Consider the following 72,089-nt stretch of genomic DNA (forward strand, 5'->3'; position numbering starts at 1 on the left):
GAACTCTCAGCTCCTCCTGCACCATGCCTGCCTGGGTGCTGCCATTTTCCCACTTGATGATAATGGACTGAACCTCTGAAACTGTGAGCCAGTCCCAATTTAGCCCTAATTAAATCTTGTCATTATAAGAGCTGCCTTCGCCATGGTATCTGTTCACAACATTAAAACCATATCTAAGACAGGCATCAAGTTACCATGTAAACTGAGCTGTCTATTATGAGCTGGGTGTTATCTAGCCTACAAATCATAAAGTATTAAAGTATGATGTACAGTGGCAATCTATTATCATATATAAGTGATATATATAAATATATGTGTGTGTGTGTGTGTGTGTGTGTGTGTGTGTGTGTGTATGTGACAAGATCCAAGCAGGTCTTGAAAGCACAAGTAAGTTACAAGAAGAATTGCCAATATGCTTATCACTTTTACCCTTTTAAAATGCCATCTGCTACCAAATATCCACTTTTATATAGCCTCATGGGGTATAATGTTCTATAATAAGTTGACAAAAGAAGAGAAGACTAGTGGCTGGTTCAGTTATGATTCTGTAAGGTATGCAGGTATCAGGAAGTGGAAAGCTGAAATATTAGAGATTCTTTCTGGGACAAAGTGAAATGTTTACAGGTAGTAATGTTTCGGGTAGTAATCATGCTCATATATTTTGTTTAAAAGAAAAAATGGCCAGATGTATGATTTTTCACTTATCCATTGGCTATAGCCAAGGGATTGGCTAGATTGTCAGGGACTTGGAAAGAGCACGATTGGAAAACTGGTGAGAAAGACATGTTGGGAAGAAATATGTGGACAGATATCTCCAAATGGATGAAGTGATGATGCTGTGTTCAAAGTAAATGCTCATAAATGGTGATTTCAGGTGAAGAGAAATTAAGTAAGCATGTAGATAGTATGATCCATTCTGTGTACAGTTTGCCTTTTTCATCAGCCGTTTCTATCATTGCCCCATGGACCCATAAACAAAGTGGTCATGGTCACAGAGATGAAGTTATATATGGACTCAACAGCATGAATTTCCACTTACCAAGGCTGATTTTGCTACAGCTGCGCTGAATATCACATCTGTCAACAGTGGAGAGTAACACTGACCTTGAAATATAGTACTATCCCCAGGGGTAAGTTACCAGTTAAGTTACTCAGTAACAGGTTGTTTGCATTGCACCACTTCCTCTGCGGAAAGAACAATGTTTTGCCCTTACAGGAATACTTATTCTGTTTATAGGTTTTCCTTTTACTTTTGTACACAAGGCTTCTGTCAATTCCACTACTGATGAGTGTACAGAATGCCTAATCCTCTACCACACTATTCCACACGGTATAGCCTCTGACCAAGGAACTCAATTTACAATTAGAAAAGTGCTGAGACAGTTCATTCACAGTCATGGTATCAATAAATCTTACCATGTTGCCTACCAGCCTGAAGTAGTTAGCTTCAAAAGTATGGAAAGACCATACCCCATGAGGCTATATAAAAGTGGATATTTGGTAGCAGATGGCATTTTAAAAGGGTAAAAGTGATAAGCATATTGGCAAAAATATTTGAAAGATGCCATTACAATGTCAATTAGGAGACATCAGCCTGGAAGGTTGGGGCAGGATTCTTCAGAATGCAGTTTTGCTTCAAATCAACATTCAGTCAATGGTATGATTTTCTCATAGCTAGGACCCTCAGATCCAGAAGGGTAGAAAGAGTATAATTCTACTCATTCTCTCCCCAGTGCCCCATGAAAAAAGGAACTGTTTTCTGTTCCCAGAATCTTAACTTCTGGTAGTTCAGAAATTTTGATTGATTCTGACTACCATGGGGAATTTAGATTGTTTTTCCACAATGAAGATAACAACGTTTATATGTGGAGTGCAGAAGAGCCTTAAAGACGTCCCTTAGTGACACCATGTCCTGTAATGGAGGGCAACGGAAAACTACAACAGCCTAACGCAGGTAAGATGACAAAGGACAGATCCATTAGGAATGGAGATATGAGTTACTACTCCAGGAAAACAGTAAAGTCATGCAGAAGTGCTTGTTGAGGGTTTATGAAACATAGACTAGGGAGTAGAGGTAGGTAGTTAGAAAGTCAAGCTAAGAGCATGTGACTAGCTGCAGAAAAGAGGATTATAATTGACAGAAATATTTCTTTGATATTTTGCTAAGTATGAATTTGTGCAGGTATATATGTTTTCTTTCTGTAATTTTTTTATAATGTGATATAACAGCAATTAATAGAGTATCGGTGGTTATCATATTAAGGTTGAGCTATTAAATAATGTTTCACAAGGTAGTCACTTACTTTGTAATGCATTTGCTGTTGTATGAGGGATAGTTCAATCATGTTAGACATAATTATGACCTGGTAAATAAGTAATACATTTGTGATTGTACATGAGATAATTATACTATGTGTAGGTATTATTATGACAAGTCTATTGTTCACATTTTGAAACTAATAGTGACCTAATGAGATATGATTATGTGTCAATTTGACAAGTGACTTGTGATGGCTATTCTTGCTTGTCACCTTGAGTATATTTGGAATTAACTGAAACCACTGAATTGAAGGTATAGTTGTGAGGTATTTCTTCTTCATTTGAAGTAGGAAGAGCTACTCCTTATCTGAAATTTTGCGGTAGGAGGTCACATCTTTAATCCAGATCTTTAATCCATGTCCAGTCTGGGCCATGCCTTCTGCTGGAAGGATATAAGAACATGGAAGAAGGAAGCTTTCGATCATTGCCTGTTTGCTCGTAGCTTGGTATCAAGTCCTTTACTTCATGGCATTACAGTATACTTTTTCAGGATTCTAGCATATACCAAAGACCAGCTGAGACATCCTGCATCTGGAATTGAGCAACAACTTGCTTCTTCTTCTTTTGGTTCACAGTCACCATTGTGTATTAGCCTGATCACATTCTATAAATTATTCTTTAAAAAAAATCCCCTTTCTACACCTATACAGAGAGATTCGTTCTATAAGTTCTGTTGCTCTGGAGAGCACTGAGTAGTACAGAATGTGACAGCCTGTTTGTTGCTGTTGACGGGTGTGTACGCATCAGCAGTAGTGTCTCGTTAGCTGTAACTCTTAAGGTATTTGCTAGATGTGGGAAATCAGCTTGTTTACTGGTGTCACATTTAACATGAAAGAAGCTGAATACTTTCCACATTAGAGAAATAATTGATACTGGTTCAGAGTTTCATTCTTGGCTTGCTATGCTTATTCTTAGACTGCCAAGCATGAAATTATTGCATCACACAACGGGATCCTACATTTTATTGTTTGCTACTTAGAATTATTCCTAAAATATAACCAAAGCAGCACAATGTGTATCCCTGAATGCTCTAGCCTTATCATGTATTACTTCATCCAGAAACAATTGGTTCAATTAAACAGTAGGATGCCCTATTAAAGTATATTTTACAGTATCAGCTACAGGGGATTCATGAGCATAGAGTATCATCTTACAGAGTGATAAGTAATCTGACCCCAAAAACAATGTACATGCTGTTACAACCATGTTCAGAGAGGTTCAAATCAATACTCTTCGGGGACAGCAATTGGTTCGTTCTCTCTCTCTCTCTCTCTCTCTCTCTCTCTCTTGCTCTTTTTCTGTTTTTATTAATCATTTTATTTGTTTACATTTCAAATGATATTCCCCTTCCTGGTTTCCTCTTCACAAAGCCCCCATCTCACCCTCCCTCTCCTTTCTCCTCTTTGCCTCTATGAGGGTGGTCCTCTACCTACTCACCCATTCCCACCTCCCTGCTCTATCATTCCCCCTATGCTGCGGCATCATGTTTCCACAGGACCAAGGACCTATTTCTCATTGAGGCCAGATAAAGCCATCCTTTCCTACATATGTGTCTGGAGCTATGGGTCCCTCTTTGTGTATTCTTTGGTTGGTGTTTTAGTCCCTGGAAGCTCTTGGTGGTCTGATTAGTTGGTACTGTTGTTCTCCATATGGTGTTGCAATCCCCTTAAACTCCTTCAGTTCTTGCCCTATCTCTTCCATTGGGATCCATCTCTGAAGCAAAATGCATAACAAAAACTTATCTGGAAGTCCCCTATTTGGCAAGGAACAATCAGGCGAATTAGACAAGATTAATAAGAATATGTGTTTTCAAGGAGGCCACTAATATAAGGAAATGTGCCTCAGAATTTATGGAATAAGTGACAGGAGCATTTGTTTATTGCCATGGCTTTCTCCACACAAAGATGAGTACTGACTTTGTTTCCTCAACTTGTGAATTGCAAATGAATGAATGGGGGTAAGGTTCATCATTTATGACAGTGTCATAACAGCTCTAGACCAAGAAGAGGAGAGGCATTCTTTCAAATGAATATGTTCTATAGGGTGTATAGATGAGTAGAATTACAATTTGATCCTTAGATTTGAAAAATATTGGGAGGGAATTGCAACTGGGCAGTGGGGTAATCATTTCCTAGGGTACTGGGTTTTGCCATGGAATGAAGTAATAGAAGTTGATATCAGTCATTTTGTTAGAAACAAATAAAATAAAGACTAAGTACAGTTTTGAATCTCAAGGGAAAATTGCATGATGTGAGTTAGGAGGTGTCTTAGTTTTGTTTCCTGATGTTATGATAAACTGCCCTGAAAAAACTTATCTTAAGAGAGAAAGGGTTATTTTTTTACAGGTCATGGTCCCAGGTTATATTACATCATTTCAAGGAAGTCAGGGCAGCAAAAATCTGAAGTGGCTAGTCACAACCACAGTCAAGAGCTGAGAGAATGAATACATGTATGCTTAGCTTCTCCACTTCTATCAGCCTAGAACTCAAACCTTGGAAATATTGACATTCATAGTGGGTGAGTATTCCCACATAAGTAACCTAATTAAGACCATATCTCACAGAGTCAGGCCCACATAACAACCTTAGATGACTAGATCTTGTCAAGCTGTCAGATATATATGACTATCCCCACCCACCCCACCCCAGTTTGAGACAAGTTATCTAATTCAGTTTGTATTAAACTCTCCTCCTTTCTATTTCCCAAAGGTTGAAATTTCAGGAATATACCACTACAACAATTTTAGGTAATCTTGAGATTTGAACCCAGGACTCTGTGTTAAGTAAACACTCTGCCCACTAAGGTACCACCAACCAGAAAGTAACCATCCTTAAGAGTAATACATGGGAATATGAGCATATGTTGATTATCTATACAAATGAGTATACTATTCACATAAAAATTCTGTTTGCTGTCGAGGCTCATGAAATTCTCCTCAGCAATTGCTTTTGGAGGCAGAATCCTTCCTCAGTCCACTACATTAAAACATTATTATCTTGCCTCAGGCCAAGGAAAATGGAATACTTATCTAGATTCTGCCAGTAAGATTAATTTTCTCTAGGTATAAAAGGAGAAACCAAGGTTTATTTCAGTTGACAACATTTAAGATTTCTTATCAATATATAAACACATTACCATAATGTTGGGGAATTAAGGTGAATTCTACTTTGACTCTGAGGGGATTCCAACATGTCTTTAAAATTCAGATGGTCAAATTCCAATGCATGTTATAAATGTAAGGGCAGAGTAATCAAAGTCAGGAATAAGGTGGGGTAAGAAAAAGTTATAAGCATTAGGATTGATACATTTTTCTGAAGATGAATCTTTTATATTAATTTCTAAAAGAAAAAAATATATAGGTTTCTGTACATGTAGGAGATATGACTTAACTGCTTTGGAAAGAGAGAGTGAATTATGTCTGGGTCAACATAAAAATTGATAATATGTTGGCTATATTTCTAAATGCTTTAGAAAGCATTTGTCATAGCTAACAGGAAGGAAGTCATATGGAAGGGAATGTGTTGATGATACAGTAGGAGAAGGCTTAGGACAAAAGTCAACTCTTTGTAGGGTTTTTCCAAATGAGGCCAGACTGAAGTAATATTACCTTAGCTACAGAACAAGGTCAGGGTCTGAGAAGGCAGCATTTTCCATTCTTCTTTGGAGCAGAATTTAGCTCATCAAAGATGGGTAGCCATGGAAAGTATGGAGAGTATTTTAAGTAGTATTTGCTTGTTTTATTTGATGATTATATTATTCTGAAGGTAATCTAATTGGTTTAAAATTTACATATGAAAATTAGTGATCTTATGTGTTTTCTGCCCTTTCCATTGGCTTTAGTAACTGAGCTATGAACAATACCAACTGTAAATTGTGTATCGTGGTCCATACTCTAATCACAGCACTGTTATATTGAAGCAGGAGGATTATGGGACTTTAATACTAGGATATGTAGGGAGTTCCAGGCCAACATGGTCTAGAGAATAAAATGGCATGGCCACAAAAACCAGTGATGGACAAGGATAGAGAATGCCCTGGCAACTTGGCATGTCAGCATGTTTTATTTATAATTTTTGACTTATTTCTAATTCTTGTATCACTTTTCAGTTTCCCACATATAGTGTTTCCATATTGGCTTCACCATATTTTTTCACATGATACCTGTAGTGGAAAAAAACAACACTAAATTTGATTAACTGTGACAAGGGAGATTAGTAAGAGGTAAGAGACCAGGTAGAAGTCCAAGGTTCTAGTTAGTTGCTGTCAGTTTGGATGTCCTGTTGAACTTTAGAGGGAAGATTAAGAACATGAGCAAAAAAAGACTTGTCAAAATAATGCTATAAATGTTTCTCCAGAGGTATTAGAGAGATGTGAAGAAAATGTGACACATTGGAACCTGCACCAAGAATTTGTATTTTTTACTGTGCTTCATAAGATGTGCAATTGGTTATAATTCAACCTTCTAAAAAGGGTGAGAGAACAGGGGTATTAATTAGCTCTCAATATGATGTTCCAAGTATGTCATTTCAATATAAATTAAGAAATATTTGTGTTAGCTTACATACTGAATAATCTGATGATGCTCATATTTGAAATATGTTTGCCAGTTCACATTAAGAGGTTTCTTTTACAAATTCTGAATTATTTTTTAATGCTGCCTGAACTTGCATCCAAAAAAAAACAGAAACATTGCTTAGTTTTACTAAACTCATATTATTTCTTTGGATTCTGCCCTCTCAAATTTTTTTCAATTTTTTTACTTAACTCATGAGCAAAAATGGAATGTTTTGCTTTTCTAGATGAAGCAGTACTGCTTCATACTGATGCTGTTGACTAAATGACCTGGAAGGTGTAATCCTTCGCTGCTACCTGTAAAATATATCTTTTGAGTATATATTTGTTGGAAAACAGTGCTGAGTTCATAGCTCATTTTTGTTCAAGCTTATTATGCAGCATACTTATGCTTACTCCTCATTGTCCTTTCCTGACCCATGCCTCATGCCTACTTTTCCTATTATTCTTTCCATCCAGTATTTCTTTTTTAATGATGTGTGTGTGTTTGTGTGCTTTTAATAGACATATGTATCATCCCTACTATCACATATGAAATCAAGCATAATAGTTGTCTATCTGGCCCTATTTTATTTAGCTCTATGTGGTAATATCTCACTCCATCTACTTTCTTCCAAATGTTATAATTTAATTCTTTATGAGTAAATAAAATTCCAGTGAGAACTGAACAATCCTTTACTTAGTCACTAATCTGAAGGTGAACATACAGTTTGATACTATGATTTAGCATTTGCATGTAGTCTCTGTAATATGCTGACTTTTATTCCTCTTATTAAGTATCCAGTTGTGATACCCACCTCATGTGGCAATTTTCCTTTTAATTTTGACATCTCCAAATTGACCTTCATTGTGACTCCACTAGCTTCAATCTTCATCAGCAAGCAGTGAATATGGATTTCTTTTTTCCACATGTGTCTTCACCAGCATTTGTTATTAGTTGATAGCTATTCTGATACAAGTGGGATAGGATCTCTTACAGTTAAATCTCATTTGCCTTGTGGATAAGAAGGTCATTCTTTTTTATCTCTTGTAATTATCTGCTATTTGTACTTCATTTTTTGAGAAGTGCTTATTTTTTTCTCCATTTAATTATTGAACAGTTATGCTTTTAAAAATTCCTAAGCTGATAGAAGTAGAAGATAGTGTATGTAGGTATGGAAACAGAATGGAAATTACATCAAAAGACAGAAACTTGCCATTTCAAGCTGTTCAAATTGTGCTTGGTCCCACAAGACCAACTAAATTTTTTGCTTCTGTAGTTATTCCTTATAATAGTCAAGGTATTCGACCAAGCGAAACCCAACAAGTCCATGTTAGAAAATCACACATATAAAACTGGGGCTGCTACTATAGTGACATACAGTTTAGCTAATGGGTAAAGTTATAATGTTACAACAAAGTAAGTTACATTTTTTTTAAAAATTCATAAAATGTAAAGAGTTTAAGTTAGTTGAATGAAATGACAACACATAATCTACAGTAAATATATCTATTAAGTAATAGAATTATAAGTCTTTTTCCATAAATATATATTATATTTTTCATTTGATTATTTTACTATTCTGACATATTCTTTAGGCCAGACTGGCCCAGTATGTTCTTTAGCCTGGCTGCATACCGATGGTCTTTCTGATTTCATCTCAGGGCACTGGGGTAACCATTCTGCCCCATCATGGCCCACACCAATGTCAGTTTTTACAGATCTTGAGGTTTCATTTTCTCAAGGGAGAAAGCTTCCTAGAGTAATATTGAGTCAGATGTCTCACAGTAATCAGAAGACAGTGTTTCTATTTTTGTAAAGATTCAATAATTTGATACTTATAAATTATTAAAAAGAAATCAACTGAAAATCTATAATCATATTTAAGATGACTTTACCAAAGCAGTTAATGGAAAAATGTTGAATCAAAATAAAATATCTCACAAGAAATAGAGGTTCTTCACAATAACAAATATATAATAGATAAAAGATTGGTGTTCTATCATCAATAGAGTATGACAACCCACTAATTCAAACATCTGTCTTTCTAAAAGACCCAAAAACAGAGCTTCAATTTCAGGAAACTGAGCCATATTCTCCCACTAGTTGTTACATTTTATTTTGGTCTACATGTAGACCTAGACACCTACAAAAAGATGATGCATATTTTCTTAAATATTTTAATGACCTGTCTATAATTCTGTGGATGACAGAAGTGTGTATACTATCTCTTTATCATTAAGAATGATCATCTTAATAATGAAACTAACGTAGTAGCATCAATTCTATTCTTTTATTTAAAAAAATTAATTGACCCCACTTCACAGACACAGTACCACAAGAATTAACAATCATTGATAACTATTGTCTCTCAACATCAATGGAATTAACTGCCCAGTAACAAGACACATGCTCACAGAATAAATATGAAAACAGGATCCATCATTTTTCTGTGTATAATAAACAAACCTTAATATCAAAGACAGATATTACCTCAGAGATGCAGGCTGGAAGATGTTTTCCAAACAAATGGGTCCAAGAACAAGCTAGAATAGACATTCTAACACCAAATAAAATACACTTTCAATCAAAGTTTTCAAAAGAGATGTGGAGGGATGATTTATACTAATCACTGAAAAAAAATGGCACCAAGATGATATAATTCTGAACATCTATAGCCTAAATGCAAGGGTGCCCATAGTCTTAAAAGAAACATCACTAAAGTTTAAATCACATATCAAACACCATATATTAATGGGGGGATAATTCATCACCCCACTTTTACCAATGGACAGGCCATCCAGATGGAAAGGAAACAGAAATATTTAAACTAACAGATATTATAAATATATCATTTTAAACGATATCTACAGAACATTTCAAAACAAAACACAAGAATATACTTTCTTCTCAGCATCTTATGGAATCTTCTCCAAACATATTGTATCACAAAGAAGCCTCAGCAGATAGAAGAAAATTGAAATAACTCTGGGTATCTGATCAGAACAACATAAATTAACGCTGAACTTCAACAATAACAGAAGCAATAGAAAGCCTACAATCTCATAGAATGACACTCTATTAAATGATCATTGGGGAAGAAAAAAAGAAATAAACTAAAGACTCTAGTATTCTGTGAAAATGAACAAACAACATACCCATACATATGAGACTCAATGAACACAGCGCTGAGGAAAGTTCAGAGCACTAAGTGCCTTCATAAAGAAATTGGAGACTTTTCTTACCAACAATTTAAAAGTATACATGAATGCTCTAGAAAAAAGTAGCAAACACACACAAAAGACTCAACAAAGAAAGATAATTTCAGACCAATTTTCCTATAAATGTTAATGCAAATGTACTCAAGAAAATACTCAAAAACTGAATCTAAGAACACATCAAAGACATCATCCACTATGATCAAGTAAGTTTCATCCCAAGGATGCAGGGGTGGTTTCAATATATGAAAATCCATCAAATAATCCACCATATTAATAAACCAAAAGAATCAGACCACATGGTCATCTCATAAGGTACTGAAAAAGTCTAACAAAATTTACATTCTGTCATGTTAACGTCTTGGTGAGATCATGGATATAAAGCACATGCCTAAACACAATAAAGGCAATATACAGCAAGCCAAAAGTCAACATCAAATTAAATGAAGAGAAACTTAAAGCAATTTTCACTAAAATCAGAGGTAAGAGAAGACTGTTGACACTGTCCCTAGCTCTTCAGTATAGTACTTGAAGTCCTAGCTAGAGCAGTAAGACAACTAAAAGAGATATAGGCGATGCAAATTGGAAAGGAAGAAAATTTAAAGTATTGCTACTCACAGATGATATATTAACATACATATGTAATCCCCACACCTCTACCAGAGAACTTCTACAGCTGAAAAACACCTTCAGCAAAGTAGCTGGATACAAAATTAACTCAAAGAAATCAGTAGTCCTTTATTACACAAATGATGAACAGGATGAGAAAGAAGTTATGGAGACATCATCCTTCACATATCCACGAATAATATAAAATACCTTGTAACTCTAACCAAGCAAGTGAAAAACCTGTATGACAAGAACTTCAAGTTTCTGAAGAAAGAAATTGAAGAAATCAGTAAATAGAAAGATTTCTCATGCTCATGGATCAAGAGAATAACATAGTGAAAAATGGCCTTCTTAACAGAAGCAATGTTCACATTCAATGCAATTCCAATTGATAGTCTAATGCAATTGTTTACATTCTTGAAAGAATGATTCTTAACTTCATGTGGAAAAGAACTTCTGGAGGTGTCACCGTCCCTAGCTTAAAGCTGTACCATGCAGAATAACCATTTCCATGGAATGGGTATACAGACAGACAAGTTTAACCTAGTCAAATTGAAGATGCTGAAATAAGTCCACATACCTAAAGACATTTGATTTTTTACAAAGATACCAGAGCTATATAATGGAAAAGAGAGAGCATCTTTAGCAAATAGTCCTGGTCTAACTGTATGTTTGCAAGTAGAAGAAAGCAAATAGAACTGTATTTATCACCTTGCTCTAAACTCAAGATCAAAGATCTCAACATAGACGTAGATGTACTCAGTATAATAGAGAAGGTAGGGAATCACCTCGAATGTGTTGGTACAAGAAACAATCTCCTGAGCAGAACACCAATAATTCAGGCACTAAAATCAACAATTAGTAAATAGGACCTCATGAAAGTGAAAAGCTTCTGTAAGGCAATTGGCATTGTCAATAGGACAAAACTACAGCCTACATATTGGGAAAAGATCTTCACTGACCCTACATCTGACAGAGAGCTAATATCCAAGGGCAAAGCACTCAAGAAGTTACATAACAGCAAACCAAATAACCTAATTAAAAATGGGAAACTATTTCAGTTAGGGTTTACTGCTGTGGACAGACACCATAACTAAGACACTTCTCATAGAGGACAGTATTTAATTGGGGCTGGCTTACAGGTTCAGAGGTTCAGTTCATTATCCTCAAGGCAGGAGTGTGGCAGTGACCAGGCAGGCATGGGGCTGGAGGGGCTGAGAGTTCCACCTCTTATTCAGAAGGTAGCTAGGAGAAGACTATCTAGGAACAAGGTCTTAAAGCCACCTCCACAGTGACACGCTTCCTCCAACAAGGGCACACTTACTCCAACAAGGCTACACCTTCTAGTAGCGCCATTCCCTGTAACCAGGCAGGTCTTACACTGGAGGGATAAGGACACTAGTCCACCAACCAAACCTTTAATCCAAAATGTGTCCTGCCTACAAAATGTTCAGGGACAAAGATGGAACAGAGATGGAGGGAATGGTCAACCAATGACTGACCCAACCTGCGACCATCCCATGAGCAAGAACATTGATTCTTGCTGACGATATTAATGATAGTCTGCTATACTTGTAGATCGGAGTCTAGTATAGCTGTCCTCTCAGAGAACTACCAAGCACCTGATGGTGACAATAGAGATCTATAACCACACATTAGATTCAGCAATGGGGGGGGGGGTTGGGGATTTAGCTCAGTGGTAGAGCGCTTGCCTAGGAAGCGCAAGGCCCTGGGTTCGGTCCCCAGCTCCGAAAAAAAGAACCAAAAAAAAAGATTCAGCAATGGGAGACTTGGGGAAGAGTTAGGTCAAGAATTAAGGATCAAAAAGGGATAGGGATGCCACAAAAAGGCCAACAGAGTCACTTAACCTAGACTCATGTCTTCAAGAGACTGAAACACCAAGCAAAGAGCAAGTATGGGCTAGACCTAGGTCTCTTGGATATATTTAATAGATATTCAGATTGATATTTAGGTGAGTCCCCCAACAACTGGAACAGAGGCTGTCCCTGAATCTGTTGCCTGCTTGGAGATTACTTTTCCCTACCTGAGCCCCCTTGTCTGGCCTTACCAGGAGAGGATGTACCTAGCCTATCTTGACTTAATGTGCCAGAGTACATTATGATACTCAGGGGTAGACTAACTCTTTTCAGAAGAGAAAAGAGAGGTTGGGGAGGGCTGTATAAGGGGTGGATCAGCAGGAGGGGAGGGGATGTGATAAGTAAATAATTTACTTAAAAATAAAACCTTTGATGGATTCAACCAACAGCTGTCTAATTAAACGTAAGGCCATATCAAGGAGGCAGTACATGTTAACAATGTAAATTTAACTGTGAACTCTTGGTAGCTGGTGAGATCATGTACTGTACAGGAGTATTATGTACTGTAAACCTTCCTAAACCAGAGCAATTTCTGAATCCTGACACTAACTTTATACCCACAAATGAACCCTTATCCCTCATCAAATTGCAGCAGATACTGACTGTTGCAGAACTGGTCAAAATGCAGAAAGCAACTGAGCATATGGTGGCCACACTCAGACAATACATCTTCATTTCAAGCCCCATGTCAAGGTTTAAGGATTATCATGGTGGAGAATTTAAAGATGCTAAGAGCCACACACCCAGCACTTCTGCTTCTGGGTTGTGTCTTTCATGCATAGCAGGAAAATTGTATCCATGACATCTAAAAGTTAAGGTTGTTTAAACAATGCCTTCAGAAAGAAACACCCATTATAGGTTCATTTTACTACTCTACCCTTTTAAAAAATAATGCTTTTCTTAATAATTTGAGAATCCATTCAATGTATTTGATCATATTCACTATCTCTCCCAGTTTCTACCCCCAGACCTCTGAACTCCTTGCCCTACTTCATATCCTTCTTCTTTCTTGACAGTGTCAAGTATAGGTTATATTTCCTGGATCAAGCCTTAAATACAACTTTTATAGTGGTTTATTACTCCCATAGAAGGTTCACTATGCACCAATGGGTAGAGCTTATCAGGCAGCTAGTTAATGTAGCTCCCAATATTCACAGCTAGGTAAAATTAATAATTATTTGTCCTTATAGAATGCATACACCTTCCAGCACTATGCACATTAGCTAGTAAAGATAAAGCTTCCAGTCGAGGCATCATTCATTGTTCATTGACTCATATGTGATGTTTTACTAAATTGTCTTGTCATCAGTTTTTGGAGGATAATCAATAGCATTGGCAGTAACCTCTAAAAGTTTTGGGAAGTCTATCTGACAATTTCCCACAACTCAAAAAACAGTAACTCATTTCGGGTACAAGGGTTTTTATTTAGTATTGTATAGTGCTAGTTGGGGTAATTTACTGCCATTTTAGGGTGTGTGTGTGTGTGTGTGTGTGTGTGTGTGTGTGTGTGCATGTGTGTGTGTATGCATATACATACATTTTAACCTATAGCAATAGGTTTCCATATAGCTTTTCAATAAGCTTTCATGTTAGCTATTTCTTTATATCCTTGTTCCTACCCTGCCCTCCCATGACCAAACTCATTTAATTATTTCTGTTCCATTTTTCCCCTTCCTTATATATAACACTGTATTTTGTTTTCCCTTCCTTTAAGGATTTCTTTTTTTTTCTTTAGGTATTATAAATTAAACTTATATTTCTACATCTAAAGCTTAAAAACTAATATCCACATATGAGATGGAGATGTTGGCTTTCTGGACCTAGGTGCTCTCACTTTGAATTATTGTTTTCAGTTCCATCTATTTACCTTCAAATTTCATTTTCTTCTTTTTTTTTTCAGAGCTGGGGACCGAACCCAGGGCCTTGCGCTTGCTAGGCAAGCGCTCTACCACTGAGCTAAATCCCCAGCCCCTCATTTTCTTAATAGAGAAAAAACATTTTATTTTATATATGTATCATCTTTTCATTTGTTATTCATCACTTCATGGCCATCTAGGATGTTTCCATGGCAACTATGGAAAGAACAGATATATCTGTAGTTTGTGGTAGGATGTAGAGTCCTTTGGGCACAAGCTAAAGAGTGATGTCGTTTGCTGTTACTGTAATATATCTAGATTTGAAAGAAATTAGACACTAATTTCTATCATGCCTATAATATTTTGCATTCTCTTCAACAGTAAATAAGTCAAAGAATCCCTATTTGTGTAACATACGATTCTATACATTTTCTTCAGAAAATTATTATGGAAGTAGTAGAATAAGAGAATTAATGTACCCCAAAATTAGTGTCCCGTATACAAATGACAAACCTATAAAGAAATAAATAAAAGAAAGAGTACCATTGACAATAGCAAAAAAATAAAACGAAATAAAATACATTGAGATAAGTCTAACTAAAGATAGATTTGTTTAAAAAAAAAGATTGAAGAAACTGAAAAATTAACCAGAAAGTGGAAAAGTCTCCCATGCTCATGGATTATTCTTTACAATTAACATTGTGAAAATGGCCATCCTACCTAGTTAATTCTTTTTTATGGGCAGTTGGGGGAGAAAAAGGTTTATTCAGCTTACAATTTCACAATGCTTCTCATAAAAAAACATGTCAAGCCAACAACTCAAACAGGGCGGATCCTGGACACGGGATCTAATGCACTGGCCTTGGAGGTCTGCTGCCACTGCTTTGCTTTTCCTGGGTTCCTTACCCTGCTTTCCTACAGAACAAAAGATCACAAGCCCAGGGATCATACCACCCATAATGGGATGGCCCAGAAAATGCCTTACTGATAGATCTCTTGGAGGCAGTTCCTCAACTGAGGTTCTTTCCTCTCTGATGACTCAAGCTTCTGTCAAGTTGAGAGAAATCCAGTACTGGACTGATATCAAAATATATAAAAAAAAATTCAAAAACCATGATGTCAATAACACCAACCTACTCTTCATTGGGCTTTTCTTCCACAGCTAATTTATATGAAGTTCATTCATAAATTTACATGTCTCAATTTTCTTTTTAAACATAAACCTGTTTGACTACTATCACTTTTCCATACTACTTCAATAAAAAGGCCATTTTCTTTGCGAAATAAAATTAAAATAAGCGCCCAAGAGAGGACACATCAGATAAGAACACTTGCTGCTCTTTCAGACGACTGAAGTCCTGTTCCCAGCACCTTTACATGCCCACAATTTCCTATTATTCCAGAATCAGGATATCAGAAACCTTATTCTGGCCTATGTCAGCACTGGTATTCATGTAAACACACACACACACACACACACACACACACACACACACACACACACACACTCAATAATATAAATGTTAAAGAATAAAGAATTCAGAGTCATCTTTTTTGTCGATAGTTGTTTAAGATACTTCTGTATGAAACAACACTGGCCAATGAAAAATAAGACCAAAGTTGATTTTGGGTAGTTTTATTCATCTGTTTGAAGGTTGAGAGAGGTTGGAAGATGGAGAAAAAATAAATTCTACTATTCTGCTGAATATGTTCCTATCTATCACTGCCTCCAAGTAGCCTGGAAGGAAGGTTTTGGAAGTAAATGAATAGAAAGTTGAATAAAATCTAGATCCAGATCCATGGTGACAGCCAAGTCAATGTCTTCATCAAGTTTGGAGTCCCTCTTACTCTAAATATTCTAATACTTGATATAATGGACTGTCTTTATTCCTTAAACTAGTCAAGCTAGGACTTACTGATATTTTTACCTGGGCTCTCCAAATACTCAGTTTCCAGGTCAGAATTTATTTCAGGAGAATCAGAGGAACTAAACCTTGGTATCTTCTCTAACTTTCTCCCTGTCCTCTAACATGAGATCTTAATAAAACGTTCACAACATCAGTCAATCTGGCCTCAAACTTGAAATTAACTTGCATCTTCCTCTTTAGTAATGGGTTTAGGGTATAGGCCACATTTCCCACATCCTTTATCTCTTGTGCCTTTTGGTTTTTTAACCCCATTTTAGTTTTTTCTACAATCTTTTCCCTTTCTTTTTTTTTGTTTTTTTTTACTTTATTTATTTATTTATTTATTTATTTATTTATTTATTTATTTATTTATTAACTTGAGTATTTCTTATATACATTTCGAGTGCTATTCCCTTTCCCGGTTTCCTGGCAAACATCCCCCTAACCCTCCCCTTCCTTATGGGTGTTCCCCTATCAACCCTCCCCCCATTGCCGCCCTCCCCCCAACAGTCTAGTTCACTGGGGGTTCAGTCTTAGCAGGACCCAGGGCTTCTCCTTCCACTGGTGCTCTTACTAGGATACTCATTGCTACCTATGAGGTCAGAGTCCAGGGTCAGTCCATGTATAGTCTTTAGGTAGTGGCTTAGTCCCTGGAAGCTCTGGTTGCTTGGCATTGTTGTACATATGGGATCTCGAGCCCCTTCAAGCTCTTCCAGTTCTTTCTCTGATTCCTTCAACGGGGGTCCTATTCTCAGTTCAGTGGTTTGCTGCTGGCATTCGCTTCTGTATTCGCTGTATTCTGGCTGTGTCTCTCAGGAGCGATCTACATCCGGCTCCTGTCCGTCTGCACTTCTTTGCTTCATCCATCTTGTCTAATTGGGTGGCTGTATATGTATGGGCCACATGTGGGGCAGGCTCTGAATGGGTGTTCCTTCAGTCTCTGTTTTAATCTTTGCCTCTCTCTTCCCTGCCAAGGGTATTCTTGTTCCCCTTTTAAAGAAGGAGTGAAGCATTCACATTTTGATCATCCGTCTTGAGTTTCATTTGTTCTAGGCATCTAGGGTAATTCAAGCATTTGGGCTAATAGCCACTTATCAATGAGTGCATACCATGTATGTCTTTCTGTGATTGGGTTAGCTCACTCAGGATGATATTTTCCAGTTCCAACAATTTGCCCACGAATTTCATAAAGTCATTGTTTTTGATAGCTGAGTAATATTCCATTGTGTAGATGTACCACATTTTCTGTATCCATTCCTCTGTTGAAGGGCATCTGGGTTCTTTCCAGCTTCTGGCTATTATAAATAAAGCTGCGATGAACATAGTGGAGCATGTGTCTTTTTTATAGGTTGGGGCATCTTTTGGGTATATGCCCAAGAGAGGTATAGCTGGATCCTCAGGCAGTTCAATGTCCACTTTTCTGAGGAACCTCCAGACTGATTTCCAGAATAGTTGTACCAGTCTGCAACCCCACCAACAATGGAGGAGTTTTTCTCTTTCTCCGCATCCTCGCCAGCATTTGCTGTCACCTGAGTTTTTGATATTAGCCATTCTCACTGGTGTGAGGTGAAATCTCAGGGTTGTTTTGATTTGCTTTTCCCTTATGACTAAAGATGTTGAACATTTCTTTAGGTGTTTTTCAGCCATTCGGCATTCCTCAGCTGTGAATTGTTTGTTTAGCTCTGAACACCATTTTTAAATAGAGTTATTTGTCTCCCTGTGGTCCAACTTCTTGAGTTCTTTGTCTGGTTTGATGTGGAGGTCCTTGATCCACTTGGACTTAAGCTTTGTACAGGGTGATAAGGATGGATCGATCTGCATTCTTCTACATGTTGACCTCCAGTTGAACCAGCACCATTTGCTGAAAATGCTATCTTTTTTCCATTGGATGGTTTTGGCTCCTTTCTCAAAAATCAAGTGACCATAGGTGTGTGGGTTCATTTCTGGGTCTTCAATTCTATTCCATTGTTCTATCTGTCTGTCTCTGTACCAATACCATGCAGTTTTTATCACTATTGCTCTGTAATACTGCTTGAGTTCAGGGATAGTGATTCCCCCTGAAGTCCTTTTATTGTTGAGGATAGTTTTAGCTATCCTGGGTTTTTTGTTATTCCAGATGAATTTGCAAATTGTTCTGTCTAACTCTTTGAAGAATTGGATTGGTATTTTGATGGGGATTGCATTGAATCTGTAGAGCGCTTTTGGTAAAATGGCCATTTTTACTATATTAATCCTGCCAATCCATGAGCATGGGAGATCTTTCCATCTTCTGAGGTCTTCTTCAATTTCTTTCTTCAAAGTGTTGAAGTTCTTATTGTACACATCCTTTACTTTCTTGGTTAAAGTCACACCGAGGTACTTTATATTATTTGGGTCTATTATGAAGGGTGTCGTTTCCCTAATTTCTTTCTCGGCTTGTTTCTCTTTTGTATAGAGGAAGGCTACTGATTTATTTGAGTTAATTTTATACCCAGCCACTTTGCTGAAGTTGTTTATCAGCTTTAGTAGTTCTCTGGTGGAACTTTTGGGATCACTTAAATATACTATCATATCATCTACAAATAGTGATATTTTGACTTCTTCTTTTCCGATCTGTATCCCCTTGACCTCCTTTTGTTGTCTGATTGCTCTGGCTAGAACTTCAAGAACTATATTGAATAAGTAATTAGAGAGTGGGCAGCCTTGTCTAGTCCCTGATTTTAGTGGGATTGCTTCAAGTTTCTCTCCATTTAGTTTAATGTTAGCAACTGGTTTGCTGTACATGGCTTTTACTATGTTTAGGTATGGGCCTTGAATTCCTATTCTTTCCAGGACTTTTTCATGAAGGGGTGTTGAATTTTGTCAATTGCTTTCTCAGCATCTAATGAAATGATCATGTGGTTTTGTTCTTTCATTTTGTTTATATAATGGATCACGTTGATGGTTTTCCGTATATTAAACCATCCCTGCATGCCTGGGATGAAGCCTACATGATCATGGTGGATGATTGTTTTGATGTGCTCTTGGATTCGGTTTGCCAGAATTTTATTGAGTATTTTTGCGTCGATATTCATAAGGGAAATTGGTCTGAAGTTCTCTTTCTTTGTTGGGTCTTTGTGTGGTTTAGGTATAAGAGTAATTGTGGCTTCATAGAAGGAATTTGTTAGTGCTCCATCTGTTTCAATTTTGTGGAATAGTTTGGATAATATTGGTATGAGGTCTTCTATGAAATTCTGATAGAATTCTGCAGTTAACCTGTCTGGACCTAGGCTCTTTTTTGGTTGGGAGACCTTTAATGACTGCTTCTATTTCCTTAGGAGTTATGGGGTTGTTTAACTGGTTTATCTGTTCCTGATTTAACTTCAGTATCTGGTATCTGTCTAGGAAATTGTCCATTTCCTGTAGATTTTTAAGTTTGTTGAATATAGGCTTTTATAGTAAGATCTGATGATTTTTTGAATTTCCTCTGAATCTGTAGTTATGTCTCCCTTTTCATTTCTGATTTTGTTAATTTGGACACACTCTCTGTGTCGTCTCATTAGTCTGGCTAAGGGTTTATCTATCTTATTGATTTTCTCAAAGAACCAACTTTTGGTTCTGTTGATTCTTTCTATGGTCCTTTTTGTTTCTACTTGGTTGATTTCAGCTCTGAGTTTGATTATTTCCTGCCTTCTACTCCTCCTGGGTGTATTTGCTTCTTTTTGTTCTAGAGCTTTTAGGTGTGCTGTCAAGCTGCTGACATATGCTCTTTCCTGTTTCTTTCTGCAGGCACTCAGCGCTATGAGTTTTCCTCTTAGCACAGCTTTCATTGTGTCCCGTAAGTTTGGGTATGTTGTACCTGCATTTTCATTAAGTTCTAAAAAGTCTTTAATTTCTTTCTTTATTTCTTCCTTGACCAAGTCATCATTGAGTAGAGCATTGTTCAATTTCCACGTATATGTGGGCATTCTTCCTTGATTGTTATTGAAGACCAGTTTTAGGCCGTGGTGATCCGATAGCACGCATGGGATTGTTTCTATCTTTCTGTACCTGTTGAGGCCCGTTTTTTGACCAATTATATGGTCAGTTTTGGAGAAAGTACCATGAGGAGCTGAGAAGAAGGTATATCCTTTTGCTTTAGGATAGAATGTTCTATAAATATCTGTTAAGTCCATTTGACTCATGACTTCTCTTAGTCTGTCTACGTCTCTGTTTAATTTCTGTTTCCATGATCTGTCCATTGATGAGAGTGGGGTGTTGAAATCTCCTACTATTATTGTGTGAGGTGCAATGTGTGTTTTGAGCTTTAGTAAGGTTTCTCTTACGTATGTAGGTGCCCTTGTATTTGGGGCATACATATTTAAGATTAAGAGTTCATCTTGGTGGATTTTTCCTTTGATGAATATGAAGTGTCCTTCCTTATCTTTTTTGATGACTTTTAGTTGAAAATTGATTTTATTTGATATTAGAATGGCTACTCCAGCTTGCCTCTTCTGACCATTTGCTTGGAAAGTTGTTTTCCAGCCTTTCACTCTGAGGTAGTGTCTGTCTTTGTCTCTGAGGTGTGTTTCCTATAGGCAGCAGAATGCAGGGTCCTCGTTGCGTATCCAGTTTGTTAATCTATGTCTTTTTATTGGGGAGTTGAGGCCATTGATGTTGAGAGATATTAAGGAATAGTGATTATTGCTTCCTGTTATATTCATATTTGGATGTGAGGTTATGTTTGTGTGCTTTTCTTCTCGTTGTTTTGTTGCCAAGACGATTAGTTTCTTGCTTCTTCTAGGGTATAGCTTGCCTCCTTATGTTGGGCTTTACCATTTATTATCCTTTGTAGTGCTGGATTTGTAGAAAGATATTGTGTAAATTTGGTTTTGTCATGGAATATCTTGGTCTCCATCTATGTTAATTGAGAGTTTTGCAGGATACAGTAACCTGGGCTGGCATTTGTGTTCTCTTAGGGTCTGTATGACATCAGTCCAGGATCTTCTGGGCTTCATAGTTTCTGGCGAGAAGTCTGGTGTGATTCTGATAGGTCTGCCTTTACATGTTACTTGACCTTTTTCCCTTACTGCTTTTAATATTCTTTCTTTATTTTGTGCGTTTGGTGTTTTGACTATTATGTGACAGGAGGAGTTTCTTTTCTGGTCCAATCTATTTGGAGTTCTGTAGTCTTCTTGTATGCTTTTGCGTATCTCTTTCTTTAGGTTAGGGAAGTTTTCTTCTATGATTTTGTTGAAGATATTTACTGGTCCTTTGAGCTGGGAGTCTTCACTCTCTTCTATACCTATTATCCTTAGGTTTGATCTCCTCATTGAGTCCTGGATTTCCTGTATGTTTTGGACCAGTAGCTTTTTCTGCTTTACATTATATTTGACAGTTGAGTCAATGATTTCTATGGAATCTTCTGCTACTGAGATTCTCTCTTCCATCTCTTGTATTCTGTTGGTGAAGCTCGTATCTACAGCTGCTTGTCTCTTCTTTTGGTTTTCTATATCCAGGGTTGTTTCCATGTGTTCTTTCTTGATTGCTTCTATTTCCATTTTTAATTCCTTCACCTGTTTGATTGTGTTTTCCTGGAATTCTTTCAGGGATTTTTCTGACTCCTCTCTATGGGCTTCTACTTGTTTATTTATGATTTCCTGGAATTCTTTCCAGTATTTTTGTGACTCTTCTCTATGGGCTTCTACCTGTTTATTTATGATTTCCTGGAATTCTTTCAGGGATTTTTGCGATCGATTCCTTTCTGTAGGCTTCTACTTGTTCTCTAAGGGAGTTCTTCACGTCTTTCTTGAAGTCCTCCAGCATCATGATCAAATATGATTTTGAAACTAGATCTTGCTTTTCTGGTGTGTTTGGATATTCCATGTTTGTTTTGATGGGAGAATTGGGCTCCGATGGTGCCCTGTAGTCTTGGTTTCTGTTGCTTGGGTTCCTGCGCTTGCCTCTTGCCATCAGATTTTCTCTAGTGTTTCTTTGCTCTGCTATTTCTGACAGTGGCTAGAATGTCCTATAAGCCTGTGTGTCATGAGTTCTGTAGAACTGTTTTCCTGTTTTCTTTCAGCCAGTTATGGGGACAGAGTGTTCTGCTTTCGGGCGTGTAGTTTTTCCTCTCTACAGGTCTTCAGCTGTTCCTGTGGGCCTGTGTCTTGAGTTCACCAGGCAGGTCACTTGCAGCAGAAAAGTTGGTCTTACCTGTGGTCCCGAGGCTCAAGTTCGCTCACAGGGTGCTGCCCTCGAGCTCTCTGCGGCGGCAGCAACCAGGAAGATCGGCGCCACCGTTTCTGGGAGCTTCAGTGCACCAGGGTTCCAGATGGCATTTGGTGTTTCCCTCTGGCGTCTGAGATGTGTGCAGAGTGCAGTCTCTTCTGGTTTCCCAGGCGTGTCTGCCTCTCTGAGGGTTTAGCTCTCCCTCCCACGGGATTTGGGTGCAGAGAACTGTTTATCCGGTCTGTTCCTTCAGGTTCCAGCGCTGTCTCAGGCGCAGGGGTCCTGCCGCTCTTGGGCCCTCCCCTATGGGAACCCAGAGGCCTTATACAGTTTCTTCTTGGGCCAGAGATGTGGGCAGGGGTGGGCAGTGTTGGTGGTCTCTTTCGCTCTGCAGCCTCAGGAGTGCCCACCTGACCAGGCGGTGAGGTCTCTCTCCCATGGGGTCTGGGAGCAGAGAGCTGCTGCGGGCTTGGATCTGCGGGTGTGGGACTCCTGGTAAACACAGGAAGTGCCCGGTCATAGAGGAATTCTGCCTCTGTGTGTACCGAGTTCACCAGGCAGGTCTCTTGCAGCAGAAAAGTTGGTCTTACCTGTGGGCCCGAGGCTCAAGTTTGCTCGCGGGGTGCTGCCCACGAGCTCTCTGCCATCTTTTCCCTTAATAATATAGTTGACCTTACTTCCTGAATGTTTGTGTATTTAAATATATATTATAAATGTTATATAATATAAAATATTAGTTTTATATTATGGCTATAATATAAATTATATTTAGTATAACTTAACTATTATGTAAGATAATTATAATATTAACTATTTATAAAAATTATATATAGTACAGTTATATTTAGTATAACGTAAAATTATAATTAGTTTATATTATAATACATATTAATTGTTAATACATAATGAAATAAACTTTTCTTCATGTCAGATTAATAACTGGACAGCATGTTGTGTTTTATATGCTTATAACGAGGACCAGCGTTCTATTTTCCAATATCGTTAAGAAGGTACCCTCTGCAACATTGAATTTCAGTTGCTAAGTAAGTAGTGTAGCCTTTCCCTCTCCAGATAATGTTTAAACTTTCTCTCCCAGATTCTTGACAGTTTAAACTCTTTAGACTTCTCCTGTGCTCTCCTTTACTTCATCCCTGTGCATCCAAAAACATTTGATACAAGAACATAGGTATTGTGATTAATTTTCTACAATACCCTTGTTTTGAATTCTCTCTTCAGTTTGCTATAGTAAGTGTGGCTACTATTTTTTTTTATTTCTTAATGTTTTATATTTTAATGCCATCTATTCATTATTCATCAGATATGCTCATATTCTCTAAGTTTTTCAACTTTGTTTCAAATCAGTAATGATATTTACTACTACTACTACTACTACTAATAATAATAATAATAATAGTAATAATGATAATACTGTGTTTTACCCATGACATTCAAATGCTCACCTATAGAATGCTCATAACAATTGAAAGTACCAGAAATTCATATAGAAAACTGAAGCAAATGGAGCTTAAGCGATTATCTACATACCACAGGTACTAAGAAGCAAATTTTTGCTCAAACCTAGAAACTCTTATTAGAGGTTTTATGAAACTTATCACTTATACCTGGTCCACTCCAAATACCTATCTAACATATGAAATAATACACATTCTTTGGAATAGGCAAGTTTACAAGGTCTGTAAAAGTTTCATACCTACACTATTCGAAAACATTGTCCACCTGAGCAATTACTTTCCACTGGATATGTTCTTCATTTTATTTTATTTTTTTAATATATTTTACATTTTCACACACACACACACACACACACACACACACACACACACACACACACTGAGAGAGAGAGAGAGAGAGAGAGAGAGAGAGAGAGAGAGAGAGAGAGAGAGAAGTTTTTTTGATTTGCAATACCTTAGTGGCTAAGATTGTTGCATATTTCCTTAAGTGTATCTCAGCCTGTTGAGAATTCTCCATGTTTAGTTAGATTATTTGTTTTTTTGATTTATAGTTTCTTGTATTATTAGTCCTCTATTAGATGTGTAGTTGTGAAAATCATTTTTGCATTCTTTAGGCTGCCATTTTGTTCTATTGATGGTGTCCTTTGCCTTACAGAAGCTATTCAGTTTCATGAGGTCCCATTTATTAGCCAGGAATGGAAAGTAAGATATGCTATCAATGTCAATTCTCTGAAGAAATTTAAAAAGATAGCAGAAGGTGGAATGATGTCCCATGCTCATGGATTGATGCAATCAACCTAGTAAATACAACTATCCTATCAAAAACAATCTACAGGTTTAATGCAATCACCATAAAATTCCAGCAGAATTCTTAATAGACATTGAAGGAATAATACTCATCTTCATATGGAAAATCCCCCACAAAACTCAGGATAGCTAAAATAATCCTGAACAACAAAAGAACTTAGCAGGGTTCTGATTGTTCCCAGGGTCTCATCCCTGATTTCATGCTGTACTAAAGAGTTATAGTAATAAAAACCACATGGATTTGGCATAAAAATTGGACACATTCATCAATGGAATTAAGTCAAAGACCCAAGAATAAATCCACGCACCCATATACACCTGAATTTTTTATAAAGAAGCTAAAAATACACAATGGGGGAAAAGAGCATCTTCAACAAATGGTGCTGGTCTTACTAGATGTTTGCATGTGCAATAATGAAAATAAATCCATATTTATTATTCTTCACTCAAATCCTAGTGGTTGAGAGACTTCAAAATGAAACCAGATAAAATGAACCTGATAGAAGAGAAGCTAGGCAATAGCTTTGAATGCATTGTTCCAAGTAACTTTCCTGTCAAATCAAATTGTTATCACTGAAATATTTGAAACACTTCATATAAAATATCTCCAGAAGTTGTGTTCAGAAGACTAACCAAAGTTGATGAAATAAAATGATGGGTGGAAGGGTGCTGCATTTCATGCACTCTTTTTCATTGTTTTAAGTGTATCATGAGAGCTTTTTTCATAATTGTCCTCCTACAATTTACTATACATATTCATCACAAGAGACTTTCACCTCCCAAGAAACTCATACTCTGATGGAATTGAGAGTAGGTAGCTGTTCCAGCTTTTTGCCAATATGTAAATACACCCAGATCTCAGTGCTTGTCAGCTTTCTCTCTGTGATAGATGTCATTTGACTTATGATATGTACACACACACACACACACACACACACACACACACACACACGTAGCCATGGGTAATTTAGTCAACTAGAAGTGAGAATGAATTGTCTGTTCCATTAGTGATCTCCAGTGCTGGTAGTATTTAGGGTCAGGCATATTGTCCTTTAGTGTTCAGATAGTAAGGATTTGGTCTGAATGAAAACAATGGAAATATAAAGCAACTGCTGCAGTAATGTCATAAAAATAATGTCACTGTCACTTCACACTTCATCTGTTCTCATGCTCTTTAAGCTATGAATTTCTTATGGATTCATTTCCTCAAATGTCACTCTTTAATCTTTTTATTCTTCGTATTAAAATAACACTCAATATGGCAATCTTCATCACACAGTTTTTTAATTATATTTTGCTGCCTTGTCAAAACTGTTTTTTTATTTCCTCTGTCAAATGGAAGGTATGTTATTTTCTCTTCAGAAAAAAAAATAAGGATTTAAGAATCTCAACGTAAACTGTAGCCTACTCTACTGTGCTGCTTGCCTTCCCTGTGTAGTTATCTTACCTATATGCTATTACTACCCTCTGCTTAGAATGGGGTTTCATATTATCTAAGCTTATATGCTATTTTCTGCAGATGTCCACACCTTTTCATTACTTTCCTCATAAATATTAATTCTTTATATCTGTACAGAAAGAACCCTGAGGGATTGGAGGTAATTATTTTTTCACTAATGGCTCTCTGCATTTATTGGTATAAAATATTTGGATAAGCAAGCTATTAGTCAAAACTAAATCCCTGTTTGCTTTAATTTTTGTACTATAAATAGAATGTCTGCCAGAATTCCTTTGGAGATAATTTTGTCTTAAAAAATAAATACTATGTGATATGACTGTCAAAAACACAAATGTAATAATAATGTTAATAAAAGTGATAAACACTCACTTTAGTTTGTGGCAATAAACATATTGGATTTTAAAATATATTTGATTAACTTGTTTTTTCTCTGTAGAAAAGAGATTGCAGAGGGTATTTAAGTCTCTTGTTTTGCACTGATGATTTAATTAATCTATAACACAAAAGTCCAAGGTGCGCAGCATGGACCTATGGAAGTGTTTACACTTACAGTAAGTACCAAACATTTTTCCTTTTTCATCTGGGTGTCAGAATCCATTTCAGAAATGACAACCAGGACCTTTGTGTAGTGATTAAGTCTATTTATTTATGGGTATTCAGATTGGTGCCTTGTTCCAGGAAAAAAAAATACGCTGACAGCCATTCAAGATATAACTGAGCAGTATAAATTAGGAGTAAGCAAAGAAAAGGGGGAAATAGAATATATATATATATATATATATATATATATATATATATATATATGAAGCATTTGGTTTTAGATTAATGACAAATGACTTAATTGACATCAGCAGGTAGTATTTTTTTTTAGTCACTGAGGATGCGTTACAGGGATGTTTTGAAAAACAAATGTATAATTATTATTTTTAAAATTAAAGATCTAATATTTAGAAAGCACCATTTCTATATTGCCTGATAATCATACATCTATGTCTTAGTTTAGTCACCTAAGGAATGCAGAAAGCAGCAAAGCAGTTAGGAAAAAAGTAGATTTCTCTATTATCTATATTTAATGGATTATTCTAGAGTTATAAGATGGCGCCGTGGTTAAGAGCATTTACTGATTTTGCAGAGAACTGAGGATTGATTCCCACCACTCACATGGCACACAACCAACTCTATCTCAAGTCCCAAGGGATCATCAGCTGCCCCTTCTGCTCTCTGGGGACACCAGATGTCCACATGGTGTCCTTATATACATTTAGATTAAGCATTCATATACATTTTTAAAAAAACAAACACAAAAAAGTAAATTTTATCAAGAGTTTATTCTTAACTTTAACTATGCGTTTACCTAATTGAGTAATATTTTGAATCTACTAAGGTAATAAATCAAATAAGAAAAAATTAAATAAAGATATACTCAAAAGTGTTAACAGTTTTAACACTTGGAGCATATCACATGTAGATATTTTATATATCATTTCTAGGACTATTGAGATTTTCTTTAAGTTTTACAATGTCTATGTTTATGTGTAACATAAAATGAACAAAGAAATGTTTTTATAAAAAATAAATGAAAGCAAATAATGTAAAAACAACAAACAAACAACAACAACAACAAAAACAAAACAGATAAACAAAAAAACCTAGGTTGGTTCCAAGATGTTAGAGTATATAGTAGACATACATACTTACAAACCCCAGGCACACTCATACACAAATAGTATGACTCATACATTCAACTTTGTCATAATTTGTCTTAATGCCAACCATGTTTATTGAGTGTTGTGAAGCTTATTTTAACTTCTTGCTTGGATAGATACACTTCCTATTTAATCTTTTACATTGGATATATTGTAGCAATCTCAAGGTACAAACATGTTCAAAACTGTACAGTTAATTTAATTTATCTTCTAAATGATAGCCTAAAATAATTTTTATCCATTTTTTTACACCTCAGCTGTTATTACTTTATTGGATAATTTAGCATAAAAATTCCTGTCTTCATATTCCACCATGAAAATAGAAGATTTTGAATACTTCCAATTACTTCAGTTGCTATCACCTCAACCTAAGCTATCACTTATATTTCTTGCATTTCCTCTAACTTTTATCTTTGTGATCTCATGGTATAGTCTAAAGAGAACAGTTAGCATGCTACTTTTAAATTACAAGTTATGGCATCAGAGAGAAAGCTCAGTGGGTAAAGGTTTGGCAAGTCTATGACCCAGGGTTTAATTCCCTGAACTCATATGGTAGAAAAATGAACTGATTCCCACAGGTTATCTTCTGACTTTCATATGCATGCTATAGTATATAATTGCACTTCCACATATTCACATCCATACATACCCACAACAAAATAAATACATATAAATTAAAACTTAGATCACATCACCATTCTACTGTAGGAACATCAAAAGTCTGCAGTTATCCCGATCTTGTTCAGAGTATACAGTCCTTACAGTGAACTTGTAGGGATTCCCAACCTTGCTTGTCTTTTTGTTACTTTTCGGTCCTGACTTTCTACTAGATTCCTTCTTGTTTATTCTATTCCAGGCTCACTAGATTCTTTGTTCTTCATTGACTCCACAAGCCATGGGGATTTTGCACTGGCTAATTCATTTGCTAAAAATATATTTTCTCTAGATATACATATAAAGCAAACTCCTTTATTATCTTGTAAACAGTTTCAAAGATTAGACCTGTTAAAACAATGAACTCTAACCTACAGCTGATGTCATTCTTCTACTTCCAATACTGTGACTAATTTTAAAGAAACTCTATCAACCAACTTTTAACACAATCTGCAATTTTTACATTTTACTTTATGTACATAAGATGCTTATGTGACCATTTTTTCTCTCTAGATTGCAAGGACTTTTTCACTGATATAATTTAAATGTAGACTGGCTTTTAAAATAGTTAATAAATTTGGCTATGTATATTGAAGTTTCTGAAGGATTAAATGTCTAGATTCAATTCACAAGAGGAAGATTGAACAGATCCTACTTCAAGGGCATGAAATCTTTGAACTATTCCACAGGGTTATGATTAGTACCTCAAGAGAAGTATAACTACAAATAACTGAGAAATTGCGTTCAGCAAAAGAAGAAATAAAAAGTTCCCTGAAGGAATGACTGACCTTGGAGGATGGGTGAGATTCCAAGTTTGTGAGACAAAAGGGCATTCCAGGAAGAAGAGTGAGCAGACGAACAGAGACTGACTAGTCAAAAAGGGCCCAGAAGAGTGTCCAGGAATGTACCAGAGAGATTAGCTATGGCTTGCTCTGGGAAGTCTCAAATCGGGGGTGGGAGGGGTGGGAAGTGGGGGTGGTGATGACGTAACATTTAGATTAGTCACTAGGTAGCTATTTGGCATCTTTTTAGTAGCGGAGAGATAGCATTAAATGTAATTTTTGGGAGGATCAATAAATTAGTTTTGAATGGAATTAACTCACAAAGGGAGATGTTAAGTTAAGAGAGTACAAGCATCTATGGTAGCCAAAGAGAGGAGTAATGTAGGCTTCCTGGATAAAGTTAATAAAATGCAAGAAGAAAGAGAGGACATTGTGGAGGCAAAGAAAATCGAATGGCTATAAAATTAGAGCTGCCCTGGTTTAGTAGCTAAATGTGGTAATCAAGGTTTTGAGTGAAACTTTAGTAATAACCTTCAGAAAATCAGAACTAATTTAGGAGACTGTGTCCTTTTCTTAGATACTGTATTTATACTAGTGAGAGACGCAGGGGAACAGAAAAACAGCTTTCCATTTGGCTAGAGAATAGACATCTTCCTAGAATTGTGCCATCTCATTTCATAGATAGTTCCCTATCTGTACACATCTACCTCTACACAAACACACACACACACACACACACACACACATACACACACACACACACACACACACACACACACACACACACACACACACAGGCATAGTGTAAGGGCCAGATACCCCTATATACCCTGAATAGCAAGAATATATTTTGTTTAACCTTTTTAAGCATTGGTTTGATTCACTGAGTGTCCAAGGTACAGATTTCACTTTCTGCTGCTTTTATTTACGTTCTGTTCCCATCTATCAACCATAGTTGAACATCTCTGCTTAAACATAACTCCCAGCAGCATTTGTTCTTCAGGAATACTAACTCCTAAGGAACATTAACATCTGTAGTTGCCCTCCTCCCTGGTGCTGCTTTTTATTACCTCGTTCCTCTTCGACTAGGTCAGGACAGGACTACGAAAAAAAAAATGCCTTAATTGCCACCATGATAGGAATTGAATTAATCTACAGCAGATGAAGAAGGATAATGAAATCATTTTCTTTTCTCTTGATGGTCTGTGCAGCGTCATCTCTTCTGATACACTTGAGTGTGTGACCTTTCAAACTGACAGGATGTTCACTGCTGGTGCTGTTTAAAGACATCTATCTCTGCACAGAAAAATGGAAGCCAGACATCGAAGACCGACTCATATTTGTCTGTGAATCAAGCTGTCATTTTTGTTCTGCCGGAGTCTGTTATCATGTCTGGACAAGTAATTATTCTCTAGGTTAGGTTCTTACAACCTTGAATTTTTAGGAAAGTCCTTGAGAGTGAACGAAGTCACTTTCCTGAGGCTATGGTCTCTGCATATTAGTGAGTTATATGGTGTCTTGGCAGCTATAACAGCTATTAAGCATCTAGACGATTAAGTATGCAGTTCTTTTAACTTTGCGGGAGTTTTGTCTCCATCTGTTTCCTCTATTCATTAAAATCTTTATCTAGTTCTCCTACTGCATCGAGGCAACTGGCAGTTCCTTAGTGGGAGCTGGGACATCAAGGCCATGGTGGCAAAAGAACAATACACCCTCTAGTTCCCTGCCTGTTCAAACTGGAATCATAAAGTAGGAAGTAAAGAACTCATAACTCTCCTTTGTCCTTGCTGCAAACAAGGTAACTCTTGTATGTTGCTGAAGAAAACCCAGCAACAGTGAGACGAGGTTACGTTGGTGGCAAAAGACATCTCAGTACTAGGAATGCAAAACCCAGTCCAAACTGATGCATCTTCTCTGAGTTGTTAAGCATATCAACTCTGAATTCAATAGTTCCAAGTGAAAACCTTAGGTCAGTTTTCAGGGGAGAGAAATTCTTGGTGAGAGACTTAATAATGCATAAAGAGCCTGACAGCTCCTACAGAATTCTGTTTGAAATTGAGAATTTCTAGAATAAAATCCTCATTACCTCTCAGAAGAAAAATCAGTTTTAAGGAGTTAGACAGTGATTGGGTCACAGGTATTTTACTGAAATTCAAGGTTGGATGTCTGAAGACAGTAAATCCCAACTCCTTGAGGATGCTGTCCTCCTCCACTCTCATGCTCATCCACAATCAGACATTCTCAAGCAGAAACCCATTCCACCTTTTCCTGGTCCGCAGCAACAATCTCTCTGTTTCTGAACTCATCAGAACCAGTATACTCTGGCACATTCACTGCAGTTTTAATCTTGAAACTATCCTTAACAGTATAAGGTCATGGCCTAGCACCCAAGAGCATCCAATTTTTATTGGAAGGAACAGGAAGATTAGAGCCACCAGATAAGGGTGAAATGAAAGGCAGCGTTCTGCCGTGAAGGACAGCGGAGATCAAGGGGCTGAGAGGGCCACATGCTCATCTCTGAAGGGTTTGTGAGTCTGAACATTCTCCATTCTATATTTCTGGATAGGTGAGAGTCCTGTGTGCCTCTGTCATTTAGACATGTGTGGTTCAACGGAACTTGAAAATTGTTGGCATCAATTCATTGCATAAAATAATGGGTTTTGTTATGACTTTCATATTGAATTATTAGGGCACCATTAAAACAAAATGAGCATGCAAAGTTATCTCAATTTTTTTCCTAAGCGAATGTAAGAGAGATAGTGAATTGAAGAAATGCAATCTCAATGAGAAAACTAATCACCCTGAAGACTATATACTCAAGATAAATGGGTGTTTCATGTAGGGTGATAGCCTCATCTAAATATTTGGTAATAAAAACAACATAAACAAATAGAAAACTCAGTTCAGTCAAAAATTAACATCACCATGGCTGTTGTGTATGCATGTCCTTATGGTGCCTGTACGTGACAGCAGTCCCTGAGTGCTACCATGTGAAAGGAAAATTCTTATCCAGGATTTTTGAGTCCCAGGGATCTATCATTTTGGGGACACTTGCAGAATAGCTGCATGATGTTGCTCAACACCATTCTTGCCTATGTTTTTTCTACTCGGGACTATAGCAGGCAGCTGTACACATAGCTCTTGGATGTATAATGCAGATAAGAGTAAAAGTTGGTCTTCTGTTAGAAACTCAATGATTGAGTATCGGCTCTGAAAGACTGCTTACTTCCTGTGGGGAGTCTTTTGTATTGCGTGATTTAAACAACTTACTGATGTGAGAATGAAATGAGAACATTTTCACCTGCTTTTTGTTTTAAAATTTCTTACATCAACAAATTTTTCTTCCTAATCTTTTTGTTCCTTAATCTTCTGATTAAAGCTTTTTTTTTTTTTTAGAAAATGGGTTCAAAGTGTTTAACTATTCAGGAAAAAAAAACCCTCAAGATTTTGAAATTCTTTTAGGGATTTTCTTTTCCACCAAAGAAAGTAGGCAAGAAAAATAGGGTAACTGGTTGAGGTGATTAGAAAAGCCAGAGGGCTGTCTTTCAAAACTGCAATTGTCAAATGGAGGTTGGTCCTCAAGATAATTCAGGGTTCTTTTCTTTGTGGCACTTTGTTCTGTGCTTCAAAGGGAATCGTTGCATTGGGGGATAGAAATGGCATTAATTGAGTGTCACAGTGTCTCTCATCCAATCCTCAGGAAAGGTTTTTGTCTTTGGAATAAGGGTTCGGGTATGTGGAGGTCATATGTGAGGTGAGGGCAGGTATATGCGTCTTGAGATGCCAGGCACTGCTGGGCACTGCAGTGCATGCTATGAGCTAAAATAAACTTCAGGACAGACTTGTCTAATTGGTGACTTTAAAAGGTAATTTTGCAGTTGAAATCTGTTCTCAGAATTCTGGAGGCATAGTGTAAATGCCCTTCCAATGTCGTTACATTTGAGTTCTGCTCTCTGCTTGGGTTCTGTTCTCTCTCTTTTGAAACGTATATTCTGAAGTACAGGGACATGTCTAGGATAGACTTGTTTTAAGACATAGACATATATGATAAGCCCACTTTGTTTTATGAGTGTTGCAGTGAATTTCCAGACGAGTGTTTCAGAATGATGATTGAGTTGAGCAGTCGGGACTCCAAGTGGTTCTTTGAATACACAGCAGTAAGTTTTACCTCAAGTCGCTTACTCTCAAGGATGTTACCTAAGCCTATTGTGTAACCATTGCCCTTGGCTTGTGAAAGGACATGTCTGTCTTTGCTCTTGATCATGCCATCTGCCCACAGACGGGAAGTTTCCAGGCCAGTAATTCTGTTTTGCAACATTCACAATTTTGCTAACCCCATAATGTAGCAGGAAGAATGCTATTGTATAACATACAGATTACTGTCTGCAAATCTGTTGGGGGTTGAGCTGGCCACAGGGGGTCCTTTTAGAGAAGCTGATATTGGATATTTCCAAGGTAGAAGCAGACTAAGTACTAAGAAGCAGTACTAAGGAAATCCCTGACCAAGGGCACTGACTGATCCTACCTGCGTGGACATTACATTCATGCCCTACAAGCAACTGATACAGAAAAACCCTTCTTGTCTGCCTCAGAAATGACCCTGTGATGAACTGACGACTTCTAGTGAGAGCTAAGGGCATTTTCCAGACAGTGAATGAAGAAATCCTTCTAAATGCCACCGCTGTGGCTTCAACCCAGGTCCAAAAAAAAAATAGCTCTGCTCCAGTCACGTCAGTGGAAGATAGTCAAGATCTTTCTCTCTCCCTCTTCAGCACTGGGGATTTTCTAGTAAGTCATAATTCAATCCTTCATTAGAGGGAAGAAAAATGTAAATTAAAAAATATCTCAGCCAAGCCATTCCCAGCAGCAATAACAGAAATGTCTGCTGGCTGAAGAAGAGGCCGCCAGACTACTATCAGAGCCTCTCTGTTTGCTATCAGTTTAGACCACAATTAATTTAAAATTTCTACTTCCAAAGTAAAGTGAGGGAATACAATAATCCCAATTTACTTTTTTAATAAAAAGCTTAAGTGGAAAGAGTCCACTGGGGATGCTCAGCCTGGGCCAAGGTAATTCAAATCACGGGGAGAGGCTCCATTTAAAATGCACAGTCACAGGGCAGCCAGTGTCTCTTCCCAGAATACTTCCTCTGGGCTTACGCTGATTCTTTTATCTTTTTCCTCCCTTCTTCTGTTTTTTTTTTTTGTCGTTTTTTGTGCGTGTTTTTTTTTTAAGTGAAGTTGGACTTGCAAACACTAGCGGTAATTGCCTTAAAAGAAAAAGCAATTGCAAAGAACCAGGAAGCTGTTTTCAAAGAATCCCCTTCAAAAGCTGGAGGCAACAAAGGAACCAAGAAGAGGATCCTGAGGCAGATTGCACCCAGCATACAAAACATTCACGCAGTAACTAGGGTCTCCCTGAGCCAGTATGGTGAGTCTTGTGCACAGAAGAAAGGATGGATGGAGAATTTGGTTATTCAGACTAATGAGAGGAAGGAGTCTCTTGTTTATGATGTCAGAGGATGTGGTTAAGGCCAAAAGAAGCTACATATCACAGAAGGTCACGGGTACCATGGTTAGAATGAATTATCTGGAATTTCTGTCCTGTTTAAACGATAAGATAAAAACAGAACCATTTCTGAGGCACAGGACCTAGTGTGGCAGACACTCTTACACAAGGCTCTTCCTGGAACACAGGATTAGCAGAGCCAATGAAACTTGGTACAGGATGCAGAAGAAACAAGCTACCTGTCAACATCCTAAGGCCATCTATAATGGGTAGAATCCTTATGTAGTCCATCTGCAGACAATGCCAATCACATCTCTTATCTCCATGACAACACAGAGTTCTGTTTTGCTTTCACATTTTTTACCTATTTTCAGACCTCCGCATTCTGTCATTGTATATGATCATGTGCCAATATCTCTAACATCCACCTGCGACGCCTTTGCTACACACATTTTATCCCTCTACTACTGTATCAGCAAGAAATAATGACTTCCAAATTAAGGTTTGTCTCCTTATCTCCCAAAAACTCAGCAGTTACATAACTGTCTGCCAAAAATCACCTGAAGTTCCTAAAAGTACCTGAAATTAAATATCATATTCATTATTAAGTACATGCTTTGGGGTCTTGCCTTCCTTATTTTCATTTTATTTTTTTGCCCCTCCAACTCTTCTTGCAGAAACTGTAAACTCCAGTGTGCCATACCTGAGGAGGAGCTTTTGGCTGAATGAAGAGTTGAAGGTGGAGCTCTCATTGCATTAAAGGAGACACAAAATGAGAGCACACAGGAAGACAGCAATTCTGTACAAGTCAAGAGCCTGGAGCTAAGGATGAAGCCCACCTTGATGGCATCCTAAACTTCTCAGACTTTAGAGCAATGAGAACTCTACTGAATCATTCAATCTGTGTTTTGCTCCGATAGCCCCCAATGGGCCAGTTCCCTGTGCATCTGGTCAAAACAAGATAAAGACCAAGCACAGATTTTTGACCTTTCTTCTCACTTGACTTGCAAATTTTATTACTTTCTAAATTTGCATCGAATGTCCCTTTATCTAATTTTTCAACGTGCCCTCATTTTTTTCTATCCCTCTGCCACTTGTCTAATTCGGGTCTTAGTCTATACTATCTGGATCATTTTAATAACCTAAAAGATGACCTCTGTACATTCAGGCTCTCCTCATTTGCACCATACCCCCTGCTCAAACCTTTATAGTGATAATTCACCAATCCTTGCAAAATGTTAATTTAACTATGCTGTGAACTTGCTTGAAATCCTTCAATGTCTTTTCACCAATTTTAGGAAAATAAGAGGAGTAATAATTTCATATTAAAACTTATTTTAATGTTTGACCTTTGTCGTTCCATGCCATGCTGTGCTATGCCTGACTTGTACTCCCCTACACATATTGCATTTCCTCATATTTTGTTGATCATCTCTATAGCTCCCTGGATTTGAAAGGTTACCTTCTCTAAATTAGCTTAGAATTTTTTTCTTTCAAAATATAGTTCAAATGTTACTTTGTCTGTAAAACACTTTTAACCCTTTCTTTCTGACTTCTCTTATTTCACAAAGCATTTTATTTTAACATGTTGAAATTATTAAAGATGGGCAGGATGGAGAAATCATTTAAGTGATAGAACTGTCAAAGATAAAACCTTTAAAAAATAATTTTACTTTGTCCAAATTCCCAGAATAAAGCTAATACTAATATCTACATCCTTTAATAAATGCATAATCTCAGTGGTAATGTATTATAATTTATTTCTAGTTCTTTTACTGAATTAAATAGTCCTCAGGCTTTCTTTTATCTGTTGATTAGAAGAAGCAGAATAAAAAATATTTTGGGGGCATTCATATTGAAACATTTCAGTATTCAGGCAGATATTTTTGGTATCATCTTAAAAAATTATTTGCCTACCTGTTATTCTCCATATTATCCTACAGAAATACAGAGAGTCACATGAAGTAACATTAGATATAAAAAATACATATTTACAAGAGTACATGAAACTGAAACTTACTTGTGTTTCCACAGTTTATTCAGAGGTCAAGGTTACCTTGACTATTGGCTACAAAATAATGGTTACCAATGGTTTTTGTCTTGTGCTAATGAGGAGAATTTTGGTAAAAATACCTGAATTATCCAAATTTTATCAAGGGATTTTCGATGTATGTTTAAAAATAATCTTATCTATGACCAAAGCCTGGGAAGATACTGTGCAATATACTGATATTTGTATTACAGGAGTCTGCCAGAGTAGACCCTAGCATTATGTAAGTCTAAGTAAACTAGATTTGGCTACATCTTGATGTCTGACTTCTATTCCATTTATCTTTGAGGTCAAGGATCTGGGGATAAGGTTATTTCACCAGAAAGAATTATAAGTTATTTCTTTGAAACTACTTGGAAAAGATTATTATTTTAAGGGAAGAGAAGTCTTGCTTGGATAGGGACTGCTCCTATATCTGGCTTTGGAGACTCAGACCATCTGTGCAAGATGCTCCAGCATTTTGGAGTTTTAGGAAAGTTAAACAACAAAAGGGAGTTTGAGTTTAGCCACAACAGTGGCCTTATGAAAAGACATCATTTTCTGGTAGTTCCTTTGCCAAAACAAGTATCTTCCTGTAAGTTCTACTCAGTGCTCCTTTGGATTGTTCCAGATTCCATCCATACTAGGTCAAAGCAGGATGCACAGAGGTCACATGTACAGTGTGTCAATTCAGGATGTCCAAGATGGGTAATTTGGTTATTAACTTGATTGCTTAGGAAACCTTCAAGGATGCAGGTTTTGGGTATGACTATGATGAAATTTCCAGTGAGAATTAGGTTAGGAAGGCTTTGCTTGGACCTAAGCAGTAGAACAACCATTTGATTTCTTAAAATGCTTATATTGTTGGATGGTAGAAACAGGTAGATGCTAGACAAAAGAAATAGGATCTGGCATCATACACTACATCTTCCTCTGGCTTCCTATTCCATTTCCCTTTCTTCTATGTTCTGTCTGCTATAAAGAAATTCTTCAACAACCGGCACTGTAAACAGGTTTGGAAACATAGATCTAAATAATCATGGATGAATCTTCTGAAACCATTAACCAAAATGAACATCTTTTCACTTATGTTGATTTTCTTGGATATTTAGTCAAGTTGGTAAAATGCTGATACAGTGCCGAAGACAACTGTATCAGCATTCCAAAGCCAGAGAGTGGATGAGGCATGCATGCACTACGAGAGAATGCCTTTGGAAGAATTGCAGTAGAAAAAGTAGAAACAATGAGAGTTGATTTCATAATTAAAACAATGTTTCAAAAATCAAAGTGAGTGAAAATGTTCTGTAAATATAACTTTATTTGCCAGATGTAATTGTTTTCTAGGAGGCTTACTGCTCACCATATCTAGTCCTTTCTGAACTGTGGCTGGCTGATTCAGTTCAGTTGTTTTGGCTCCAAGCTGACTGATTCAAACTGTTATCTCTCTGCTTCTCACTGAATTCTTCTGCTTATTGCCTCTAAATGCCACAAAAGGAACTTCACTGACTGCACTGACTGAGCAAACTGAGTGGAACTCAAAAGAGCTCAAGTACTCTTCACTGCATTGCCTGAACTCAACTGAACTGAACTCACTAAATTGTCCTCTATTCCTGACTCACTCTGCACTGCTCTTAAGTTGCCTCTCTTTCCGTCTATTTTGTGAGATGGATATAGCCTACCTCTGATTCATTCTGTGAAATGTTTTTCTCATTTGCCAATTTGTCTGCCACTCAAGTAGACATCACATTCAAACATGGCTGCTTTCTTAAACAATATTTACCTTCCCTATTTGTGATTAAAGGTATATATTAAGTGCTTGTCTGTATTCTACACCAGGGAGATTAAAGGTATCTCATTTCAGTCAGATCACACAGACCTAGATGGTCTTTGGATATGATTCCTTGTCAGAGCAGCCATGTTGCTGGATTAAACTTCCCCTGTAACTTTCAGGTTTGAAAGTGGAACTTTACAGCAAAATGCATGTGACCCAAATATGGTGAGGTTTTGAATAAATATCATTCAGCTTTACTTAAAATTTTATAATTTTTATCTCTTCAATTTTGGTTAACCAAGTCCAATGATACAACTGATTCAGCAGGTTTATCTCCCAGAAAAAACATGTCTTTAAATACTGAAAAGCCATTACTATATATATGTTGTGCCATCTACTTAATATTGGATTAAGAAAAATGTTTATATCTTTCTTTGTTTGGTCTGAATTGTTTAAATGTCATTAATAGCATTAAGCTGTGAAATTTAAACATTTCATCTATCTTTTGAAAAGGATTGACCAGTGAGTGTAACTTGTTTATTGGTCCATGTGAAGTAAGCTGTTAAACTGGGTAAAAATTTTCAGAAATTTAGACTGTTTGTAAGAGAAAAATACCATAAAATATACATTTATCATCTTTTAATATATGTTGTTGATAAGCAGGATTAAGCATTTAAGAAATAATTCTCAGTTCATCATTAAAAATTGTAATATACGCATAGTGTGGGTAATCAATCTAGTCATTTGTGCAGCATACAACACAGTAAGGGTTGTTCATTAAGCAAATTTACTTTTCTTGGTAAACAAAGATTATTTCCTCTACCTCTGACACAGAAAATGTTCTTCAAAATCCAGGCACAAAAATGTTTAGGGATATTTCACAATTATTTGACTGCTAGAAGAGAATGATGCCAGAATGCTGAAATGTCATCTCTATAAGATGAAAAAAAAGTGTTCATGCTAATGTTGATAATTATTAAGGGAAAATGTTGTATCTACTTACATTGTGCATAGGGATTTTTCTACCTTTGCAAGAGATATTATCATAGACTTACCATTATATTTCATAAAAATGAATTTAAGAGGTTATTTATTAATGTTTTCTTCAATATCAGATTGAAATCAGTTTCAAGATGTAGAATAAAATGTACTGACATTTTCAAGCTACAAAGAAAGGATAGAAATTAATAATTTGTCTATTAAAATATCTGCCTTGTATGTATGACTTTAGTTGAAATATTAAAAATTTTAAATAGCACTCATCACAAAATTATGTTTCCTGTAAATTTGTAAGTTTTTGTGATTCGACATTATTTCAGCACAAAATCTATTCTCCTGCAAAGTAGTGCATGTAAAACACAGTCAACCCCATCTTCACCCTTTTCTCCTTATGGCCTACCAGTTAAAACTTATTACAGATGCATTTCCTCCTGTGACACATACGTATAACAAAGATTTTAGATTTAGAAGTAATAGATAAGAACAGGCAAGAAACAATGAATAGAAAACAGGGTGGCTGGATTTTATTTTTCCCAAGAATAAACCTTAGAATGAATATACAGGCTAAGGATCCACCCTTAACCGATTTCAGAAAGCCTATCTCCATATTCAAAGTATTGAAGTTTCCAAGCAAATGCATGGCATAGGCAGAAACTTCCAGAACCACAACCCATTCTGTGTATCTTGAAGGCACACAGCTCTTTGTGTGTCTTGCTCTTATGTTGGTGACCTAATGAACTTTCCCATTCAATCTTTTAAGATTTGTTTACTGACAAATGAGAGAACAAACTTGTCCACTTAAAAATGGTCAATGAAATCTCATGTAGAGAACGTAAATCTCACTTTTGCTATCACTACCACTGTAAAACATATGTTAACCAAAGCCAGTTGGCTAGCCAGAGATGAACACCAAAAGAGCCTCCATGGTGATAAGCCCGATGAAACAAAAGAGATCATGTTTTTCAGTCATCAAATATTTATAACATTTTCAGCAAGATCCTTTTCTATCATGAAAAATGCTCGGTTTTTGTTTTTTCTTCTCAGATGTCTTTTCAATGTGAAGATAATGCTTACTTCTAGTATCTGCTATAACTTGTGTCTTCCCCAGCGGAGTGAAATGGGCCTTCTGGTGAATGTTTGGTTTGGATGCATATCACTTACCTGGAACAGAAAGGCCCGTTACAGAACTGAAATATGTTTGAGGAAGACTCTTACTGTCATGTCTACTGTCTCAGGGAACTGCAGTGTGGGTTTGCAGCTGATCAATGCTCACCAGAGTTACCGATCAGCATCCAAATAGATATTGCTGTGACTTTTAGCTGGCACAGGGTTTGATAAGACAAGTTATTATACATCTGTTTACTACAACCCCAAAGCAAACACTTCTAATTTTTGTACAAATGCTGAAGATACAACACATAGGGAACAAAGAACGTGAACTCTTAACATTTAAGTAGCTAGCTATTGCTAAAATAGAAAAATATTAATTGAAACAATTGAAAAACACCTTGCTGTCTTAGTTTGTCTGTGAAGAAACACTATGACCAAGGTAACTTTCATTAAAAAAAAAGAAAGAAAGAAAAGGAAAAAAGAAATATTTAACTGGGGCTGTCTTAGTTTTAGAGGTTCGGACCATTACCATGACGGGAAGCATGGCAGCATTCAGGCAGATATGGTGCTGGAGAAGCAGCTAAGAGTTCTAAATCTTAATCCAAAGTCAACCAGGGTGAGATTGCCTTCAGCAGACAGCCAGAGGGATCTCTTCTGTACTGGGTAGAGTTGAGCATAGGACCTTGAAATCCACCTATACAATAACAACAAGGACACAGCTCCTAATAGTGCCACTTCTCACTGGCCAAACATATTCAAGCCACCACATTTGGTTTCAGAAAAATGTTTACTAAGAAACTGTTGTATTTGGTGGAAGTTTTCCATAGTAATCGAAAATACTAGTGCATAAAGCTCTCACTGAGTATCATGTCGTGAAGCACGCAGAGGTTTGTAGCTATCCTACATTCATTCAGACTTCTGGACTGAATAGAGCAGCACTTAAGTTTTGCTTATGTCAGATCTATTTCAAATGTTCGAATTTAAACAAAAAAGTATTTTTATATTTATGAGATTTGCCTACATGCAGCTGCTGTTCACCGCTTGTGTAACTGGTATCTGCAGAGCTCAGAAAGGACATTGGATTTCTTGAAACTGGAGCTAACAGTTGTGATCCACCAAGTAGATGCTGGGAACTCAATTCCAATTCTCTGCAAGGACAGTAAGTGCTTGTAACTGGTAAGTCCTCTCTACCTTCCACATGAAATTTTAAGTAATTTCCTTCACTGAGTACTGATTGGAACTGTTTTTTAAATATATGATAATGTTTAATTTATGCTAAATCATTACTTAGCATGTAGACTTGGTTTTAGTTTGATCCAAAGTGTTTCAAGTTATAAGACTTGAAGATCATAGTTTATTCTTCCTGTTTTCTTTTTGTTTATGTTTTAGCTTCCTTTAGTTTCACTTCTTCTATTAACACAGATTTTTTTCCCATACAATATAATATGAATACAGTTTCCCCACCATCTAATTCTCCCAATTCTTCCCAATCTCCTCTCCCACCTGAAGATAGCACTTACTGATGTTTTATTTGAATTTATCAATTCCTTTAAATGTTACTAAAGATCATAAGAGCATACTAACAAATTAGGATTATCTAAGTTCATTCAATTTTTTACTTTTAATATCAATTGTAAGAAATGAGTGAAATATTATGTAATAGAACAAAAACAATGCCATAGTTATTACATATTTCTACTTTATTATTGTGATTTCTCAATTCCAAAAGTAGTGGGTAAAAAAATTTACTTTGAACAAGACACTTTAAAGTTGTGCCTGCTCTGATGAATGATTTGAAGTTGAATTTCAAACACTTGTCAAGAATGGGACAAAGAATCATGGACCTTGTTTGGAAATCTAGTTGAATTTCAAGATAGATTTCCTAAACTATAATTTTCAAAGCATAAAATACTTCTATTAGTTGTGCAATCTCACAGTTGTGCAACCATCACAACGCTTACTATCATCCAGACAACAATGTTCTGATTTCTTTATATCTTTTGCCATTTGTGGATTTTTTTTTTATAAATAGAATGGTTTAGTATATGGCCTTTAACTTTGTTGTGGTTGTTTTCAAAGGTGGAATCCATTTCAGTTGCAGGTCCTTGTACATGGTATGCAACTCTATCATTGAGCAACATATTCAACCACATACAGTCATCCATGTGCAAGATTTTTTCCATTTGTTGTAATACTTTGATGGTTTTCCATTGCAGATCTGTCTTATCATTCTGTTACTTTATATTGCAGGATACTGTTTGATCATTTGAAAATGTCATGTGATCTTTATTTCTTCACCAGTTGATGGACATTGAAAATATTTTTTAGTTTTGACTACTATAGAGTGGAGTCATTGCTATTCTCATTTTAATCTTCTTTGAGTGAAGGGTAGTTTTCAATTGTAGTTGATTTTGAGGGATGGGATTGAGAGATGATAACTAAGCTTTATAAAGAAACTGCCAACTCTTCTCCTAGAATATCTATCTGAGATTTCATTTTACTGCCATGTGCAAGTGTTGTGCGGCAGATTTTCCCTGGGAGTACACAACAGACACATACCTGCTTATCCCAGATAGGAAGCCCAGGGCAGAAAAAAGGAACAACTCTACCAACGTTCAGCTTACTGAACCAATGAATTATGTTGGAGTTCCTTGCAGGATGGGTGAGGGGATACTTATTGGAGCAGGGATGACTTAAATGCAGCTGGACCAATTGCTCACCCTGACACAGGTGAGTACTCACAGAAGCTGGAACCCTGGAGCTCTCTGTATGACTTACAGGCAGCACCATAGACATGGGAATTTCCTCTCATCAACTCAGCTTGTCAATCTCTACTGATGAACAGTGAATAACACATTGATACCTGGGAGAGGGATGCTAGGACACCTATAAGTTTCAACTTTCCCAAACCTTTGAATTTTGCTTATCTGCTGAGCTCAAGAACCTCCTCCCTTCCTCCTGAAAAAAAAATGTTTCAGTTTGAAGAAACCTGCTGTTATCCAACAAATAAGAGTTCTTGTTTCTCAACACTTTGGGTTTCATTTGACCTTAATAGTAATTTTTACATTATTTATTTATTTACTTTGATGACATCATATACCACAAGGCATGTATGACAGGCAAGTGTGATGATTATTCTTGGAAATACATCTGGAATTAACTGAACCTTAAGTGGCTGGATAAGCTGTGAATTATTTTTCTTAATTAAATCTTTTGAAGAGGAAAGATACACCTTTAATGCAGATCTTTTGAGGTAGAAAGATATACTTTAATATGGGTTACACATTCTGGTGTCAACCGGTATGAAGGACACAGAAGGAGTTTTTTCTCTGCCTACCTGCCCTAGCTATTGCTAGCCATTAGAATATACTTCTCTGGGATTCCAGCATATACTGAAGATCATTTGAAACATCCTGCCTCATGGAGTGATCAACTACAGGATTTTCGAGCTTCCCTTTGGTAGGCAGTCATTATTAGACCAACTATACCACAGCCTGTAGGATGTGAGTGTGTGAGTGGTGGGGGGGAGAGAATGTGTATATTTGCATATACATATATATACACACATATATATATATACATATATATGAAACCACAATATTTATATATGTGTATGTATATATGTATGTATATCCATTCTGATAGCAGTTTTTTTTCCTCTGTAGAGAACCCTGACTAATACAGGAGGGAGCAATTTTCAGGAGTTGCTTCCTTACTTCCACTGTGTGACTCTTGGAGGGCCAACTCGGGGGACCTTTTGTGAGTGAATCAATTGTTTGCTTACCATGGGATTACCTAGCACTACAGTCAGAAAAACTAACCATAAATTTGAAGGTTTAGTTCTAACTTTCCTTATGCAATACTACGGTAGTTTGATTGCTAATGCTTTCTTGTGTATCCTGAAGTCTGGGGTTGTATTTTTCCCTTGCTATTTTCCCTGAATTGCTCTAGTGGTTCTAAGTCTGCTGTGTTCAATCTATGGCTAAATCTGTGGTGAATTGCTACCCCTACACAATTATCGCTGTATGTATCCCCTCTCGATTTTACATTTCACTGTTCTTGTTTGGTTATTTTCTTTTTGCTTTTGATAGAAAATATATTGGGAGAGACTAACCAGGTACTGAGCAGGCTTTTAGTAAATCTGCTGTGCTGCACTTAGGATGCAAAGAGAGTGCAGCCCTGGGGAGAGTTACAAAAGTGAATCAGTGGACTGAGACAAAATAACATCCTGGATATTAAGCCTTATCAGCTATTATTTTTGTTTTGAAATATTTTGGATCAAGACTAGGCCACTGCATTTTCTATGCAGGTGCTCTGCCCCATTTCTGTATCATTTTGTAAGATTTCAGTACTCATGTCGTCTACTTCTTTTGTTATTCCTGCAGTATTGCAAATATTTTTCTCTGTCTGATACTCAAAGTATACATTCCTAATAGAAGTAGAAGTGGTTTTAATACTACTCTTGTATGAATTTTGATATTTATTCATGGGGACTGGAGAGATAACTGTCAGTAAAGTGTGTGCCATGCCAGAATAAAAAGCATTTATTCAAAAGTAAAATAATCCTATATATAGAAAGGATATCTTTATGTATATATGCAATTCAATATGTATAATGAGACCTGAATCTGATTCCCAAAATTCATGTATTAAAAAACCCAGACCAAACAAACAAACAAACAAACAAATAGTCCACCACCAAACAAAACAAAACAAAATACTCTAGCATGCTTCTGCATGCTGGCAAGGTTAACACTTGAAGGTAGAGAAACACAATTCACTGGGAATGACTGGCCAGCCAGCTTATAATAATTAGCAAGCTCTAAATAGTGTGAGATGCTGTTTCAAATGAAAAAAAGGAACAAAAAGCCAAGTCACCTGATGAAGAGGCGCCTGCATGCAAACACATGCACTCCCATGTACAATTAAAATGTAAAATTAACTTATTAGTTCTGTTGTAAGACCCCAAAGTGGCCCTACATCAGGAGCGCCACCCACACAGCAGAAATTGACAAAGTGACCTCTGTAATGGCAAGAGGTTTAACGATCTACATACGTGGGGTTGCTCATCCATGCAGGGAGAGGAAACCCCAAATGCAAAAAGCACATAACTTTTATTCGTTACAGAGGGCAGACTTCAGCAACAGGGTTAGCTGGCCTATTCTCATTGGTGGTACACAGGACAAAGGATCTGGTCAGGTACTGGCCGGCCTGCTCAAGGGGCTGTTCTTGGCTCAGTTGGTCATTTTCCTCATCCAGCCTTGCGCCTGGCCTTGGAGAATCACTGGGATGGGGCTAAGTTGCATGTCTCTTAGAAGGGGGGGATGAACTGGGTGGCCAGGCAAGTTCAGGATGACATCTTGCGGTTTTTCTCTGAATTTACCACAGGGAGGGGTAGGGGGTCTTTCCGAGAACAGTTGCTATTGTTTTGTCTTAATTAGCTTAGTCAGAATTGCTTCAATATCTTGATCACCAAAACTTTATCATATCACTGGGGATCCTGACGTCAGATGTATCTCTCAGAAAGGTCACAAGTTTGTCATAGGCGTCCTGACCACCAGATGGATTTCTCAAAACCTTGTTTTCACTGCTTTGTTTTTCACATCTATGAAACTTTATCTCTTCAAACACGTTTATAATAACTTTTGTGAAAATTACTATGTATAGGATTATTTCGACTGTGAATCAATTCTTTTTTTTTCAAACTTAAGCGTCAGTTTTTTTGTTTTGAAAGATCTTGGTAGGAACTAGAGCTTTCAACAAACTAATGTACTTCTTTTAGCAGCAGTTTGTGCATTTGTGACCTTATATATGTACTATTCAGATTTTCATGATTAATTACAATAATAGTGACAGTCTTCATAAATTCCCCTCATCAGACCGAGGTTACTATTTGTTAGAATTTCTCAGCATCTTCAATTATAATGTGAAATGTATTTTGCTTATCAATATGATCCATCATACTTATTGGGTTGGACCCCCTTTGTTGGATAAATGTATATAACCCATTCGGTGTCTGTTGAAATAAGTTTGCTATTTTTTAAATAATTCTTTCATCTGTAATCACAAAGACTTTTGACTATACTTTTCTCATAGTGTTTATGCTAGATAGTTTTATGTCAAGTTGACACAGCTAGAGTTATCAAAAAAGAGGAAACATCAGTAAAGAAACTACATAAGACCCAGCTCTAGGGTATTTCTTTTTAAATTAGTGATTGATAGGCAAGGGCTGACTTAAGTTAGGACAAGACCACCTTTATAATGGACAATATTTACTTGGGGCTGACTTACAGGTTCAGAGTTTCAGTTCATCATCATCATGGCAGGAATCACAGCAGGGTCCAGGCAGTCATGGCTCTGGGGGAGCTGAGATTTTTATATCTTTATCCAAAGGAAGCCAGCAGCAGACTGTTCACAGCAGCTAGAATGAGGTCTCAAACCCACCTCCACGTGACACAGTTCCTCAAACAAGACCACACTACCTAACAATGCCACTCCCTGGGTCAGACATAACCAAACAACCACAAAGGTCTCCTCACCCATATGTAGAGTACTATCCTTGGGATAGTAGTTTTGGGTTCTATAAGAAAGAAGGTTAAGAAGGCTATAGAAAGCCAGCCAGTAAGTAGCATTATGCCTTGTATCAGCTCCTTCTTGTTTGAATTGCCCTCCTGATTTTCTTCTGTGTTATATACTGATATGGAAGTGTAAGCCAAATAAACTCTTTCCTCCCCAGGTTGCTTTGGTCATTGTTTATTGTTGCAGCAGTAGGATCTCTAACAAAAACAGGGTATTTGTCTGGCTACATGAAAGAGTGGTTGGAAGATGTGTTTTCTGAAATATTGTGTAGGAGTAACATCTCTTTATATATGAGATTAATTAATCTCTGGAACCATTTACATTGGACAATACAAATACTAATTACACAGCTTGTTTTTGAATTTTTTAATTAATTTTTCTCTGATACAGTACATTCTAACCACTACCTCCCCTGCCTCCTCTCTGCCTCATCTTCCCTTTACCCCAGGCTCACTCCTACCCAATGCTCTTCCAGATAAAAAGGCTTGTTTCTCTGGGATTCAAACTAACATAGCACAATATTCAGTAAGACCAGGCACTGACACAATAAGGCCCTCACAATAAGGCTGGGCAAGGTAACCTAACAGGAGTACAACGGTCCCAAGAGAAGTCAAAAGATCCAGAGACACCCTGACTTCCAATGTTAGTCCTACAAAAACATGAAACCAACAAACATAACATATATACAAAGAACTTACCAGAGGTCAATGCAGGCTGCATGATAGCTTCTTCAGTCTCAGTGAACTCCCATGACCCCTGCTCGGTTGATTTCACAGGCCTTACTTTCCCTGAATCCTCAACCAGTTTGCTTCCCATAACTCCTCCTTCCCCCTTTTCCAGTGTACTCCATAACCTTCAAGGGACTGATTAACTTGGGCTCTTTCTTTTCCTAATATTTGATTGTGGATCTCTGTTGTAAGCAGACTCTATGATGACTAGATTAGTCACAGGTCTGTGAATATAGCAGAAAATCATTTGGAATCCTTCCTCTCCTCCTTTCTCTCACCTCTTCTCCTTCTCCTCCTCCTTCCTTCTGCCTCTGTGTATAAGTTAGGGTTTTACTGCTGTGAACAGACATCCTGACCATGGCACCACTTATACAAACAACACATAATTGGGGATGGCTTGCAGGTTCAGAAGTTCAATCCATTATCATCATGGTGGGAGCATGGCAACATCCAGGCAGACATGATCCCAGAGGAGCTGAGAGTTCTACATCTTCATCTGAAGGCTACAAGGGAGGAAGGGTGTCCAGACAGCTAGGATGATGCTCTTAGAGCCCACACCCACAATAACAAACCTACTTCTACAAGGCCACACCTCATAATAATTCTACTCCCTGGGCTAATCATATTGAAACATTACATTCCACTCCTGGCCCCATAGGCTTGGTCAAACACTTGAGTCAGTTGGGACTATAGCTAGCCATAACATAGTAACAAAGTACATTTAGTCCAACTTCGATAGTCCCTATAATATCAAAATTACATCTTTTTGTTCCAACATCTGGGAACCACACATGATTACCTGGGTTCCCCATTGGACTTGGATCATATCTCCAGCTCTGCCCTCTGTAGTTTTGCAGGCTCTGAATGACTCCACTCCACTGCTGCTGCTGTTCTTGGTGATCATACCATAGTACTAACATTCTCAATACACTGGGGTTTTCTGCTGCAACTAGGCTTCACTCATATCCTCTCATAGGCTCTCTTCATGGTGCCATACATCATCTTCTTTGCATGACCCTTTTAGTCTTGTGCCATTAATGCAACTGAGGTAGTACCTTCACCAATGGCCTTCTTTGATCTCTCACAATGCCAAGCCTCAGCTGCTCTTCATGACTTCTTTATACCTTTAAAACCAATACCACCTGGGTGATTCTTACACATTACCAAGTACAGCTACAGCACAAGGTACAACCTTGGCTATCTTTGAAACAAGGCTTCTTTGTGCTCTCAGAAAACATTCCCCAGTTTCACATCAGTGGTCAGTGATTCTGACCTCTTCTTAATCACCCAAAACTTCTTAGCTACAGCTAACCAGCATCAATTGTCCCAGTAGTCACTTCTATTCTTGACTCTAAAGCCAGAGTCACATGACTGAAGCTGCTGAATTCTGCTTTCTGGGGTTGAACAACCCCTATCCCCACCCCCTTATTCTATTACCAGCTTTCTGTTTTCCAACTCCTACACTGCCTGAGCTTGACTGTCCTGGACTCCAAGAAATAGACTGACCTTGAACTCCAAGAAATGCATGGCTCTGTCTCTTGAATCTGAGGATGTAAGATGTGTACCATCACACCTGGACTTAATTTAAGCTTTTCTTCACTTACAACTTGCTCTGTCCTAGGCTGGCCTTGACTTCAGAGATCTGCTTGGCTTTCTCTCCTGGGATTAAAGATACTTGGTCCTAAACTTAACTGGGTGGATCTTGACCCAAAGTGCCACTCTCTTAATGTGGTAACTATTGGAACATACTCGAGCTTCATTTTATTTCCTGGTGTCCCTTTAATACTTGAGGCATATATTTCATATTTTTCCTTTCTCAGCTTGCTCCTTTTCATTAAGACATTCTTCACAAGAGTCAACTTTAGTACACACACAAGAGAATTTATACCAGACTGTTTTGCAACTACATTTTCAAAGCAATTAATCTAAATCTCTTCACCTTAGCATTAGACAGAATCTTAAGACAATGGCAAAAAGCAGCCATACCTTTCCACAAAATACCAAAAAAACTGTCTCTATACCACATAATGAAATTCTTCTCCACTGAAAAATATTGGGTTAGGTCTGCACAATTCAAATCACTGTTAACCACAAAGTCTTCCAACATCCTACTATCCAGCCCATTAAGCTCCCACTTAAAGCATTCTACTGCTTTTCAAATCCAAAATCACAAAATCAACATTCTTCCAAAAAATGCATGGCCAGGTCTATCACAGCAATGCCCCTGGTACCAACTTCTGTCTTAGTCAGTGTCTTATTGCTGTTTTCACACCATAACCATGGCAAGTCATACAAGGACAACATATAATTAGGGATGGTTTACAGGCTCAGAGGTTCAGTCCATTATCACCATAGTGGGAACATGAAAAGTATCCAGGCAGGCTTAATTCAGGAAGAGCTGAAAGGTCTACATCTTCATCTGAAGGCTGGTAAAAGATGACTGGCTTCCAGACAGCAAGGATCAAGGCCTTAAAGTCCACACCCAGATTGACCTATTTCCTCCAAGGCCACATCTGATAATAGTGCCACTCCCTGGGCAAAGCATATTTAAACCATAACACTCTGTCTCCTCCCCCTCCCCTTCCTCCTCCCAAACTCCCTCCCCTCCTCCTCCTGCTTCTTTTCCTCCTCCTTTTTCTTGGAAAATCTGAAGTATGCAGAGTGGATGCAGGACCACACTTAACCCATAGTTTGGATGTTTTCTCTTGGATTCTGCTTGTGAGAATTTTCTTGAGTAATTTTGCATTGATATTCATAAGGGAAATACGTCTGAAGTTCTCTTTCTCTGTTGGGTCTTTGTGTGGTTTAGCTATAAGCATAATTGTGACTTCATAGAAGGAATTGAGTAGTTTTCTTTCTTTTTCTATTTTGTGGAATAGTTTGGACAGTATTGTATTTGGTCTTCTATGAAGGTCTGATAAAATTCTGCACTAAACCCATCTAGTACTGGGCTTTTTTTGTTTGGGAGATTTTTAATGACTGCTTCTATTTCATTAGTAGTTATGGAACTGTTTAGATGGTTTATCTGATCCTGATTTAACTTTGGTACCTGGTATCTGACTAGAAAATTGTCCATTTGGTCTAGATTTTCCAGTTTTGTTGAGTATAGGCTTTTGTAGTAGGATCTGATGATTTTTTAAATTTCCTCAGTTTCTGTTGTTATGTCTCTCTTTTCATTTCTGATATTGTTAATTTAGATACTGTCTTTGTGCCCTCTGGTTAAGCTGGCTAAGAGTTTATCTTTCTTGCTGATTTTTCTGGAAGAACCAACTCCTGGTTTTATTGATTCTTTGTTTAGGCCTGTTTTGTGATCAATTATATGGTCAGTTTTGGAGAATGTATCATAAGATGTTGAGAAGAAGGTATATTCTTTTGTTTTAGAAAAATGTTTTCTAACTATCTGTTAAATCCATTTGGTTTATAACTTCTGTTTGTTTCTCTATGTCTCTGCTTAGTTTCTGTTACCATGATCTGTCCCTCGATAAGAGTGGGGTATTGAAATCTCCCACTATTATTATGTGAGGTGCAATGTGTGCTTTGATTTTTAGTAAGGTTTCTTTTATAAATGTAGGTGCCCTTGCATTTGGAGCATAGATATTCAGGATTGAGAGTTCATCTTGGTGGATTTTTTCTTTGATGACTATGAAGTGTCCTTCCTTATCTTTTTTTATAACTTTTGGTTGAAAGTTGATTTTATTCGACATTAGAATTGCTACTCCAGCTTGTTTCTTGGGACCATTTGCTTGGAAAATTGTGTTCCAGCCTTTTACTCTGAGGTATGTTTGTCATTGTCACTGAGGTGTGTTTCCTGGATACAGCAAAATGCTGGGTCCTGTTTACTTATCCAATATGTTAGTCTACGTGCCAATCTGCTTCTCAGTTCCTGTGTCCTGAGGGCTCCAGGCAGGTTTATCTTGGGGCAGGACTATGAACAGAAGTGGTGGTCTCACTTGTGCTCCCAGAAGCGTCAGCACTTCTGAGAATCCAGCTCTCTCCCAGAGGGATCTGGACACAGAGAGTTGTAGTACAGGGTCAGCTTTGGGCGTAGGCAGAATCCAGAAGGATCCTGTTCCAGACTGCTCCTTGATTCCTGTGTCTTGAGGACTCCAGGCGGGTGTGCTCTCAGGTGTGTCAGCACTCCTGGGAGACCACCTTTCTCCCAGAGGGATCTGTGTACAGGGCTCTGGTGCAGGATCAGCTCTGGCTGCAGGCAGAAACTGGAAGGATCCTGTTTCAGTCTGTTACTCGGTTCCTGTGTCCAGAGGGCTCCAGATGGGTTCCTCTTGGGTCAGAAATGTGAGCAGAGTGGCAGTCTCACTTGTGCTTTCAGGAGTATCAGCACTTCTGAGAATCCAGCTCTCTCCCAGGAGGATCTGGGGACAGAGGCTGTGCACAGGATCACCTCTGGGCACAGGCAAGACCCGCAAATTCTTTTACTTAAGTGAGCTGGCTAAAGAAAAAATAAATGCTTCCTTGCTGCTTTCTTTGCTATGACTTCCTCTCACATAGTAAATCTCAAATTAAATTAAACAGTGTTTGGCCACTCCAAAATTTCTATACTACCATTGTCCCATGTAGGCAGGAGAGATTGCAGGTCGAGGGTTTTATGGCTGGATTGTTGTCCAAGTCCCACCACTAGAAGTCTTGGAACCAGCTCGGGTTCCATCTCCTCTATTACTAGGAGTCCTCACTAGGATCACCCCTGTAGATTCCAGAGATCTTCTACTGTATTAGGTTTTCACATTGCTCACCAAATGCCCTCCAATTCCAGGGGCACTCTCCCTCCATCCCTTCTCCAACCTGATCCCTTCTATTCCTTGTCAATTTTGTTATGTTACACTGTGATTGTTATGTAGTTCAGCACATTTTTAAAGTTCTTTATGGAATTTCTTCTTTGATGTTTTGGATATTTATAAATAATTATTTAATTTCTAAATGCTTTAGAATCTCTTTCCCTCAGTCTCTCCTTAATGCCATAATCCCTCTCTTCCTCTGTCCTGCTACTTAAAATATATTTTGAATTATTCTAAATTTGAAGGAAGACATATTGAAATATTTGTATATGTTATTGAGAATGTTCTTTGTGAACTTAAAATTGATAAAACTTGATATTGTTGCATAAAAATACATCTTAAAAGTCAATTATATCAAGAAAGTATTGGATTTTTAATAGATTTTTTTGTTGTCCTGACAATTACTAGATGTGATATTAAAATCTTTATTCCGGGTCTGGAGTTGAATCACCAAATATGAAAGTTTTCTGATGTTCTAGAGTACCCATATGGAACCTCTCACAACTGTCTGTAAATCCAGCTCTAGGACCTAGTACCCTTTTCTGACCTATTTGGGCACCTGCACACATATGGCATACATTCACACAGATAAACATATATGCAAATAAATTAAAAGTTTAAGTTATTAAAAATTTTATGCACACGTGTTTATTTATTTTTTAAATTCTATTAAATTTGACTTAAATGGTTTTAGACATCTGAGCTTTCTCCAGTTTTCTCTAGATGATTGCTTAGGACTAAGGTCTCCTGAGCATTTCTCAATACAGATCAATATGCTCATGCTTGTTCTGATCATGTTAGGATTGTCATGTTGGTGATACCTTTTTAGCACAGCTATTACTACTACTAAGAGACCCAATTTCAAAACATACTCTTTGGTCCTCTGGGTTTTACAGTCTTTCCATACCTTATATGAAGGTAAGTCCTTATTGCTGGTGATTCCATGCATTTTAGAATAAGATCCATAGATATCTGAGCTGGAACTATCCCTTCTTTGAGGTCTAGCTTTCATAAAACAAAAGGTGCCAGGCAAGCTTCCAAATGTGGGACGAAACAAACTGTCCTAGCAAGCTATGACTTCAGTGAACCATATCAGCACACAACACGGTACAGATAGCCCTTTAGATACATACATACATATAGTTGCATACATACATACATTGACTGCAACTAACAGCTCTTTAGTTGGCTTGAAGAACTACGCATCAAGATGGTGAAATATATCCTGTTGAATCCATATAATGTATGCTTTCAGGGCTGATCATTTGGCAGTAGATAAGCAATTGGTATTCTCTTCCCTGGGGATAACTACCTCTCTCAATTGCAGCTTTCTTCAGTTTTCTATAGTTGTTTGTGAGGGACTGAGGCCTCATGAGCCTGTCCTAGAACAGTTCAGCATGTGCAGGGTGTTATCCCTGTTTAGATCATGATTGGATACGCATGGTGGTGATATTTTGTGGTCATAGCTTTTGATATTACTAGTTTTGTTCTGGATTCCTGACTCAGTGATAGTGAGGTCATGGTTAATGGAGGTGAATCTAGAACCATTTACTAAATTAGTATAATCCCTAGCAACCATATGCAAACATTTGTCCTTATAGCTAAGATAAGTGTAATTGTCCTCTATCATCTACCAAGTTTTCCATTTAGTTCCTTACCTCTCTTTTGTGTATAAGAGTTTTAAATAGATCGTTTAGCTCCTCTTTTGATATTTTCCAATGGTATATTTTTATAAGCCCTCAAGTACTGTGAAGACTATAATACTTGCGTTAAATTATCAAAATATGCCTCGTGCTAAAACTCCTATCAGGTAGGTAAAGACTGCAATTTGCCACTTGTATAAATCTGTTTCTTCTATCTTTGTACTAGGCTACATGAAGTTTTCTCAAGAATGTAAAGTTATAAGTTAAAGCGAGAGGCCTGTGCTCCCAGCTCTCAGCAAGCTCAGTCAGGGAGACTACAAGGTGAAGACCAGCTTAGTATACAGAAGGAGTTTAAAAGTAACTTAGACAATTTAGTGAAATTTCCGTAGAAAAATTAAAAATGGAAGAAATATACCTCAATGCACTTGCCTGTCATCAACAATGTCTTTTATTCAATACCTACTGCCAAAAGAGAGAAAAGAGGTGCTGTGTGTGTATGGGGGGAATATTACTTAATTTTTTATCCTGCAAATGCATGAAATGACTGATTTTCACAGATTCAGCTACCCTCAGTACCTCAGTACAAATTTTTTACCATATTTTTGAAGAACACTATTGCTTAAAATGCAACTACATTTATATGAATTTATAAGTAGTCAAGGTCTTACTATATAGCCCAGGGAGGCCTATCTATGATTCTCTTTCCCTGGTCATGATGGTTCATGCCTTTAATAGCAGCACTTGGGAAGCAGAGGCAGGGGCATATATGAGTTTGAGGTGAGTTATGGTTTACAGAGTGAGTTCCAGGACAACCAATGCTACACAGAGAAATACCGTCTCAACAAAACAAAACAAAACAAAAACAAACAACATGAAAACAAATAAAAAGAACTACAAAATAAACAAAACAACCACTAAAAGCTCCTTTCTCAGCTCTGAACAAGTGAATGGCAGGTATGTGGAACTATTACTTGCTTATGTTAAGATTCATAACTTATGCACTTGTTTTCTCCCACTTCCATATTTTTAAGTAGGAAAGGAACATTTCAAGATGGTGCTGTTTCCTGTTCATGATTATTCATTTTTCTCTTGTGGGTCTTGAGAATGTCAAGAGTTGCTGTTTATTTGCTTACAAGAGTTCAGCTAGACAAGTCTCTGTCAGTTTGGGCTTGTTGAACTACCTGAATCTATAATTTGAAATGTGATTAGGAGACTGGTATTTTCTTCAATATCTTAAACAGCCTGCTCCTTGTTTCTATTCTATTTATTCCTGTATATGTGGGTCTATGTAGCTTTGATCACATTAATGTGTTGGATATCTCTCTATAATAGTGATGAAACAACCCAACAGATCTATTACCTCGCTTACTGGTTTGTTTGTTTGTTTGTTTTTTTCTGATTCCTCCTCAAAACCTACTGTCATTGTTTCAGTTGTTATTCTTTCAGCCCCTGAAGAGCCAGCCATCTTCTCCCAAATTTAACTTTCTGAGATTCCTCATTCGTTGAGCAATGCCTTTGGTGGTTTCCTATGATTTCCTAGTTGTGTGTACAGGGACTTCTATAAAATTTAGTGGTCAATATCATTTTCAAGCAATTTTGAAATAATATTTCTTTCTTTCTTATTTTGTGGACATTGTCTATACTTTTTTGTTACCTTGTATCATGGTTAATATAGCACATGAACCTGCTGGATCACAGTTCCTACACATTTGGTTATACATTAGTCTTCATGTTTCTATAAAGGCATTTTAAAATAAGATTAAGATTTACATCACTAGATTTTGAGTAAGACAAATTACTATCTGTATTGTACATATGCCTTATGTAATAGGTTGAAGGCTTCAGTAGAAAAGACAGATTACCATGAGACATGGGGATTTCTAGCAATAGATTGGCTTCAGATATGAGCTAAAATCCATCCCTGTGCCACTTCTATGGTGGCCTATCTCAGTGAATTCTATATATGAAGATTCTATCTAGCACGTCATTTCTTTATCAGTAGTCTTTCTTCCTATGTTTAAATCATGGGGCTCGAGAAATGGCACGATGGTTAAGAGTGCTCATTTCTCTTACAGAAGAATAGTATTCTCTTCTCATTACCCAGATAGTGGCTCTAATTGTCCATGTCTTCTATATGAAGAAATCTGACTCATTCTGTACACCAGGACAACAGGGGTGTACAGATATATATATATACCAATAGAGGACTCATACACATAAAACGAAAAGAAAATGGGTCCTACTGGTTATTTTCCTCTGTAAAATCATGCTTAATATACTTTGCATAACCCCTAAGGTTTTGTTGAAAAGCAGATATTTTTCATAGTATAGCAATCTAATTTTGTTATATTTTAGTAAGTTAACTGTACTTAATTGTGTGCTGTCTCCTTTTCAATACATGGCCTCTGAAGTCTCTGTACTATTTTAATAAAAACTTTAAACATATGTGTGTGTGTGCGTGCGCACGTGTGCGTGTGTGTGTGTGTGTGTGTGTGTGTGTGTTGCTATATTCACATACATACAAGCATGAATGAACCATGGCACATGTATAGAGACCAGAGGACAATATTAGGGAGTTGGTTCCCTCCTTCACCAACATAGGTCCTGGGGATCTTAGATTGCCAGACATGGCAGAAAGCAACTTTATCCTCTAAACATCTTACCAGGCCAATTTTTATTATATATATTTTAAGAGAAGGTCCCATTGCGTAATACTGAGTGGTGTGGCCATCTTTGTGTAGATCAAATTGGCCTCAAATATAACAACTTTTGCTCTTTTTTGCTTGCCTAGTGTTGGAATTAAAGATATGTGTCACCCGGCCTGATTTTTTACATTTCAGTTTTCTGTAAATTGTTTGTGCACGCACAAAGAACAAACCCAGGATTTTCTATGTTCTAGATTAGTAACTTCACTCCCCGTCTTGTACAACTTCGTAAGCATCTATTATCAAGGTTGAACTATTTTTGTTTGTTTTTGGAGTTTGTTTGTTTGCTTGTGGATTTGTTTTTTTAATCAACGTTGACTATTTTGTCCATTGTTGAGAGGTCATTTGCTAACTTACGTCTAAATCAAGAGCTTCCATTTAGGTAAGTCTTCTGATTCAGCTGATAGACCTGTGAGTCTGTAAAATTTCATAGCATATTAATGCCATGGAAAAATTACTGTGTGTGTTTTCCAAACTCCACATCACCCTGCCCTGCTCTTCAGCAGAAAGCTGTTGGTTTTAATTGCCAGTGTCATTTGATCAAATTAACTACCACCAAGCTTGCTTGGTGAAAGTAGACATAATCAGAGACTTTGTGATACATTTGATCTTTCATAAAATTTAGTTGAGTTTTTAAATTAGTAAATGCTTTTCCACATACTGCTTGTCAGGGGTCATTTTACAGAGAAGAATCACTACTTTCATTATTTTTAACTGTTTTTGATCATTTAATTACTTGTCTTAAATACAACATATTTACATAAGTTCCCTGCTTCCTTTTTATCCTTCCAAGACCTCCTTACCTCCTTTAAACTTTTGGCCTCTTTTCTCATTAATTATATACTTCTGAGTATAGAAGTACAACATGATTGATATATAAAACTATATATTGATACTTGCATGTAGGTTTTCAGGAATGACTATTTGCTATTTAAAAACTTATTGATAGGCTCTTCTGTTGATTGGGAGACTATTTTTTCCATTCTCATAATTCTTTACTTGCCTGTGATTCTTAGTATAGCCTGGAGGCCTCCTGGATTTTCCTGGTCACAAGTTAGCATGTTCATTGTTGTCTTTGTTCAGCTCATGTTTAGGTAGACAGGTTAAGATTCTCTGGGTATAGCTTTTGACATTCCTAGGATGTGCAGTCACATCAAATTCCCCCTTCCTTTCAATTTTAGTCTTTTCAGCCACTTCTCTGCAATGATCCCTGAGCAGGATTCAAACCATAGACAAATCCATTAAGACCAGGATTCATAGCTCTGCATGTTGATTGGTTATACTTATCTTTAATTTCCTCTGCATGTTTCAATGAAAATGGCAACTGGTGAGGAGTAAGGACTACAGATTTGGAGCTGAAGCATCAGATGAGAAAGAACATTTTATGTTTGTCTTTGTGGGGGGACTAAGTTACCTCATTCACCATGAGCTTTTCTAGTTCTATGCATTTACCTCCAAAGTTCATTGTTCTTTACTCCAGAATATGTGTATCTGCACCACAGCCTCCTTTTCTATTCATCAAAAGAAAGACATTCAGGTTATTTCCATTCCTTCTCTACTGAGAATCGAGCAGCAATGAACATAGCTGAGCATGTATGAAATAGGAAGTCCTTTGGGCATATACCAAACCATGGGCTATAAGATAGACTTTTAGTTTTTTGAGATGACTTCCAGAGTGGCTAAACAGATTTGAAATTTCACCAACAGCGAATGATATTATTACCTTTTCCCCCACATGCCTTCAAAGTTTGTTGTTGTTTTATTGATCTTTACATTACTGACTGGAGGGAAGATAAAATCTTAAAGTTGTTTTGACTTGCATTTCCCTAATTACTAGAAACAATGAGTATATTTTGAGATATTTCTTGGGCATTGTTTTTCTCCTTTGATAACTCTATTCCCGGTTTCTAAATGAGTAGTTTGCTCTTTTGACATTTTGTTTTCTTAATTTCTTATATATATATATATATATATATATATATATATATATACACACACACACACACACACACACACACACACACATATATATGATGTCAGTTTTCTATTACATGTATGGATGAAAAATATTCCTTTTTATTTGGGCTCTTCTTTTTTACTCAATTAACTATTTCTTTAGGTATGCAGAAGTTTTTAAGTTCCATGAAGTCCCACTTGTTTAATTGTTGACCTTACTTTGGGGACAGGGGGAATCCTATTCCAGAACTCATTTCTAAAACCTAGATCAATCATACTATCAGTATGTCAGGACTCACATTTATACCTTTGATTCATTTGGAGTAAGGTTTTGTGCAACTGAACACGTAGTTTTTCCAGCACCATGTTGTAAAGACACTTTCTTTTTAATAGTGTTTTTTTTTTTTTGGCATTTTTCTCAAATTGTAAATAGCATAAGTTATGTGTAGTCATGTTTGAGTCTTCAATTTTGTTCCATTGGTTTACACATTTATTTTTGTTCCAGTACTGAATGGTTTTATTACTATGGATGTTTAACATATCTTGAGATATATATATGATAGTCACTCAGAATTGTTCTTTTGTTCAGGACTGTTTCAAGGCTATGAGCAGACTTCTGTGGTTCCTTATACATTTTAGGATAGCTTTGCTATTTTCATGAAAAAAATGAAATAAGGACTTTGATTATGATTGAATTAAATCTTTAAATAGTTTTGGAAAAGTGGAAAATTCTAATTTTTACCAATAAATGAATATGGGTATCTTTCAATTGTCTAATATGTTCCTCGATTTCTTTCATTATTTAAAGCGTCATTGCATAGATATTTATTTCCTTTGAGGATATTGTGAATATAATTGTGCATGTGATCTTTCTGTCTCTGTTTGTTGCTGGTGTATAGAAAATCTTTGATTTGTTTTAGTTGATTTTTTATCCTATAACATGGCTAAGGCTTTTTAAAAATTATTTTTACAAAATTTCTGATAGAAACTATGATCTCTACTGTATAAAATATCACATCATCTATAATTACTGATAATTTGACTTCTTTTCATATTTTTATTCATTATATTATCTTTTCATTTTGCTTCAACTATTGTTTCAATAACAGTGATGAAAAGAATGGGTTTCCTTGTCTCATTCCTGGCTTCAGTGGGATTGAATCACGATATCCTCCACTTAGTATGATGCTGACAGTGGATTTTACATATAGGCTTTTTATTGTGTTAAGATTTGTTGCTTTTAGCCTTAAATTATCTAGGATTTTATCAGGAAGACATGTTGAATTTTATGAAAGACATTTTCTGCATTTTTTGATAAGATCATGTAGTGTTATTAAGTAAGTCAATTTATATGGTTTATTATACTTATTGTTTTGAGTATGGTGAAACATTCTACATTTCAGGAATGAAGTCAACGTGGTTATAAATGCTAATCTTTTATGTATGTCTATATTCTATTTTTTAAGTATTTTATTGGGGTTGGAGGATTATGGACAGGAAATCGGGAAGGGGAATAACATTTGAAATGTAAGTAAAGAAATATATCTAAATAAATAATTTTTAATAGTATTTTATTGAAAATCAAAATCTCTGTATCTATATTCATCAGGTATATTTGCTGATAGTTTATTTTTTAACTGGTTTGTTTTAGAGTGGTACTATCTACATAGAAGGAATTTGAGAGTATCTTTTCTGTTTTTGGTGTTTTTTGGGTTTTGTTTGTTTTTGGTTTTTGTTATTGTTAAACAGTTTAAGAAGGATTGGATGTACTTTGTGAAAGTGTAGTACATCTTGCTGTGGATTTTTTGATTGAAGGCATTTTATAACTGCTTCAATGTACTCATTTGTTATGATTCTGCTTAGGCTGTTGGCTTTTAGTTTTAAATCTGGTAGTTTGGGTGAACCTAGAAACAAATCCATTGCTTGTGGATTTTTAATTTAAGAAAGTGCAGGATTTTAAACTGTTTTCTTACAATATTATGATTTTTTGGTATCTATTATAATATTTTCCTACTCATTTATGATTCTTTTAATTTAGGTTCTCTCTTTCTTGGAAAACAAAGGTTAGTCAATTTTGTTAATCTTCTTTAAAAGCTGTTATTAGCTTCATTAATTCTACATGGCTCTGGATGTGGGGCCCAGACTTGATCTGGTAGGTGTGTAGCAGGGAGGTCCATAAAGACTTACTGCTTGAGCTTGACTGATTCCTTTAATTTTCCCTGAGTAGATGTACCATTCTGGAATAAAAAAAAAGTCTGTTTCATTTGCATCTGTATTTTCTATAGTCTTACCCTTGAGGTCTTCAAAAGCCTACAGCATATATCACAAAGTATATTCTTAGCCATGGGCCCTTGACATCATTAAATATCTGACTACATGAAGCTATAGAAATAAAATGTGTTATATTTGCAATGAACTCAGAGTTTGAAGTGAAAGGAATAATATTTAGAATCAAAAGCCACTGGTGGAAAATAGCACAGATTACATGAAAAGTATATCAAAATTTGCATTTCTCTTCTCTATACCTATTATCCCACTCATTCAAATCAGTGTCTCATTTGAGGACCCTTCCCCATGCCAGTGTGTGGTCAAAGTTCTTTGATCAGGTAATGTGAAAGGAAACATCTATCTTCATCCTTCACAAATTAATCACTGTACAGAATGAAGGTTTAACATTTAAACACAAATATTCTTAGATTCTTTATCCAGTAGACTTTATAACAGTTTGTAAAAAAAACTTCTAGGATTCTGTCTATGAAATTGCAATTTTCTTTTCTCTACTTTTTGTAAAAAGGGTAGGAGAAATATTGACTTTGTATTTTTTGTTCTCTGTATACAATAATTTTGCTATGTTATGTTGGTTATCTTTGCATTTTTATCTTTAAAATTTTTGCTTCTACTAATATAACAAGGTTCATCTCACCTTGAACCTGAGTTATCAGAACAGCTTGGGTATAAGAGGTTAACCTGAACATATATTACACTTTCTGACTTAAGAATAAACAGGAATGCTCAGTTCAAGTATGCTTCCTTTGATTTACTCTTGCACTACCAAAAAGCAGAGGGTAAAGTCTATGAAATATATAAAGACAGAAATAGGCAGCCTCAGTTCTTAGCTTCCCTTTGTCTATGATGGAGGCATTCTCAAATTGACGCCTTGGCAAACCACATAGGTGGGCAATCCATTAGGGTAAAATAGAGAAGAATGATGTTAATGTCTTTTATATTGCAGAGGTATCAGCTGCCAGGAGGAATATGTTTTATAATATATGACTGCATTTATATGATAATCTAACTACTTAGTAAGCCCATTATATGGGTCTTTAATTTTTCACTGTGTTTTGCATTCTGGATACATGTTGTGAAATATCCAGTTTTCCCTATTATTTTCACCTTCACTTTGACATTCGCTGTAGTATAGACTTTGTACTTAATATTTGTTTTCCACTGGATTTTTTATTTACATTTCCAACGTTATTATATTTCCCAGTTGCCAATCCATAGAACCCCTATCCCATCCCCCCTCTCCTTGATTCTATGAGGGTAATCCCCCACTTTGTGCTTAAGAGTCTAAGAGAAATTCTTCTTTGAAGATCTTTACTGAACTCAAAATTTATACATTTTCACTGTTAAGTTTCTGTGGTTGTATTAGCTGTGCTGTGAGCATGGTACATGTTCATATGTGCTCAGAGCGTGGTACATTTCACTCTCTGTCCCTGCATAGAACACGTTTTGAGTCAAAGGTTTCATGCGTGGGTTGCTGTCCTTATCCCTCAACTGGGAGTCTTGCCTGGTTGCAGGAAGTAGACACTTCAGGATCCATATCCTCCACTGCCAGGAGTCTCAGCTAGAGGGAGAATGGTTGACTCTCAGAAGGAGAAATAAAATAGATAGTGTGGGTCGAGGGATGGAGGGAACTACGTGGACGAGGGGATGCAGAAGGGCATGGTGTGTTGGGGATCAGATATAGGGAGGTCAGGGAAGAGATGGTGGAATCCAGCGTCAGGAGTTTGGAATCTCTAGAACTTATTTAACATTCTTAATTGACAGAACAAGCTATTTCGTTTTATATTTGTTTATGCTTTCAGACTCAAGAATTTCCTTTGATAAGTTGGAGGGGGATGTGATAAATTATGTTAGGTGACTAGGAGGCATGGTTATCCCTTTAGCATTTTGCAATCCAAATTCACTCTAGTCCAACACATCTTTTCTTTTTACTCTGCTAAGAATATGCTAACATTTCTTTAACCTTCTGTTAAAAAATCAGGCCAAGTGAAATTGTTCCCTATCTACCCAAATGTACTACAATACCAAATACATAGTATTTATGTGATTATGACCCACAGTGAGTTGCATAACTGAGGGTAAAATAGTTAACATTATCAATTTGACAGGACTATAATCATCTAGGATTCAAAACAGTGGTCATACATGTGAAGGATTGTCTAGTTTGGGTTAATTGAGGCAGGAAGAACAGCCATAAGTGGATGACATCATTCCTTGCTGTGTTTGATTCTGCACTGAGTAATTGCTGCCACCTAACTGTGTGTTTAACACGATCAGCTGTCTCAAGCTACCACTTTTATGACTTCCTGCACCATGATGCACTCTGTCCTGGAATATGAGCCAAAACAAACCCCTTTTCCCTTAAATTGCTTTTGGCCTTATGATGCTAGGAACAGAAAAAGCAACTAACACAGTAATGATAGGTATCATAAAATATTATTTGGCATCTAAAAAAGGTTTCTGAATGTAAAGTATCCAAAACCAATTGAAATATGGTGTATTGAACTCAAGGTGTTTCTGAGAGCTCTAATCCATATTGCACCAGATGTTTACTCTCACACGGGTTCGCACACACATGTGGTATGCATGTTTTTCCATGTACTTCCAAACTGACTTTCTGAACCACCCAACAAACATTGTAAAACCACTTTGCCTCACATTTGAAAGTTCTCGCTATATATTGCAGTATTTTCCAGCTTTTATGGAACTGTAACAGCCTAATTACAAAAAGAAAGATGTTTACTATTTTCCTCCCACCATTATTCAACATGAGTCAAATTAATTTAATTTTGTATTTTATTTTCTTAGAATATCTGATTTTAAACATTTGTGTTGCTTTCTTGAATTTCAGTTTTAAAATATTAAATGAATTACAATTAGGACTGGAACAGAACTCCCAGCAACTTCAGAAAGGGCACTCAAGATGCTCTGGGAAATTTATATAGTAAACGTTCACAGTAGTAAAATAAAAATATTGACCAATTCTGAAAGAATTACTAACAAATGTAATCTGTGCTCCAAAGAATCAAACATTTAATTAATCAAACTTAATTATTTATGCAAACATAAGCAAATGCATTTATCTAACTGACAGTCAAATATTTTTTCATCATTAATAAATAATAAAGCTATTTTTATACCAAGCAATTGTTTTAAAATATTTTTATGTCCTTATTAGTAAAATTTGCTTTATATTCTTACTTTTTTCTATCTCTATATATGCACAAAAATTCTTTCTCCAAAAACGGTCATGAATGGTACACTTTTAAGAATCCCTAATACACAGAATGTTGAAAGTATGCTGAATTTAATTTGAACCATTTCTTCTTTAACAGTGGTTGGCTCCCTCGTGGTCTAGTGACCAGGGTTTGGTGTACTAATTATCATGACTTAAATGTCCAGTCAGAAGAGCCTTTCATCTATGGCTGGGGATGTAGCTAACTGACAGAGCACTAGTTAGCATTCAAAAATTAATGGGTAAGTATGATTCTCTTATACATTGAACTTAAAATATTTTCCTCAGATATGAGATCAAATGTTGCTGTGCATGCATTATGTTGCATTTGGCATGATAAGGCATAATATGCTAATTTAAAATCTCAACTGATAAACTTGCTGTGAAACATTTATGGAATTTATGGAGTTATTCAACTTCTAAAGGTTAAGAACCCAAGAAGACATGCTATGTACATTCCTTGGATCAACAACATAACTGGAAATCACATACAAATACAGACTTGAATCTAAGGATTCTCAGTGTAAATGAATTACATGCTCATTAATGCTCCATCTATAATTCTACATGTATCTTGGGACATGGAGTTTTGTGTCCAATTTGTGTTTATTAGTGAAAATGTTTATATAAAACTTCCTCATAGGATTTTGGAAGCAGAAAATTTTTGTGACACTATTTGCTTTAATTAATAGGTCTTTATTTAATTATAAATTATTAATTGATAAAATTGTTCTATGCACAGTTTAATGGGCTTCATGAAGAAGAATTTATATATGCTAACTTCCAATTGAATTGACCAAGAAATTTAACTCATCAATATTTTTGTTTCTAGAACAGTGTGACTTTACTGTGTGACTTAAAAGAATAAAAGGTATTAGGTGAGACTCAGGGACAGAATTAGATTTGGGAGGTATTGGCAAGCACTATGCTGATAGGAATACTTTCCTTGACTAGATTACTAGTCTCTTGATTGACATTTTGTTCATGGTCTGACCATCCTAGATTGGTCACTTAGTCTTATTAATTCTGTTCCATTCTCACTCTAATTGCTTGAAAACATTATAGTTGCTTAATCTCAATTTAAAAATTAATATACATATTAATTTTTAATGTTTTAATATTTGTCTTAATTTCTTGTTAGTATTCTTGCTGTTGTAGCAAGTATGCGGCATTACACATGCTTGAGACTTCTTTCCTACCTGGGCTACTTCCCTTCTTAGTTGTGACTATACATTATTATTAAAATATCTCACACATTCTAAAAGACCAGAAATTTTGCTGAACCTCACAGCTAGAGTTAATAATATACCCTAAGATTACCTAACATTTGAGAGTGTTATCCTAGTATATATTCAGCCTGTTTACTTAATTTGCCCTAAAGAGAATAATGAAACAACCATCCTCACTTGACTTGAATTTCTTCTGTAATCAGCTTTTCAACCTAACTTAATGCATACCATATTTTATAATATATGCCTTTCCATGCACCTGATCCAAAGAGCCATACATGTGCATATGTATGGGTGATAGGATAGTGATTTGTTGAAGCAATTAATAGGTTGAAAATCAATGTCATGAAACACATATCTGCTGTAGATATTGAAAACAGCATGTAGATCCTGCTTAAAGACATTTGTCATTGTTATCTGGGGTAATTATAGTTATCTGGAGTCAGTGACATCATCCCTTGTAAAAGTATGTTAAGATTTCTTGTAAAGTAATCCTTATTCCTTCCCCTTGTGATGCTTTCCATGATGATCAACAAATACAGACCAATATCCCTTTGTTAAAGATAAAGATACACAGAGACAGAGGCAGAGACAGAATATATGTGGCCACAAATGTAGATGGATAAAACAGACAAAAGACAATAGAAGGCACAGGGAGAGGAAAGTACAGAATTCAAACCGAGGTTTGATCTTAATACAAGTTTGTAAGGGGAGTGCTCTAATTTCTTTTCCTGAATGTGACACTGATGCATCTTTGCTTTTGAAGTTTACTAATGTGTTTGTAAAGATGCAGTTATACTTGCCCTCCTTGAAAGGCTGGCCAAGCCTCTTGTCACTGTTCATCTGTTGCTATCCTTTTCCCTTCTTCTTTACCATGTATTCTTTTCTTGAAATTTTTTCAATGAAATTTACAAAAACAGACTGTTGTCTGCATGAAGAGCATATAAGTGCTATTCCAAAAACTGTCAGTGCCAAAACTTTCTCTTTGAACTAATCACCAGAATAGAAATTGCAAATTCAGTCTCTAAAATGGGGGCTCATAGTCGGTCTCTGATATTTCTTTTCTTTTCTTTTTTTTAATTTCTAAGAGGCTCATGGCTTAGTTAACAAGGAAGAGACACCACAACTAAGGCAAAGTAAAAAAAGAAAACCAAACATTTAATTGGAGCCTTGCTTAGAGGGTTAATCTTAGAGCAGTTGTCTATGATCTTCATGGTGGAGAACATGATACCAAATAGACAGGCATGATGCATGAACAGAAGCTATGAGCTCATATGTAATCTACAAGCAGGAGGCAGAAAGGGTGAAAGGTAGACCTAGTATAGGCTTTTGAAACCTCAAAGCACACCCCCAATAACACACCTCCTCCAATAAGGCCATATCTCCTAATTCTTCCCAAAAGAGTTCCACTAACTGGAGACTGGACATTCAAATATATGAGCTTATTCAATATATGGGGATAGGGGACAGGTCTTCTCATTCAAAGCACTGCACTGACTTATTTTAAATCACCCAACGAGTTGAATAAAAATTTCACATCACAGCATACTGATATGATAATGAAATGTGTCCATAATTAAGCTAATATGTTCTTGGCTTTAACAAGTAACATATAAAGCATGCGAGTGAGCCCTGCATATATGGTGAAAGCTAGTGATGCTGTTGCTAAGTCTCTAAGAACATACTGTTTCATTATCACACAGGAAATTGTATCTCTATACACTTCAACCGATGCTCTTATGAAGCATGTTCATATGACAGGATATCATGGTAGGTAATGCAGGACAATGTTGTCATGGAAGTGTACGGAGGAATCAACTCATAAACAATTAACAATTTCCCATTGATCTTTAAGAATACTTATACTTTTTACTAAGATGAAGTGAAGTTCATACAGTACAATTTTAAATATTAGTTTCATAATTTGTTGTAAACTTTTGATCAGTTTTTTTATATTTGTGCTTTTTTGTGTGAACTTGACATGAACCTAGATAGATCTGCAATAAAAAGATGAATCTTAATTTAGAAATCTAACCTTGGCCTATAAGCTGTGAGGTATTGTCTTGGTCAATGATTGATATGGCAAGACACACTCCACTGGGATCCCGTTCCCTCTGAAAAGGTGGTTCTACATTGAATAAGAAAACAGCTAGAGCAAGCCATGAATGGCAAGCCAATAAGTGCCCTTCTCCATGGCCTCTTCATTATCTTCTGTTTCCAGGTTTCTACTTGTGAGTTCTTGTTCTAACTCTCTTCAGTGAAGGACTGAAAGCTGTAATCTGAGATAACCCATTTCTTCCCCCAATTTGCTTTTGGTCATGGTGTTTTATCACAAGGGTAGAAATCCTCAAAATGGAAATGTCCCTAAATTTGTAAAGTTTGAAATTGTCTTTTTAAAAAACTGTATCATCCCTATAAATACAATTCTATTAGAGTTTACAGTTTTGACAAAACAAAATGCCAAAACAAACAAGCAAAAAGATGTGTATGTTGATTTGGAGAGTTAAAAGTAAGAATTTGTGCCTTTGGGGACTTTTATCCATTCCAGTTTGCCTTGATATATGAAGAACTAACTTCTTCTTTTCCAGACTCATCATCACCATTGGTTCCTTCTATCCTTTAGTAGTATCTTGATAGTATTGGCTAAAAAATTAAAAATATTTTCTGTTAGGAAATAGAAAGAGAAAAGCAAAAACTTGTATAATTTATGCACTAATGATACATTTACACATTGGGGTGACTTTATCCTCATTTGAAACCTAAGAACAAATAAGCTCGCAATAAAAAGCTAATTCATGCTTATTGTGTATCAGTGAAAGGCAGGTTCTGTGCTAGAGTCCTATAGTAGAGAAGGAGACATACCATTCAGTTTATTATCATCATAGCCATTTAACAAGATGCTGAATAGATGAAGACTAACACAGTACATCTAGTACCTCTCAGCTACAGAAGACAAGACTCTCCAGCTCAATAATGAGAAGTAACATTGTGTATGTGAAAAGCTTGACTTCGATTTCAGCACCAAGTTTCCAAAGCTTAAAGGGTCTCATAATGAAAGCGTGATGTGAATGAAAACAGAACCCAAAGAGATTCATTCTGCTTGTCTTTCAATAAGGTTCCAAAAGGGTAAAAACCAAGCTGTAGTCATAGAAATAAGAAACAGGGAGGGCCTTCGATGGATTTAACTTAACATGCTATTTCTAGAGGCTGGACTAGTAATAGTTGTCTTTGTTGACATAATCATATGGGGCAGCAACTTTTTCAAATAAAATTATGTTTCTTGGTATAGACACTAGATATAAATTTAAGCAATCTAATGACTTCTAAAAATGTTACTCTGATATAATATATTGCTGAACTTTGAGGAACGGTCACAGAAATTTTCTCTTATTTTCCTCCTCCTTTGTGGTTCTTACCTTCACTGAGCAACATAATAAGCACTAAAGAACTGAAGGATGCTCCTCTTCAGTTTTATAGTACATCAATCCAAAGTGTTTTATGTCTCTGAGAATATTCTGGAGTAACTTAAATACTGTTGCTCTAATAGTGACTAAAATGATGAGGAATTGGCATTCTCCTCACATGTTTACAGTTACTGTTTGCTCAATGTTATTATATGCTAAATAATCCTTTTTGTGGTTTTTTTACATAGTTTACTTACTATGGAAAATATATCTAGGATTTCTTGTTACCTAGATCTTGTTACCTAGATCTAGCCTGAGTACTAGAATGATTTGAGACAATTTTGAAGTGTGAGAATGATGGATACAGATACAGATGATATAGATGATACAGATACAGAGTAACTGTATCTCTTTCTTGTGCTAAGATAGGATACCATTAGGAGAAGACTAAGTGTTGGACTATTCTGTGGCTCTCGATCATAGTGGACATAATTTTAAGAATTGTGAGGCTTTCTGAGTGTTGTTTACAATTTTGTTAACTTTAGAAAAGTTAAGCAAAGAAAATAACAGATTTTACAACTGTCATGTCAAGACTTTCAAAGCAGAATCTACAAACTATTTTTATTTTCTCTAGCAGATAGATTTCACACAGAAACAGACCAAGTGTTTCAAAGAGGAATGAACCTTTCTGTCTTATGGATATAATCAGTATACCTACCTCCCTACCACAACAATTTCAGAGCCATGAAAGAGAAGTTGGGATGGCAAAAGATGAGATTTTCATAGTTCCATAAATATAAACTCCCTTTCCTAAAGCCTGGCCTTAGTACTAAGTTTCTGCATATCCAGTCTGCCAGCAACAGAGATTGAATTCATTTATATATGTAGAAATCCTGAAGAAATTAGACAAAGACTAGAAATTCATATAACTTTTGTTAGTTTGTTTTCTGTTATTGTAGTAAGGAACATGATGATCAACAGCAACTTGAAAGGAAATTATTTTGTCTTCCAACTTCCAGATCACAGTCTAACACTGAGAAAAGTCAGAGCAGGAACTCAAAGAAGGAACTCATAGAACTCAACCATCATTTCCAGATGATTCCAGCTTAGATATATAGATAGAGAGATAGAGAGATAGAAGGATAGGTAGATAGATAGATAGATAGATAGATAGATAGATAGATAGATAGATAGATAGATAGATGATAGATAGATAGATAGATAGATAGATAGATAGATGATGGATAACAAACCAGTCACAATGATTGACAGATTTCACTATAACCTTATACTTTGAAATGGACAGGAGCAGTATGTACAGGAATTGGCAACCACTCTAGATATGCTTTGATTTTCCCTGAGCAGCTACTCTACTGCCAACATCATCTAACAATTGAAACCACGCTTTATTAAAAACAATAGTTTTTTTTCCCAATATTGTTCCCAAGTGAGAATCTAATGCACAGCAGCGGGTATGAGGGTATGGATTCCTCTGATTCAGTATCAACATATGCATCCTTCAGAGGCCTTAGGTCAAACAGGATGGAAGTTACCTATCTTATATTTCCTAGTTGCTTGTAAACAAACCCTACAGAGTTAAGAAAGCTAATTTCATATGATAGTTCCGCAGATGCAACACCATTTGCACTGAGAGATGAACATTAAAAATAGGTGTAGCATTTCTCCTTGCTGTTTCTGATGCTACCTATTACATATTTTATTTTATCAGGTATTAACTAATTAAACCTGGAATGGACTATTTTCAGAAGGAACCCTTTGGGAGATGGTAGAAAAATGATGGATTGACAAGCTTTTCCATTATCTTTCTTTTGGCTAAAGATTACCTCCAAAATACTTTCATGCAGTTGTGAACTTTGCATGGGGACAAAATAAGCAGGCTTCTCTTGAAATCTTAAGTCATGGTTAATTTTTTTCTTTTAGGCACAGGGTTTGTTTTGATGAATGTAGAGGTACAGCTTTTGACGAGTAGGCAAGGAAAGAGCTCAAGAAAGGAAACAGGAGCATTAAATGGAGAATATTTCTTAACATTTCTATGACCAGAGGTAATGATAAATAGGCAATTGTAACAATGACAAAACTAGTCAAGTCTTTGGCTTTTAAATAGCTAAGCTCCACTTAACACCACATGCAAGCAGTCAGAGATTAGCTGGGGCAACTACTTGAAGAAATTTTAGATGCTTGAGAAAGATTAGAGATGAGAACAGTTAATGGTTTATTGTCAGTGCATTATAAAGGGCAGAGAAATGTAACTTGTTTAGCAAATACTGCCTCTTAAATCTTTTGAAATCCCAAAGCTTGGGGTCCTATTTAAAAACTGGTTTTTATGAGAGACAAGAACAATGCAAGGAACAAGTTCTATCAGAAGAATCACGTCTACCAACTTAGGATCGTTTGGCCTCATCTATGACCCATTCCTGGTTATTGCAGATGACTTCTGTGTTGAGTTCAAAATTACATAGAATGGAGAGCATCTTCTCCTAAGCATGTCCCATAAAATATTTCAAGCTTTCTTTGACTGTGCATAGTGGGATGTTATTGTGTGTTGATTCATGATGTCTGCAAGAACAGGCTGAAACATGAGGGAGTCAATGCCCTTTAGACAGACTTCCAATTACTGGTGGTATAACATGCTCTATAATGTTCGAAGTTTTAAGCCTCACAAGGAGGTTTTCTTGGGACATGGCAGTCTACCTCTTTTCACCATTATCTG

At 36.6% G+C, this 72,089-nt stretch overlaps 1 long non-coding RNA gene across 1 annotated transcript; it reads left to right on the forward strand.

Moving 5' to 3' along the window:
* Positions 1 to 23,434: 23,434 nt before the first annotated feature.
* On the forward strand, positions 23,435 to 32,100 carry LOC148005226 (uncharacterized). Its single transcript, XR_015622404.1, has 4 exons — positions 23,435 to 23,546; positions 26,678 to 26,792; positions 29,291 to 29,401; positions 30,595 to 32,100. It is a non-coding gene; the product is annotated as an uncharacterized LOC148005226 (long non-coding RNA).
* Positions 32,101 to 72,089: the final 39,989 nt, after the last annotated feature.

The sequence above is a fragment of the Rattus norvegicus genome, chromosome 6 (genome assembly GCF_021556685.1).
Source record: "Rattus norvegicus strain SHRSP/BbbUtx chromosome 6, alternate assembly SHRSP_T2T, whole genome shotgun sequence".
NCBI classification, from domain to species: Eukaryota; Metazoa; Chordata; class Mammalia; order Rodentia; family Muridae; genus Rattus; species Rattus norvegicus.